At 31.4% G+C, this 72089-nt stretch overlaps 1 pseudogene; it reads right to left on the bottom strand.

Annotated features, from left to right (window-relative positions):
• Positions 1–26193: 26193 nt before the first annotated feature.
• Positions 26194–57227, bottom strand: LOC149557779 (putative galacturonosyltransferase-like 4; annotated as a pseudogene).
• Positions 57228–72089: the final 14862 nt, after the last annotated feature.

Below are 72089 nucleotides of genomic sequence, written 5' to 3'. Positions count from 1 at the left end.
TTCTTGTTTCCTTTGAAAAAAGTTTGGATATTGGGCTAAGAACTATCCTAATAACACTAAGGGACTAAAGAAATTCAAGAAAGAATGAGTTAGAAGAGAACTAAGAACCTTGTGAGTAATGAGAAAGTCAAGAATGAATCTATTGAAAGCATACACAATGATTTGGAATAGGATATTTCAATTCTAGCAAGTCAAGTCAAAATTGACAATGTGAACCCAAATAGCTTGTTTGTGGAGATCCAGAATAGAAGTATGAGGATAAATGAACATAAGAATTCCTATGATATTATCATCCTTGAGAGTGAAATGTGTGGGGTAAGCAACAATATAACTTTGACTATCAAGGAAACAGGAGGACATAATGACCACATAAATTCAAGCATTTTACAATGCTCACAGGAGAATAGTAACACTTCTCTGCTTAAAACTAATAACACCATTCTTGTGGAACCCAAATGGGGGGATAGGAATTCTTATGACAAGGCTTAGCTTGAGGGTGAGAATGAAATTGAGGAAGGGTGGAAAAGTGTGGAAGATATTAAAAAAAAAGCAACAAACAAGAAAAAGAAAAATCTAAAGAATAACAAAGAAAACCAATTGGGGATCAAAAGTAGTAGGAATAACAAAACTAGAGATGTTGGCTACACCCACATTTCACTAGGTCGACCTTTTAACCAAAAGGAAAGAGCTTTGGAAGCTAGTAGAAGTATTTTTCATGGTAGTCAAAGGACTATCATGGATTCAAAAGCCTTTCATAACATATGAAGATAACTTCTTGGAATATACAAGGGTTAAACAATCCTCACAAACAAGACATGGTTAGGAACATGATTAGAGATAATAAGCTAGATATTGTGCTTCTTCAAGAAATTAAGATGCCTAAGGATAAAGTGGAGAGTTTAACTCTTTTCAAAAATGGTAAGATCCTAGGTAGTAATGTAGAGGGTGCCTATGGGGGCATGGTTTTTATTTGGAATTGTAAAAATATTGAAGGAAATCTCATTCTTCAAGATAAGAATGTGATTCGTGTCAGATTCCTTGATTGTAAGGATAAAACATCTTGGGTTCAATCTAATGTTTATGCTCCCAACACTATGTGGGGTTGAAAAGAGTGCTGGAAATAAATTACCAATCATAGGAAATATTTTTTGAATGAAAACTAGGTCATAATGGGATATTTCAATACCCCCCTAAAAGAAAATGAAAAATTGGGGGGGGGGTGCGAGAATCAATCAAACCTTGAAAGTAGGATGGATCTGATGGACTTTATTGACAAACATTTGCTATATGATATGTATTTGTAGGGAATTGATTATACTTGGACTAATAGGGATCAAGGAAGGATCTCATTCAAGTTAGGTTGGATAGAGTGCTCATCAATAGTGAATGGTTTCACCACTACAACTTCTCTTTGACTACTAATGTTAGGGGTAGATGTGATCACTTTCCCATTACTCTTTCGGCCGAGCCCACTCTTTTGAAAAAGAAATTTCCCTTTCATTTTGAGAAAATGTGGACCCTTCACCCTGAACTATAAAATCTTATTAAGGACTAGTGGAACATTACCATTGATAAGAGTGCCATGTTTAGAGTGGCAAAGAAGCTAAGGAATGTCAAAGACAATATTAAAAAATGGAATAGGGAAATTTTTGGTAATATTTTTGATAATAAGAGGAAAATTTTGGAGGAAGTTAAGGATATACAAGATAACATTCAAAAGGTTGGCTATGAGAACTATTATAGGGAAGAGGAAGACTTAAAACTAGTTGAACTACATAATATTATCACCAAGGAGGAAACTTATAGGAGGCAAAGATCTAGGAAAGCTCTCCTTAAAGAAGGGGACATGAACACTAAATAGTTCTATATGACTACTACGAAACATAGAATGATAAACAAAATTTCTAAAATAAAAGTGAATGAAGCCTTTACTGAGGAGGAGGAGGACTTTAAAGGAGAAGCCATTAGATTTTTCAGTGATCTTCCAAAGCAAGACCTTATGCTAGATAAAACTAAATAGAATGAATTCCTTCAATGTATTCCCAATTGCATCACTACTGAATAGAACAAAATTCTTACTACTATTCCTTGAAAGAAGGAAATAAAAAATGATGTATTTTCTTTTGATGGTGATAAAGCTCTGAGGCCTGATGGTTTTCCTTTCTTCTTCTTCCACTCTTACTGGTAGATTATTCAAGAGGATGTTTGTAGTGTAGTAAAATATTTTCTTGGCTCAAGAAAGATACTGAAGGAGTTAAATGGTAATTTTATTGCCTTGATTCCAAAAATACTAGGTGCTAACTCTTTGGACCAATTTTACCCTATTAGTCTATGTAATTCATTCTATAAGACCATTTCTAAAGTCATTACACAAAGATTTCTAAAGCTCCTTCCTTTGCTCATATCTTTTCAATAGAATGGATTTGTTCCTGGGTGTCAAATTCTAGACTCCATTACTTATGTTCATGAAAATATGCATTCCCTCACTAAGTCCAGAAAGGAAGGTTTTCTTTTGAAATTAGACATATATAAAGCATACAATAGGGTGGATTGGGAGTTTTTGAAGTATGGTTTGGAGGCCTTTGGCTTTAACAAAAGAGTTTTGGAGGTAATTCATATGCTTGTGTGCTCTACTACCTTTTCTAGTTTGATTAATGGGTCCCCTACTCCTTTCTTTCATGCTTCTATAGGTTTAAACCAAGGGGATCTCTTATCCCCTATTCTCTTTGTTTTAATGGCAAAGTGCTTGGGTAGATATATTGAAGCCTTGGTTCATAAAGGGGATGTTGTGGGGTTAAAACCTTCATCTAAGAATAAAATATGCTCTCACCAAAAATGTGTGGATGATTCTATTTTGATGAGAGAGGCTTCAATTAAAAAAGCAAAGAATATTAAAAAGGCCCTCAACAACTATGGACAAGCCACTAGGAAACTCATTAATTGGAATAAGAGTTCCCTTTACTTTATTAATGCCAATCCTAAGAGATGAGAAAAGAATAAGAATTTTGGGATGTGAGACCTAGGAAATCCTCCAAGTACTTATCTTGGATTACCACTTTTCTTGGATCCCACTAACTCTTTTTGGGGTTTTCTTGTGGATAAAATGCATTCAAAGTTGGCAGGCTAGAAAGGCTCTCTCCTAAACCAGGCTAAGTTTATGCTTTAAGTGTCTTCAAGATACCTAGAAATTTTTTTGCTACCATTGATAAAGTTTAGAGAAACTTCCTTTGGACTGGTATGGAAAAAACAAAGAGATTTTCCCTTATTGCATCAGACAAGGTTTACAAATCTATTAAGAAAGGTTGGTTGGGGTTAAGGAAGGTTAATGAAATGAATGACTTCTTACTGGCCAAACTCATATGGAGGTTTTTCAATGATTCAAGTGAATGGAAGGATATATGGACTAATAAATATAACTTGGAGAATAAATATTTTCAAAACTTCCTTTTAAGTGAAAATGAGCAAGGTGGATCAGCTATATGGAAGCATGCTCAAAATAAGAAGCTAGCAATTAAGAATGAGGTTAGATGGAAGGTTGGTAATAGAATAACTATTTATTTTTGGGATGATATTTGGCTGCTTGATCATAAACTTAAATCTGATCAAAGGTGGGGAAGATTCATGATGCAATGTAAAACTATCTTTGGGTCTTCAGTTGCTGATTATAAGGAGGGTGAAAATTGGGTGGATTTAACTAAAATGTATACTTCTCTAAAAGAAATTAATTTAAAGTTGAATGATGTCTTTCTAGTCAATGAAAAGGACTCCTTAATTTGGAAGGGTAACCCCAATGGACAATTCTAAGTTTCCCCATTGTATAGAAATAGTTATGATGATTCTCAAGAATTGGTTTGGGTTACTACCTGGCTGAAGCATATCACCCCCAAAATTATCATCTCTTTCTAGATTCTTTTATAGGAAAAATACTTCCTACTAATAACCTCATGAAAAAAGGTATGCTCTTTATTAGTAGATGCTATCTTTGTAAATAGTATGATGAGTCTATGAACCATCTATTTATCCATTGCACTTACACTAAGAAGATATGGGACAAGTTCTTAAGACTTTTTGATATTAAATGGATATTTTCATCAAAATTTCTTGAGTTATGGTCAGCTTGGATATCCCCGTCCCACAATATCACTATGATAAAACTTTAGAGGTTTCTCCTTCCTTACTTATGTTGCAGGGTGTGGAAGGAGAGAAATGATATAATCTTTAGGGATAGGGATTTGAGCTCAAAATTGGTCTTCCATAAGATTAAAAATATGGTCACTAAAAATGTAAGAATTATTAATAAGCATTAAGACTCTAAGATGGATTAGGATTCTAAAGTCCTCTTCAACTAGAATATGGCTAAGAATAAGGAAGCTCAAATCAAAATCAATCCTAGAAGTCTTGTCAAATGGGATTATCCTCTTTAGGGATGGAACAAGATTATCTTTGATGGGACCTCTAAGGGAAACCCTAGAAATTCTATTTTTGGGTTGGTTATTAGAAATGAACATGGTATATAGTTTTGATGAAATGGTTATACCTATTGGTGTTCAAACTAATAATATTGCTAAAGAAAGTGTTACTCTTAATGGTCTTTATTACTAAAATATGGCTTAAAGGGGAATCTCTTAATATTTTTAATTATCTTAATAAGGTTAATTCTCCTCCATGAGCCATTCAAAATATTATTAAAAAGGCAATACATGTCACCAATTCTTTTGAAGTTTGTATTATAACTCACAACTATAGGGAAACTAATAGAGTTGCTAACTAGGCTACCAATGTGGCATGTAGGAAACATGAAAAGGTCATTTTGAGTAATTCTAATGATATTTCTATAGATGGGAAATCACTTATGGATTTAGAGAGACTCTAATGTAGGCAAGTGTCTAATCATGATTATGATGATCACCAGATTTAATCATGAGGAGGAAGTCGCCAATATGATGTATTAGGTGCCTCCTCTTGGGGTCAAAGATAAAGATAATGATTGTTCATAAAGGATATGTAGATTAAAGTGGGCAACTTAGAAAAGAGTATGAACACCATGGTCTATGTCCTTAAGAAGATTGTGGATCAAAGTGGTGTTGCTCTTTGTGTCATTGCTAACAATCTGAATATTCTACTAGAAAAATGGGAAAATATAGTGAATGTCAAGGAAACATAGAAAAGATGGATCAAAGACCTAGTAGAAGGACTCAGGTTAACATGAAGAAGGATGAGAAGTAATAGGAAAAGGATTTGTGAGAGTTGAAGGCCTCATTGGACAATATGAATAATCTAGTAGAACAAGTTGTTGATCTCCTCAAGAACATGTACCTTTTGTTGACCTTTGTTTTCTTACTATCTTTTTTCTATTTGGGGCTTTAATCCTTAGTTGTTTGTAACACTGCTCTATTCAGCTTGCTTGGCCCATTTTTTTCCCATATTTTGTATAAGGTTTTGGTTCCTTTCAAAATCTATTTTTATATAATCAAAACACAACAAAACCATTAGCTCCATTACACTCCATGAACATACATCCACAAAATATAACACACTCCAGAAAGAATAAATACATTCAAAATGAGAGCACCAATAACATATATTATTGCATCAGGGCCTAATAAAAATTTAATTCCTCAATTTATAGGAAACCATCTCCTCAATATGTGTTGAGAGTGAGAGATTCCTTCATGCAAATATATACTTAAGAATAATAAAAATATCTAATTATGTACAAAATGACTCTCTAAATGGTGCTAAGTAGGACTCAACCTTTTTTTATTTCATTTAATGGGTACATTAGCCTTTACATGTCTTTAAAAAAAGAAAGAAGGAATAGATAAGAAGAAATAAGTTGTAGGATGATGTAGGAGTCCTTTGAGATGCCAAAAATAGAAGCTCAACTTTCTCTAGATGTTTGTAGGAGGAAACTATTGTCAAAATGTGTTTCTAGTGCATGGAAAGCTCTAAATTTGGAATTCATAATTAACTATCTATGCACCTCTAACTTCTTCAAAAACTTCCAACACACCTTTGGAGAATCACACCTTAGCGAGAAGTCCAAAAACCCAAAATTTTCCAAGTGTTAGAACTAAAATTCTAGCTTCTAGGTTTTCTTCCCCTTTATACAAGAGCTATGTCTAGATGTTTTCTATTTAATTTCTCTATGATCTCCATCACTTGAGTTTAATCTAGAAAATCAAAAGCATTATACTTATCCTTTACTATTTTTTAGTAGTTGCCCACTTCTATGCGAGTCTCCACAAAGTCTTCCAATTCTAGCGATCCCTTCTCTATCTTGAATGCTTGTATAATGTCTTCATTAGTCAAAGCTTCTTTAAAGGATTTTGAAAACTATTTGCATATATAGGAGTTTATCCCTTGACTCATCTTCAAAATTGTCAAGGCAATCATCACTGTAATACTTCTTACCTTCCAAAATATGCTCTTGGGTTTGATTCTTGAGCTCATGAATATCCTCATGTAATATCTCCATTACTTTATTAAAATCAACAATCTTCTCAATCCAATTGTCTATCTTATCCACTTCAACACTTGTATATACATCCATGAGCATACAATAGCTCTGGCCCTTTATTGACTATAATTTTTTAAGGTCTTTACCCTAGGTATGTACCTCATCTATTAATCCAAAATCCCTATTCAGTATACTAACCAATTTGTCTAAATTAACTTTCATATGGTGTAATAGTTTAAGGTTTCCTTGTATTATCTGCACACCTTTTTCCTCAAAGCTTTCATACCATAGATGACATGCTTTCAAAAATGGATCCAATTATATAATTGTCTTCTCCTTCCTGTCAAGTGTCACACCTAGAGTTTCCTTAGGACTATCAAGGTTCAAAGGACCAACCACTTCATGTAAAAAGCCTCTTAGAAGCTCATTCTATTTTTATATCCTTAGAAATTTGGACTCATCTTGTTCCAAGTGGTTAACCACTTCTTTAATTGTTGTAGTGACCATCACTTTAGTAGTGTACATAGTGGGATTTCCCAATAAGACTTCTTTAATCTGATAATCTTTTAGGGTCTGATCTCTAGTATCTACATGAAGAGGATGGATGGTAATATGGGTGAACATATTTTAATTTTGATTCTTCATAATAAAGGTCAATGTATGTGCATCACCTGTAGGTATCTCAGGTTTCTTGAGGGCTTTACCTATTTCTTTCATTCCCTCATCCATAATACAATACAATTTCCTTTTATGCCTAACTATCACCTCTTTATTCAACCATATTGGAGTAGTTCCTAATGGATACATATACTTAGATGAAGAGGTGGTTTGTAATAGTAGACTCTTTCCCTTATTTCTCCTCTCCAAAATCTTATCTTTCTATGAGAGATCTACATCAGGCATCCTTGCATCTATTGAGTCCATAGTTCTCACCTCTATATCTTGAGATGTTTGTTGAGGTTCTTCCTAAATTTTCCCCTCTTCTAATACTTCATCAATAGGTCATTTTTGTGGTTCTTCTTCCTACACATATTGTACTTTCTCTTCATTAACATGAGGGAGAGGAGTGGTTGAACCTTTATCCAAGAAAGATAAATCTTGACATGGTGATGGTGGGGCACTTAGAGGTCCTTATGGAAAAGGTGGCAATTGAATCCAATATTCTCCCAAATGTTGATCATTTGGTGTATCTATTATCTTGTCACCTATGAGTTAAGAACCTACAAGCATGAAATCAAAATTTAACATTTTGAAGGCATTAGTCTCTTGACCATCTTGTTCATCAACCCACTATTATTGTTCATCCTCTAAAGTTGTAACCTGAATAGATTGTGTGGGAATAGATGGAGACATTACCATGGAACTCCTCCATTCTACATCATTATCCCTAGCTAGATGAGTCCTATAACTCAAGGGAAGGTTATCATCTTCATCTTCTTCATACTCTTCTTCAGGAATGGTTTTTGGGACTAATGGAATATGAGTAACCTTTCTTTGCACTTTTTGTCTTCTAATCCTTTTGATTGGAGTTTTAGTATTATCTATTTTAGGAGTTGATAGAGAGGTTTTTTCCTCTTGAACATGTGGGGAAACCTTTTATGCTTCCTCTTCACATCCTTGTCCCTCTTCTAGTGGTGGCACTTACTAATTATCCCGAGTTTGAGTGACTTCTACATTTTTTGCCTCTTGGTTTTCAGGTGCTTGAGTTGCCTCCTGGGCTTGAGTCCTTTCAGCTTCAGGCCTAGCTTGCTAAGGAGAAACTTATTTCCTCTTATTATTTCCTTTCTATGCCTTGAAGTATCCAACTTCCCTATCATGTTGATACACTATATTCAGCCTAATTAGAGATTGGGCTATGAATGTTGGTGTTGTAAATTTTGCCCCTCTTCCCTTTACTAGGTCGGTTGTGCCCTATAAGAGTACTATTTCATGAATCAAGTCCAACTTGAATGGCTTCTTAATCCATTCCTTGATCAACTGGATGATATTTCTTACCCTATAATTGATATCTACATATTTTTTCTATCAATTTCTACATTCATGACCAACCAATCATATATCTTATCTTGATTATACATGGGATTTAAGACCTCTGTAGTGTCTTGTCGAATAACCATCAATATGACCTTTATATTTTGGGGTACTACCTACCAAATAAAGAGTCATGGACTACAATAATCCCTTATCCCAATATTGTAGTCATCTACTACATTCATCCAATGATCCTCTATGGCATCTTCATGTTTCAATTGTTTTCCTACCAAGTATTGAACTCTACCATTATTTTCAAAATATGGATGAGGGGAGTTATAGTCTTCCAAGGGATACTGATCCCATTATGAATCAAAAGTCATGATATTATTCTTCTACTTGACACCAAATAGACTTATGCTAAAGGACCATACCCAAATATTCTAATGTTGTTTCCTTACTCTTTCATATACAGATGAGAGTTGTCATGCAATCACTAGGAAAATGATTCTATCACATGGATACCTAGGGAGCTTCTTAGGATTTATTGTTATACCCATTACTCTTAAGTAGGTGAAAGCCTTGAATTGAATGTAGTAGGTGCCTAATTCTACAATTTTTATTGCTTCCTCTAATGACATCATTTTTACATAATCACGTTCAATGAATTGGATGATTGCAAAAATGAAAGCATCATTCACTATCTTGTTTTCTTTACTCTAATATGAAACCTTCTTTGTTACTAGTTGGGGGTATACCACATAAGGCCATGTGTTATGATCTTGCATGCTTCACCTCATGAATAATCCTAGGTAGTCTGTAGTCCTTGCTACTAACAAATGTATCAAATATGAAGTCATATAGGATATGGGGTCATTTTTAACTTCCACCATCTATTCATCTAGCTTCTTAATAAGTATTGCAACCCAATCAATTGGCATCTTCATCATTCTAATGGTCTTAATGAAATGTACCATTTATATGTTCAATTGCAATGCTATTGGTAGACCCATAATACTACTTAAAAGCACAATGGAATATCTAATATCATCCTTCATATACCCTCTAGTCATGTCAACCTTTCTAGCTTTTCATCCCATAGGTGTCCTATCAATCAAATATGATGAATGAAAAATCTCTGTAGCTTCCTGTTCATTATCCCTATACCACCTTTTTGCTTGATGATAAGTCAATGTTACATATTGGTCTGCCCTTGGGAGATGGAAAACTTTCTCAATATTCTTTGCTCTTAGGTCTTGGATGATATGCCCTATAATGCTCTTCACAATCTCTCCTTTGAAACATAATTCTCTACTGAGGCCATAACCAACTCTGAAGATTGCATTGATATAGGGTGTGAAGCTACATTTACCAATCCTGATCTAACAAGTGCAAAAATATTAGGGATCTCTCATTTGGATTTTGCAAAGAACTAATTATGTATTCCAATCAATATGACCTAACTCTATGTCCCAAATCTTTGAATACACATCTTGGAAGCGTGATTTTGATTAGACCCATTGAAACTTAAAGACCACCAATTTTGGAGCAATCTTCACTGTGAGTGAGGATGAGGAGGAAGCCACTTTATCTGCTCAAAATATGAACACATTAGTCTAGAAGGTGGAAATTTAAACCCTAAACAAACCCTAGTTACTAGCAAACCAGACCCAAAATGTAAAAAACCTATCAATAACACTCAAAAACCTCATTCTATGCCTCTAATGCATAGCTTTTAGTACACCTTGCATACCTTTAGGGTACACTAGGTGCACTCATGTAATTTATGAAAATTCAAAAACTAAGGGTGCACACTTGCACACCTTGTGGGGTGTACATGTGCACACCATATGCTTGTAAGACAACTTTTTTCTAAAACAAAATGGTATGTAGTTGCACACCTTGGGAAGGTACATTTTTTGATGCATTAGCTTGATGTTTAGGTTAGATTTAAGTTTTTTGAGGAAAATTTTGCACCTTCTAACTTAGTGTATAGCTTTTGTGTGTGTAGGAAATTGAAGATTTGACGCTCCTCACTAGGTGTAGAGGTGCACTTATAGATGATTGGAGAAAAAGAATGAATAGGGAGAAGGGGGGATTCTAGGATCTTATAGCCCATTATGGAGTGTAATTTTTGGAGGTGCACATATGCATGTGTGTAGGTGTGCACTTCCAAAGGGAAGTGCTCCCAAACTTAGTGTATCTAGCGTACTAGCATACCTTGAGGGGTGTGCTAGTGTGACCCTCTACATAAAATTTCACATTTTCATCTTTAAAACTCCAATTTCTAGCACATAGGGTTTTCAAAAAGAGGGCCAGGCTAGATTTGAACACCACAAAAATCTCTAAAAAAGACTCAGGCCCTAGACTAGTGGTCCAGGAAGACAAAATATTTATTAGGGGGTCCCTATTTTTGGGAGAAATGGGGTGTGCATTGTGAAACCACAACAACTAGATAAAAAAATTATTTCATGCAAATACCTCTTATTAGTTCTATTATGAATGTCTTATTTTTGTTGGTGACATGAGAAACTTCATTCTTCATCTTATTTTATCTATATCTTTTCAATATTGTTGGATCAAGCCTTATATTCAACCATGAGAAATAAACATTTTATTTACTTGGAACAATTACATGCACATGGTTGTGATCAAATATGGGTCATTTATTTGAAATTTTCCATGCTAGGCATTTTTTTTTGTATAATTCATGGATCTAATTTTCTTAGTGAGGAAATCTACTTTATTATCATGAATGTTTACTAATAACATTATTGGTTCCCATTTGGTTTCTTTTCATTGATCTTTGTCAATACTACATGTACACTTTATTTTCCTTCTATATGTTGTGGCTAAGTGCTTTATCTTGAACAAGAAGTGTGTTGCTTTAATCTTCAAGGTCGATTCATGTTTATTCTATCTATGATGTTTGTAGATAGTGCCAATTTTTTTCAAGTATCATTCCTTTATGAATATTCTTTATATCGATAAGTTCATAAAAAATAAATCTGATTTTTTGTTTCTTGTAACTTCACAAAAAAATATTTGATTTTTTTCGACCACTCTATGTGTTCATCTTCCTTGAAACTTCATAAAAATAAATCTGATTTTTTTTGGTGATGTGTTTCTTTTGATCTTTTGAATCTTGGAAAAATAATCTATTTGCACTATGAGTTCTAACCTTGTAACATATCTTTGTACCTTGTTTGTGCTATGAGTTTGATTCTTGTAAGTGCTACTCTTATCCTATGTTGTTTTATTTTTTATACTCCCATCTAACTCAATTGGTTTTGTGTGAATTTTTAACATCTTCCTTTAAAATATGTCATAGGAAATACATGTCCATAATTTCTTTTAAGTAGTCTATGCTTCAACACTTTTTTGAATTGCCATACCAATTACATTCTCTTAAAATCTTTTAGCATATTTATTATTTTACATAGCTCCTAGATTATTGTATCCTAAATTTATGAACAAAGCTTAAGGTATCTCATTGAACATTGTACCACCTTTTATGTAAAAATCATTTCATAAATTTTAATTGATCAACTTAAGTTGCAACAAATGTATCATTTGTAAAGACTTTCTTTTCCTACTAGCTTTTGGGATAGCAATGCTCCTTTAAATTTAACACTGATGTTGTCCATTCAATGGCTTCATGATGTTGATGCTGTGTATTCATTAATAATGTAACTTATAAAGAAAATCCTTCTTTTGACATAATATGTCAAGATATGCTAAATATGCACATGGTGCCTTCCATTTTAAGTTTAATAGCATATAACATTTTCCTAAAATGTAAATAGTCACATTATATTCATTGTCTCCTTGTGTCATGCTTAAATTTCCTTCATAAATGAATGTTGCATAATCATAGAGTGACTTTCTTACATCCAAATTTTTCAATTAATTGACTTCAAATAGCTATCTAATATAGTTCTCACTCTGATTGCCTCCTCATGACATAGATCTATGCTTAATTCAACATTGTAGATCTTTCTATTACTTTTTATATTGTGACACTCTAATATGAAATATAATTACCCAGCTGTAATAATAAATTGGAAATAGTTTCCTTCATCAAATCATTGATATCTCTCCATTGCTTCAATTTATGAGGATTTTCATCAACTCCATCACCCCATTCTAGACAAAACCCAAAACATATTAGCATAAAATGTGTCTTTCCTTTTTGTTTATTATTCTTTCAACTACATAGTTAAATAAATTTACTAAATATGCCTATTGTATTTGGATGGAATGTAGCAAAGATGCATACGAATAGTTTCGATTGCTCAGTTTGTACAAAATGTCTCCATTCTTTACAATTTTGTAGGTTGTATCTAAGTTGGCTGCAATCCCAAGTCTACATCAATGCTCAATTCAAAGTCTTCCATTGAAGAAATGTGGTAGGTTTTGTTTATCTCCCTATACTTTATGCATTTATAATGTATTTTTTCATCTTATGTGTTTAAACTTTAAAGTTGTCATGCATTGTGTGGAGTTTGAATGTATTGTTAAAGAATTGTATATGAAATATGAACATCTTGTACCTTATAAAATAGTTTTATCAATTAAAATGTACTATTTTGTACTATGTATAAATTTGAATAAGAATGGTCAAATATTCCTTTCTTTTTTTGCATTGTGTACTTTACTTTATGCACTCAAATCATTGTGAGAAATGTTACAAAAATAACTCAAAACACATAGGTTACTGCATAAAAAAACTTATAAATTTTCAATTTAGGTGTAGTTTGAATTGGTAACAATAGTCTCACTGAAAAATTTTCCTAGTTGAGTGCCTTGGTTCAACCTATATACATATTCTGACAGAGAAACTTTCTCATTTGGCTTCCTTGATTCAACCTATACATAGTCTTGTTGAAATTTTTTTCCAATCGACTCCCTTAACTCAACCTTCCATTTTTGCATGGAAAGAGCATAATTCCCATGGACTTGAATAAAGTAAGAGGTTCTAATTTTTCATTAATTCTATTATATTTTTATTTAGTGAGAAATAAGAGTGTTGATATAGTATGTATATACTATCCAATATTGGTAAAATGTATATAGTATAGATTGTCACCATAGTACTAAACATGTAATTATCTATCCAAGGGTTAGAACTAGTCGTTGCATCAAATTAGGTACAAGGTTTTGCCAATAGTATTCTTCAATAACTTGGCATTTAAAAGGAAATACACTTATTCTAGAGTGCAAACAAATTCTCCTCAAGCAATAGATAGACTATGACAACATAATGCAATAAATAGACAAGTGTTCAGAAATACATTGTGTAAGTGAATTTCATTTAGATTGATCTTTATTGAATTTTGTATTTGAATGATTAAATAGTAATTTTTGAATTCCTTATAAACTCTATGCATTATTTCAAGATTGAAACATTCTTAAAATATTTCCTATAGTGTTGATAGAACTCTGGAAATTGCATTAATTTTACCAGTTCTAAATAATTTTTAGACCAAATGATCATAATTTTAAATGAATTTCCACAATTCATAATAATAATTCTATGCTTCTAGATTTTTTATTGTATGAATCTTTTTTGAGCCAACGTTTTGGGTCACAAAAATATAGAAGCATAGAATTACTAAATGATCATTCCATGAATGATTTAGTTTTTTTTCTAATAGGATGATCATGACATGGAATGTAATATATAATACTAAGTTAAGTTGGAAAAATTTGGAGATTGGAAGGTGATCACAATGTGTAGCATGTCGAAAAAGGGCTTAAAATGTTAGTGAGCATATAGAAATAGACAAATTGACTTAAGGAGACTAATATTTTACATTTTAATTTATTAGTACATGTCCTATTGAATTTTGACAACTTTTTTTTATTCTTGGAAGTTTTGGGAAATAGGAGATTGAAGAGGCCCTAGTTTGACAAGGGTTTAAGAAGGGTTTAAGGTACAATTTTTGATTTTTCTAATAAAATGAGAGTGTAGGGTCAAATTTATTGAAAATATCATTGAATGGGATTAGACTATAACTCTTTTTCAAGTTTCAAGGTTTGGGGAGAAACATTGCATAGGGTTTCTTTGAAAAAATGGCCAATTTTATGCCTAAAACTAGTGTCAAATGTGGAACAATGGGGTATGGTCCAAAAAAACCATATCATAAAAAATGATATTTTTTTACAGCTAAAAATGATACCTATAATAACATTCTTAAAACAATAGTCATTTGGGAAAATAAGGAGAAAATGTGCAAAACATCTACAACAAGGATAATCATGGAATTGGGCCTTGCAGGACAATTTCTTGAGTTTGTTCATGAAATAAGCACTTATAATTTTTAAGGTTGATTGTTTAGATTGGATTGATTGATATTTCATCGATAAGAATTATTTTTCATTGATATGGTTGGATTGGAGCAAAAGGTTCTTTGATATTGTAAAATTTGAAGAGAAATATTGAGCAATAAGAACATCATTATAAAATATGAGAATTTTATTTATTTTGTCTTTTTCTAGATAGTCATTAGTTTGTGAGAAATTAATTACATTTGGCAGTTAAATAAGTTTTTATTCTGTGTAAAAAGAATGTTGTAAATTTAGGGTTGGCACTTAAAGGATGTTGAGTTGGTGCTTAGTCTGACAAGTTACAACTTCACTTAGAGTTGGTGCTCTCAAAAAAATGAATTTGGTTATTCCTTAGAGTTGGTTATCTTGAATTTTGTTTATATTATTTCTTCATGATACTATATTAGGGAAATAGATCCTAGTTGCATTTTTCATTATAGTCTTTCACCTAGGATTAGTTCTCCACATACTTCACGTGTTTTTTAATTCTATAACTGACTACATTATTTTTAGTTCTTATTTTATGCATATCTATTTATCAAAATTTTGAAGGATATGAAATTATATATTCTATTAATACAAATTCCCACTCTTTTGGTAGAAGATTGTTATCTAGGATATGTATAGGATCATGGTGTGCCAAAAAATGGCGATGTAAAAAATATGTAGTTTTGAAATGTCTACAAGTGTTCAAAATATGCTTTGAATTGTTTCCCATTGATCCTAATACCAAACCAAAATAGAAATACCTTACCTTATTAGGTACCTAATTTGACAATGGGTATCCAATTTGAGAATGGCTACCAAATTTGAGAACAAGTATCCAATTTGAGAACAAGTATCCAATTTGAAAATAGTTACCCGATTTTATAATAGGTACTTGATCTATGCACCCAAATCATGGTGCCAAATTCAAATGTAAAGGGAGTGGGGACAAATTTTAAGTTCAATATTGATTTTTATTTTCCAAAATCAAATGGAGTGACCAATTTTTAAGTTGTATTGTCCTAGTATAATATAGTAATAGCATAATTTTGGGGGGACAATGGCAATTATTAGATATAGTTACTAAAATTAATTATATAGTATTAAATAATTATAATTATAATTTTATATATAATTATTTTAATTATAGTTAGTTCTTATTATATATTATTATATAATTATATATCATATATATTATAATTATGTATTTATATATTAGTAACCTAAGTTAATAAACTATATGACAATGTATCTCCCTAGGGGTCCCCATAGGGACATATATGTTGTGTTCCAATAAGTCTAATGGGTTAATGGGCCTTATCACCCCATTTAACCCATTATACAACAACATATGTTCCTAAGGGTCATAGGATGTCTAGGGACATACATCTTGTGTTTTAATGGGTAGAAAGGGGTTATAAAGTATTCTATGACCCCTTTTGACCTAGTACATGATAACATATATTTCCAGTGGTCCTAAGACCCCTATAGAAATACATGTTGTGTTCCAATGGATCGAAAAGGGTCATAGAGTATACTATGACCCTTTTGACCTATTATATGACAACATAGGTTCCTAGGGGTCATAGGACCCCTAAGAACATATGTTGTCATGTAATGGGCTGAAAGGGGTCATAGGGTATTTGATGACCCCTTTGGATCCATTGGAACACAATATATATGGGGAACATATGTTATTGTGTAATGAGTCGAAAGGAGTCATAGGATTTTAACCCACTGGAAGACAACACACATGATGATAAGGGTCCTAGGACCCTTAGGAACATATGTTCTCATGTAATGGGTTGAAAGGGGTCATAGGATGCTTTATGACCCCTTGCCACCCATTGAAATATTGGAGGCATGTGTTGGAATTACTTTAGAATAATTGAGAGCCAGGGGGGTGAATCAATTATTCAAGGCCCAGATGTATAAATATTTTTTTTTCACAATTTAGTGAACCCATAAAACATTCATACCCATGCATGCATCTATTGTGTATTTACTAAAACTTGTATGTTACTATAAAATCAATTTGTAGAAATGTAAAGCATGAAACACAACACATTCATCAGCACACTTCACACAATGATTTATGTGGAAATCTAGAATTTTGGAAAAACCACCAATAACATGCTACTCCTTCAATCTTATGAAGTGATGCCCTATGAAAGGCCAACCTTATTAAAGGTTACATTACACATTGTTAAATGTGACCCGATTAGGGGATTTCAATCACCCTATTAAAAGTGAACCATGTTAGAGGACTTTAGGCCATTCACTTGGAATGTCACCTTGTTAAAGGCTTTTCTAATGATTGTAAGGTCAACCTTACTCCAAAGGATTTACTCTAGACTAATACAATTGTTATAGAGTAATAGTAGAGATTTGATTTAATACAACTTACAACTTCACTTGCAGATTACATATCTCTATTTAGTCCTCAATTCTACTTGGCTTTCATACTTTGCAGTTGTAATAGCTTGTTCACCCTTCAAGCATTCATCTCCTTAAGCCTTCTTTCTTAACATGTCATTGCAAACTCTTCTCTTAGGTCACTTGATGAACAAAAACCCTTAATTCTTTCTCCTCCTTAGTTTCTCACACATGACACCAACCTCTCTTGCTTCATGACTACACATTCATATAAATAGGAAATTAGAATATTTTCCTGCTCATTATGCATCATCCAAATTAGGTTTTTTGGATGGATTAGGTAGGATACAATGTATCTACCCCATATCTTGTCTTTTCTAGAAACTTCTCCTAGAATGCATTTGAATTCACCTAAAAAAATAGTTTATATCAATTTCTATGCCGCCATCTCATCAACCTTATCTTCCTCCTAGTTCACAAGTTCCAGGAAAACAAACTTTTTTTCTTAGATTCATCAAATCTTTGATCTTTATCATAACGCAACAACTCAACATTATCAACCTTCTAATGCTTGGCACATACTGTATTGTTCAACATCAACTATAAAATCACTTGGCATCAACTAAAGTTTATTGGTGCTCAGCATCAACTAAACTTTACTCAACATAAATTGTGTTTCTTGGCATCCACTAGATTTTTCTTTTACTCAACTCTAACTAACTTTTTTCTTGGCTTGCACTAACTTTTCTCAACACCTACTATCCATTCAATCAAGCTTGGTAGACAAACTTTGTTTAACTTATTTTTCTAAACCTTCTAAGTGTAGCTAGCCATTTTGTAACCTTAAGTAGATCATCAATTCATCATGTCATCACTCTCTTAACTGATCCTTGTTCTTCATTACATAATCATAACTCAACCTTTCCTCTAGGTTCTTTTGCTACATCTTATTAATCAAATCCTCCTCATCAATCAACTAAGTGATATTAATTGAATCTTACATAAGAAATTGTCTTACTAATAAATAATAGGTTTGACGTTAGTGACAAAACAATGATTGAAACACATAGTCTTCTCAATAGTCTCCCTCTTTCTTAATCAAATTCTAACAATCTCCCTCTTTGGCGTTGATGGAAAACCAAAATAATCAACCAAGTCAATCAAATAATAAACATCTTGTTCAACCAAACTGATTATGTTAAAACAGTAAGGCAATACGAAAGAGAAAACATGTATTACTCTATTAACAACTTCCATCTTCTGATTAGGTTACAAAACTCTTTCTCAAAAATCCCTCTTTCTTTTATACTAGATTGATCAATAGAGTATCTCCCTCTGATGTGATCTTTCTAGATGTGATCTTTCTGACTCTCTAATTAGTAGATTAGTTTAGGACTTTCTCCCACTTATCTCTCACACTTGATCAGTAAAACTCTTTTTCTGATGATGATCAATTTAATGTGCATTCTCCCTCTTTTACAACAATGCCAAAGATCTATACCAAAAATTTATCATCTTAAAGAATGTAGATATAATCTTTGCAATTTCCTTAGCTTCTCCCTCTATCATCTTTCTTGTGATTGATTTGAATTTTTAGCCCTATGATTACTTTAGGAAGTTCCTAAAGTAAGATCCACTACATCAATTTGTATTATATGAACATCAACTTGTTTGATGCAGGGCACTCCTTCTATTTCTTGCATATGCTTTGATAGGGGTATCACCCCTAGTTTACCTCTTAGATACTCATGAGCATCCTTAGGTAATGGTTATGTAAAGATATCAGAAATTTTCTCCTTTGAGTTAACATATTCCATCTTCACCTCTCTATATTGAACGAATTCTCTTATATAATGGTACATGATTGCAATGTGCTTTGTCTTTGTGTGCATCACTGTATTCTTTGATATATTGATAGCACTTGCATTATCACAATAAAGTATCACTAGTTCTATGATTTCTTCCTTCATTCCTTTGAGTAGCTACTTGATCCATAAAATGTTTGTGTAGTTTATAGCAACAACAACATATTCTACTTCAGTAGTAGATTGTGAAGTACAACTCTATTTCTTACTTGTCAAGGTAACTAGTCTCTTGCCTAAGAAAAATACTCCTCCACTAGTGCTCATTCCATCATCAATGTTTCCAGCTAAGTCAACGTCATTGTAGGCTCTCAAGTCAAACCTTTCATTCTTCTTGTAGTATAGACCAAACTCTTCTATTCTTTTTAATTATCTCATTATCCTTTTCATAGCCATTAAGTGATTCTCCTTGGGATTAGCATAGAATCTTGCAACTATCCCTATAGATAATTCCATATCATGTCTATTACATACTACATATTGCAATTTTCCAATCATAGACCTATACAATGTTTGATGTACCTCAGCTGAATCATAATTCTTTGGCAACTTGTGTCATGTCACCATAGATGTACTTATTGGTTTGGAATCCTCTAGTCCAAATTTCTTTAATATCTCTTTAACGTACTTTATCTGAGTGATGTATATACCATACTTCATTTGATATACTTGCAAGCCTACAAAAAAATTGATTTCTCCAAACATAGGCATTTCAAACTCTTACTTAATCTAATTTGGAAAATCCCTACATAAGGCATCTTGTCCTCCAAATATGATATCATCAAAAAATATTTCAAATAGCAAAATACCTTTGTCTTTTACTGCCTTTATGTATGATTGATGTTATCATCAGTCCTTTCAAATCCAATCTTCACAATATAAGTATGAAGTCTCTTATACCATGCTCTTGGTGCTTGCTTCAATCCATATAGGGCTTTGTGTAGTCTACATACCATGTTCTTAAGTATTGTTATCATCAACAAATCCTTCTAGTTTTTCTATGTAGACTTCCTCTTCTAGTATGCCATCCAAAAATGTAGATTTAACTTCCATGTGATAAACTTTGAAACCTTTGTACGCAGCATAAGAAAGTAGAGTTCTTACTCCTTCCATTCTTGCAATAGGACCAAATGTCTCCCCATAGTCAATTCCTTATTCTTGTCCATATCCCTTACAAACTAGTCTTGCTTTGTTTCTTATGACTTCACCATTCTCATCTAATCTATTTCTGAATACTCACTTGGTACCAATCACATTCATCTCTTCTAGTCTAGGAACTAGACTCCATGTTTTGTCTTCTCTATCTATTCAATTTCTTCTTCCATGGCCTTGTACTTATCATCATCTTCTAATGCATCTTTAACTATTTTGGGTTCCTTCATGCTTAACAAACATGATTCACTTCTTAATATATTTCTTGTCATTGGCCTAGCATCTTTGTTTCTAATGATTTTATCACTAGGATGATGTCTTTTGACATATTTAGACAAACTTGGCTCAGCTCTTGTTTCTACACTTTCTCTTTCAGCTTTAGACTCACTGTGTACATCTCTATTAGGTATCTCAACATCTCTTTCATGTGTACTTATCTCAAAATTACAATGTACATCTTCTTCATTTTGCAACTTAGTATTTCAATGTAGCTTAGAACCTGAATGTAACTCGACATTTATAGAACGTGACTCAGCAGTTACTAAAACTTTCTATTAATTTGTAACTTGATTTGCAACATTTTCTTCAGCAAGCATTCTTTTATAAAAGTATACAAATGATTTGTATTCTTCTGGTTCTTTGATATGATCAACCACATGTACTTCTATAAATTCATCAAAATTCACATTTTCACTTTTCACAATTTTGTTAATGTTAATATTTAAACACTTGTAAGCTTTAGTTCTTATGGATTATTCAAGGAATATACCTTCTGCACTTTTTGCATCAAACTTTCCATTCCTAACATCTTTAAGAATGTAACATTTGCTTCGAAATACCTTAAAGTATTTTACAATAGGTGGATATCCATACCATAGTTGAAAAGGTGTTGAATGAGTACATTTCTTGACTTGCACATGGTTCAAGGTATACACAATAGTACTTATAGCTTCTCTTTAGTATTTTAGAGCAACATTCTCCTCCATCATGAGTGTTTTGGCATAGTCCATTATAGACAAGTTTCTCCTTCCACCAATTCCATTTTGTGGAGGGGTTTTAGGGGAAGATGCCTATCTTTTTATTTCTTTGTCATTGCAGAACATCTCAAACTCATTTGAAGTGAATTCTCCTCTATCTAATCTCAAGAATTTCAGACTCTTACCTATCTCTTTCTCAACTCTTGTCAAGTACCACTTAAACATTTGAAAAGCATCAGATTTCTATTTCAGAAACATGACTATCATCATCCTAGAGTAATCATCAACAAATAGCATTATGTACTTATTTCATCTGTAGCTTTGCACTTCAATTAGTCCACATAAATCAATATGAAAAATTTCTAGTATTTCTTTAGAGGGATAAGCTTTACTCCTAAATATTACCTTTGACATTTTGACTAGCTAACATTGTTTGCACACTATATTATCAGTTTTCTTCAACTTAGGCAATCCTCTAACTTTCTTCATGTTATTGATACCAACCAAGTTATCAAAATTAACATGACATAATCTCTTGTGCCAAAGCCATACACCATCAAATTTTGTAATGAAACAAGTAGCATCCTCTAGATCCAGATAGAATAGATTACTTCTAGTTTGACCACCTTTTCCAATCAATTTTCCATTTGTGTCATATATCTTGGTAGTTTTTCTTCCAAATTCTATCTTGCATCCTAGATTATTCAATTGTGACACACTTAACAAGTTATAATTTAGTCCTTCAACATAGTAAGCATTGTCACATGAAATATTGTCTATGAGTTTGATAGAGCCTTTTTCTTTTATCAAACATGCTATGTCATTACCAAATCTTACACTATTTCCATCATAACAAGTTAAGGTAATGAATTTACTTTTGTCTCTAGTGATGTGATGTGAGCATCTAGTGTCAATGATCCATTTATCATTTATTTTTCACACAAGTCACAAGTGCATTTGCCTCATCTTCATTAGATTCATCCTTCATTGCAAAATATACCACTTCATCATCATATTCATCAGAATGATGTTCATCAACAATGTAGCATGACTTCTTGCCTTTATTTTTGTAATCTCTGTTGTCATCTTCTCTTCTATTTTTATACTTGTTTCCTTCTCTATATTTCCTCTTTTTTGTACATCTTGAAGCAATATGACCAACTTCATTGCAATTAAAACAAATGATCGGTAACCTACCTTTGAACTTACCTTTACCTTTGTGAAATATGCTTGCTAGTAGTGCTTATATTTATTTAATATCTTCCTCATATGTATCACTATCACTGGATGCATATTTTATCTTTCTTTTCTTCTTCTTCTCCTTCACCTCATTAGAAACCTTCAATAACAACTTAGCATTCAAAATAGATTCAAGACTCTCTGGTTTGTAATTGTCAAAGTTAGATAGCTCAAAATCAGTGAGTCTATCTACTAGACCTTCAAGGGTTAGATCATTTTCTAGAATACATCTCAACTCTTGGATTCTAGAAAATCTAATAACATAAATAGGCATTAATGTTCTCAAGACTTTACTTAACACAATATCATCATATATGGCTAGTAGGTCCTCATACTGCAACATATCATCAAACTTACCTAGCAACATATTGAGCAATATTTTCACCTTCTTCCATTCTCATATCATCAAACTTACCTTTGAGGCTCTCAAATTTGGCTCTTTCAGCATTTTTGTCTCCTCCATAAATGGTGGTTAGGGCATCCCACATTTTCTTTGCAATTATAGGCTTTGATATCATCAAATTCAGCATAGCTTAGGGCAGAGGTAATCTCCAACATTGCTTGATTGTGTTCCTTTTTCTTCTTCATATATTTAGTACAATTAGGCTCCAACTAGATAAACATGTTCCAATGTAATGGTAGATTGTGCATGATCTCCAAGTCCTTCAAGGTGTAGCTTCATCAAACTTCTCTATGCAAGAAAGTTATCTCAATTGAGCTTGGGTACTTTTCTTTTAGACATCTTGATCTTTGTGCTTCTAGTACCTTAAAACTAGTCATCTTAAGTAGATGGCTCTGATACCAATCATTGGAATTACTTTAGAATAACTGAGAGGTGGAGTGAATTAGTTATTCAAGGTCCAAATGTATAAATAAAACTTTTTCACAATTTAGTAAACCCATAACATATTCCAACCCATGCATGCATCCATTGTGTATTTACTAAAACTTGTATGTTACTATCAAATCAATTTGTAGAAATGTAAAGCATGAAACACAACACATTTATCAGCACACTTGACACAATTATTTATGTGGAAACCCAATTTGGAAAAAACCACTAGTAACATGCTACTCCTTTTTCACTCTTCAAAAGTGATGCCCTATGAAAGGCCAACCCTATCAAAGGTTACAATACACATTGTTAATTGTGATCCAGTTAAGGGATTTCAATAACCTTATTAAAAGACAGCCTTGTTAGAGGACTTTATATCATTCACTTGGAATGCCACCCTATTAAAGGATTTTCCAATGACTATTAGGTCAACCTTACTCCAAAGGATTTTCTCTAGATTGATGCAATTGTTAGAGAGTAACAATAGAGCTCTAATCTTACACAACTTACAACTTCACTTGTAGATTATAGATCTTTTATTAGTCCTCAATTCTACTTGGCTTTCATACTTTGCAGCTCTAACAACCTGTTCACCCTTCAAACATTCATCTTCTTAAGCCTTCTTGCTTAACATGTCACTGCAAACTCTTCTCTTGAATCACTTGATGAAGCAAAATCCTTAATTCCTTCTCCTCCTTGGGTTCTTGCACATGACACCAACCTCTCTTGCTTCATGACTAGATATTCCTATAAATAAAAAATTAAAATATTTTCCTACTCATTATCCATTGTCCAAATTAGGGTTTTTGGATGGATTAGGTAGGATACAATATATCTACCCCATATCTTTTCTTTTCTAGAAACTTCTCCTAGAATCCATTTCAGTTCACCTAAAAATATGGTTTATATACAACTTTGTGTCACTAGCTCATCGACCTTATCTTCCTCTTGGTTTACAAGTTCCAAGAAAATAAACTCATCAGCTTAGATTTAGGAAATCTTCAATCTTTATCATAATGTAGTAGGTTAGCATTATCAACCTTTTGATGGTCAACACATACTGCATTGCTCAGCATTAACTGTAAAATCACTCAGCATTAACTAAACTTTATTGGTGCTCGACATCAACTAAAATTTACTTGGCATCAATTGTGTTTCTCGACATCCACTAGATTTTTCTTTTACTCAGCTCCAATGGACTTTCTACTTAGCATGTACTAACTTTGTTTGGCACCTACTATACACTTGGTCAAGCTTAGCAAACAAACTTTGTTTAACTTTTTCTTCTAAACCTTCTAAGTGTAGCCAACCATTTTGCAACCTTAAGTAGATAATTAATTCATCATGTTATCATTGTCTTAACTAATCCTTGTACTTAATTACATAATCATAACTCAATCTTTCCTTTAGGTGCTTTTGTTACATCTTATTGATCAAATCCTCCTCATCAATCAACTAAGTGATAGTACTTGAATCTTATAAGCAATTGTCTTACACTAGTAGAAATTTGACAAATAAATGACTATGTGACTAAAGCATTTCATCACGAGACTAAATTTTTTAGTCCCATGACTAAAAATGATCGAATTCTACTATTCTTTTGTATTTTTAAAGTATAAATAACCATAATAAATGAGTGATTTGGTCACAAAAAAATTACAAGTAAATAATTGATTAGATAAACTAAAATTACTAAAGAAATGACTAAATAAATGAAATTTTCTCCTCTATTATTTTTAGTATTTGTTCATAGACTATATACTATTGCAATGAGTTTTGTTAACTCATTATTAAAATAAAATATATCAACCAATTATAACTAAGTTTTTTTTTTTAATATATTTTTTTCAATTTAAATTTCTTTGTAAAGTATATATGCACATTTTTAAAGTTAATTATAAAAAATAATTATCTTCATATTCATTGGCTAAAAAACTTATGGTCTTATAAAATAATGAAGTGAGTTTTAGATATTATTTTGTTTGAATTAGATCGCATAAACATATATTTATTGAAGTTTCTATTTTCATTCAAAATTGATGAGACAAATATCAATTGTAAAAATAATGTGATTATATTAATTAGAATAATATATGATTTTTCCACAATTCTACATCATACTATAAACTTTGTACTAGATAATTATTTTACAAATTTTGTGTTATAAATAACTACTCCAATTCAAATAATATTTTATTTATATAAGATAATACACTGAACCTAAATATCACTAAACTATCTTTTCTAAAACTATATGTTATCATCCTTAATTACATTATATATTATTATAATATCATAACTATAATAGGAAAATAATGGCTACTAGAGTGGCACTCGCTTCTTTTACATGTGATCACAATTCAAAGGATGTGATATTGCTATTGAGATTTTATGCAATTTTTTGAGTCAATCTCATTGACGCATATTTGTTGGTTTACAAGAACTAGTCTCTCATGAGAATCAAAACATGCACTTGTTGCATCTAAGTGATTCTCATAGAGGTGAAGCATTAAGACTTCCCTAGTTGTCACCCACCCCAAAACTTCTCTCATTAGAGTGGACTTTACTATTAACACTAAGCATAATTAATATTTTTTACTAAATTATATTTTATGGGCTTTATTTATTTATTTATTCAAAAATTCTCTTGTTTAGAAATTAAGTTAAACTTTTCAAAATTTAATTAATTATATTTTAACTTTTTATTTAGATATAATTTAAAATTTAACTTCATTAATTAATTTTTATTTTAATAAGATTGAGATTTGTTTTTTTTTCAAAATATTTATATGATTTAGCATGAATCTTATTTGTAATAAAAATATATTAATAAGATACTCATGATTTTCTACACATTAATAAGACTCCTAACTTTTACTAGATGTCCTTATTAAGATATCATGTTTTCTATGATATTTTAAGATCACATGAACTGATTATAAATCTATGTGAATTATTATGCAAGAACATTTTTTTTTTCAACATATAAAACTTAATTCAAAGTCACTAGTCATATGGAGATGAGAGGGTGTTCAATTAGGTAGGGGCTTCTAGAATCCAAGCGAAGCTAGGGTTTTACATTTTTTCTCTAATGTAATAGACTCCCTAGCCTTAGATGCAATGATCGACATCTGCCCATCCCATTATCTCTTCATCTTTTACCTTTCCCCCAAATACCAAAAAATGGAGGCAAAAACTCTTTTCTCTTTATAGATTCTCATCTACTACTTCACCATTACCCTATAATTATTTCGATGCCATTTTAGAATATCAATAATCATTAACCCTATATTGAAATCACATGACCTCCTCCCCACAAAAAATTTCACCAAATTGTCATCAGACTACAAAGGCCTCTATTAAATAGCTCATCATATTCACATGGCAATACTTAAGGGCTCTGATTGGGTTCCCCTCAAGCTCGATTCTCCATAGCTTCTCAATATCATCAATTGCAATAAGATAAGACCACGGATTAATTAGTATCTACACACAAGATGAAAGATCATCTTCCAAATAAATTCGAGCATAATTCAAAGGCTTCTATAAAGTTTCCCTAGTAGAGTTCGAAATGGGGCCATTAATAGGGGTTTCATGAAAAATATATACCCTAAAATTTAGGAAAGGAAAATTCAATTGTAGAACCCTATGCAATTGCAGGTCTTGGAGAGATAGTAGAAAATGGAAAACAAAACTTTTATAGAAGAGGTATGTTTTAGAATAGACAAAATGATGGCCATGTATCTTGATCCTCACAAATACTCCTTGTCTAAAGTCATGGCTATATATACATACCTTGCTACATAGAAGGAGTCATTCTGAATGGGACACCCATTATGAATTTGGTTCTTTTCATGAGCTATGGATATTCTATGAAGAACACAGATGGTACTATAGGATAATGTATATCAAAGGAAGATTAGCTACATCGATCATTGGATAAAAGAATACATTGAATTTTTTTGACAAAATAATCACATACTTATTGAACCAATTTAATTGATTATTACATCATCATATATTTGGCTATTTTCATTTTTAAATTTATTCCTATACATTTATGTACATGTAGATGGTAATGGCTTTAAAAAAAGCACAATGAGATTGGGAGCAGATGCAATTACTTTTACTCGAACAACTCGTGTCTGGTGATTTTTATTCTCTATTGAAGAAAAGAGCAATCTGAATCACATCATAGGTTTTCTTCAGGATTTTCTCAATAAGTGTGAGAATTTGCATTAGGGAAAAATTCACCCAAGATAAAGGAACTCAAGCACAAGAACATAATAGACCAACAGAGTATGATCAAAATAAGAATATGTAGTGCCCACCTATAGTTTGCTTTTCAATTATATTTATCAAACTCTTTTATGTCTATTTCATGGTTGTGTTAGTTTTAAGGATATTATTTCATAACTTGGACTAGAGATATATCAATGATGATTACTTAGTTGACTATATTTCATGCATTGTTTAATGATTATGGTTACTGGTACATTAATGATGCTTTAATAATGATTACTTCATATTCATAATGATGCATTATTTTATTTGAACATATGATGTTTGACTTATTATTATTATTATTGTGCTTACCCAATACTTGCATGTGTATGTTATGTGTGTCTATTTTATCTTTTAGTTTATCATGTTTGATGTGGTTAAGGGAGGGAGTCATAGTCACCTACTAGTCACCTACTAGTCAAGATCTAAACAATGTACCACTCCTCACCATTGCCTTTTTAGTTTAGATATATATGCATATGTACATGCTCATCTTTTATATAGGATTGTAGTACTAGACATCAACTTCCTTGATTTTTTAAGATGAGTGTTCCCTATCACAATAACTCAATGGTAAGAATGGGGAGATAATGTTCAGGTCCAATCCCAACCATAGCCTAAATTCTTGTCTTGTAAGGAGGACACGTAACTAACTTTCCACCCATTTTAAAACTCATGAGTTTATCTTTATTTGTATTGTTTGATTTTAAGCTTTGGTCTATTTTGGTAATGTTGCTTTTATGTGGATTTCACTATGTGATTTATTTGATAAATGATTTAATTATAATATTTAAGTTAATCATATAATATTTAGAATTATTCAATATTCTTTGATTAGAAAAGAAAATACAAAAGAATATTTTAATTAAAAAGCTCTTTAAATGTGAATGAAAGAATTAAATTTAAAAGATTTGATTAAAGTTATAATTTAGGCATATTTATATGTATTTAATTTAATAATAATTTATTTAAGAGTTTTATTTTTAATAAACTCTAAATAATATTATTAGTTTAATTAATAAATATTATTTTAAAAATATTGCATGATTTAATAAGGGAGAGAAAACTTTAATTTAATAAAGTTTATTTTAATTAAATTGCATAAAGTGTATGCATGAAAATTAAAATATAGTAATTTAAAACAAAGGGTTTTCACATGATTGAATGATCAAAGCCTTGATTTGGGGGAAAAATCTGTATGAAGAAAATTAGAGCTCATTTCTAGATACAAAGGTTTTGAGGAGAAAAATTCAGAATTGGATAAAAAGAATTGTTGAAAGTTTCAGAGGATTTGGATTTGTATGCATTCACATATTGTTTTAGATTTTAGTAGTGGTTTTGAGATAGAGGTTGAAAACCCATTGTAGAATTTTATTGAAAGAATTGTCTACTTCATGTCTTCCTAGGTGTTTGCTTATTGCTTATTAATTTACTATAGTGATTGTTCAATAAAGAATTATGTTGTAGATTTATTTTTTTGTTTAAAAAAAAAAGAAAAAATTTATTAATCAAGAAAACTTAACTGGAGAAAATTTTAGAAAAATTTTAGAAAGTTATTTTTGTGACTGTATTCTTATAAACCCTTTCTAATATAATGAAAATTTGATTATTGAAAATTGGAAGAAAAAGAATAAATTGAATAGTTAGAGTTTCAACTTTAAATTTGTCTTTAGAACCATGAGATTATCATTAATTTTTTAACTATAGATAAATATTATTCTTATATCTAAAATAATTTAATTATAAAATTTATTAGAAAAAAGAAAAAGATTAATTAAGAGGAAAACATGTTATAAGTAAACTTATGCATGCATGCAAAAACAAACATGCTAAAAATAGAAACTAAGTATAGTAAGGTTACATGCATGTAAAAATAAATATGCTAAAAATAGAAAGCTAAGTATAACATGGTTACACACATGTAAAAATAAATATGTTAAAAATAGAAAGCTAAGTATAATATAGTTACATGCATGTGAAAACAAATATGTTAAAAATAGAAAGCTATGTATAGTATGGTTACATGCATGTGAAAAATAATAATCTAAAAATAGAAAATAAAGTATGGTATGCTTGCATGGTTTGAGAGAGCAAATACAGGTGAAAATACTAATTGCATGTTTATTTTTATTTTATAAAAATATAATATAATTTTCATATTTTTTAAGTTCAAAAAATATTACTTATTAATTAATTTTAAAAATTAAATTAATACTACTCATTTAGTTAAATTGGATGTTAGTGTTAGTGATTATTTAAGTCAAATGAAACTCTTAGTTGCATATAAATGATCTTATATTTATTAATGCAAGAGGGGAGTTAATAAATAAATATTTATAATTTTATTATATTTTAAGGAAAGTTGTGGTGGAGTTCACTTTGTAATCATTTAGTTAATTACTATTTGACTTTATGAAAGATTATAAATAATTAAATTAAATTTATAGTTTTATCTCTAGTTGCATTATGAATTAAAGGAAAAATAAATATTAATATTAGACTTAAATAAAAGTCATATTAATATTTTATAAATTGAAATTCATATCAATATTTAAATATAATAATATACATTTATGTTATTAATTAAATTATTTACGGTTTACAATTATTTAAATTAAAAAGTAATAATATTGCATGATATTTTATATGCAAAGAGATGAGATATTTAAATACTTTTTATTTTAAATAAATATATTAGTTAAGCGCGCTTAGGCTGGAGTAGTACTGGGATGGGTGACCTCCCGGGAAGTCCTGGTGCTTCACCCCTGTGAGCATCACCTAGATCCAATGAGTGCTAAGTGTTCCATTTATTCTCATGAGAGATAGATTCATGTTGAATCACTACACATGAAACATGGGTCATCAAGTTTGACTCAAAATCACACAGTTAAATCCTGATATTCATATTACAATTTGACTAGCTGTGGAAATTATCTCCTACTTATCAAATATATTAGTGTAACAATTTATATTAATATGTATATTCTTACTTTATTTCTAAACATTTCCTTATGACCCAAACTAAACAAGAGAAATTGGTGGATTTAAATCATGTGGCTAAAAACTATGTGTTTTCTAATATTCTATTTATAGTCTTGTGATGTTTATTTTCATGATGGTTTTTCTTTGTGGATTGTTTAGTTGGCCAAGTTAGGATGTGAACTAGAGGTAGTTTTTGAGATTTCTTTTATGATTATTTGACTAGATGTTATGATGAATTTTATTACTTGAATTGAGATTTATGTTTTATGAGCTTTATGCTATTGAGCAATTTTGAGAACTTGGGTTTTGAGAATGAATGCTATTTTTTGGTTTTCTTGTTAAGGAACCAAATTTGATCAATATTATTTTCTGTGGTATGGGACACTATTGTGATTTGCAATTTTTGGGGAGGTAGTCTAGGTGCATGCCTATGAGAGTGGCTTGCAATGGGGGTCAGGGCCCAAAGTGGATGTCAGGATAACTCATTGTAAGTTGTGTAACTAGTGATAATAAAGTAATTAAAATATCTTGCCCAGCCCCTTTCATTGAGACACATTAAAAAGATATGTTAGAGATTTTTCTTCATCCATGTCTTGAGTGCTTGTATAGACCAAGGATGAGATGGAGATGATACTTTGAGAGGTATGACTAATTTCCTCATCATCATGAGAGGGTATTCTGGTTCTGCATAGAGTCACTAAGGGGTCGGGGTCCTAAGAGACTATCTGGGTAACTCTAGAGTTGAAGATGACACTCCATAGTATGTAGCCTGAGTCTCCTTCATGGTTTTAATATATTTTCTTCTAGTGGTGTACTTGTTGGATATTGCTTTTGATGGTGTATTTATTGTGAGTTCTTATTCATTGATTGGATGTCATTTTTTTTTACAATTGACTTTTATTAATGAATGATTAGTTATTCATTGGTGGTGCTTTTTATTGTTAGATTTAGTGATTGATAGTTTACTTTTATTGATGACATTTGTTATCTATTTGTCATTGCACTTGTGACACTTGATATTGATTTTGAGATGGTTGTATATTTTTAGTCTTGGTATTTTTATGTTGACATGGTATGTGGTGTTTGTATTAGATGAGTGTCCTTTCGATTTTGATTCTCTTTTTCTCGAGTAGTTTGTGTTACCCTTGAGGTAGTTTTGGCTATCAGGATTCCTTGCCTAGGATTATTTTATGATTTGATTATCTATGTGTGGATCATACATTATCTCTCCTACATGGTAGGAGTGCGAGCCTAATTAGGTGACCATGCAGTTAAGAGGTAGTGTAAATTATGAGCAAGTAGCAGGTTTGACATTGGTGAAAAAATAATGATTAAAACATAGTCTTCTTAACAATCTCCCTCTTTTTCAATTAGATTTCAATAGTATCTTTATAAGGGTCCTAAGAACCCTATGAGTATATGTCTTCATGTAATGGGTCCAAAGGAGTCGTGGCATACCTTATAACCCCTCTCTACCCATTGGAACACAACATGTATGTCTAAACATATGTTGTCAAGTATTTAATTGAAATAGGTCATAGGCTATCCTATGACCCCTTTCAACCCATTTGAACACATTTTTCCCTAGGGGTCATAGGACCCACAAGGTCATATTTTGTCATGTGATGGGTCAAAAGGGGTCATAAGATATCCTTTAATCCCATTCGACCCATTTAAACACATGTATGTTCTTAGGAGTCCTAGGAGCCCTATGAACAATTTTTTTATGTAATGGGTCGAAATATGGCATGCCCTATGACTCCCTTCTACCAATTCAAACATAATATATATGCCCCTAGGGGTCCTAACACTCCTAGGAACATATGTTGTCACATAATGTGTTGAAAGGGGTCATAGAGTATCCTATAACCCATTTTGACCCATTACAACACATCATATATGTCCCTAGGGTTCTTAGGACTCCTAGGGACATAAATCTTGTGTTTTAATGGGTAAAAAGGGGTCATTAGGTTTTCTATGGCCCCTTTTGACCCATTGAATGGTATCATATGTTAATAGGGGGTGTAGGACACCTAAGAAAATATATCATGCATTCAAATGAGTTTAAAGGGGCCATATAGTACCCCATGACCCCTTTCAACACATTATATGACAACATATGTTCCTAGGGACCTATAACCCCTAGGGACATAAATCATGTTTTGAATGGGTCACAAGGGGTCATAGGATAATCTATGACCCCTTTTGACCTATTAAATGATAGCATTCATTGTTACTAAGGGTCCTAGAACCCCTAAGGTTATATATCATGTATTTTAATGAATCAAAAGGGGTCATAGAGTAACCTATGACCCCTTTCAAAAAAATAGGTCCCTGGGGTCCTAAGAGCCTAAAGAAATATGTTGTCATAAAATGTGTTGAAAGGGGTCATTAGGGTCTTTGGACCCCTTAAGACATAATTCATTTGTTCGAAGGGTTGAAAGGGCTTATAGAATAATCTATGATCCCTTTCAACACATTTCATGACAATGTATGTTCTTAGGGGTCCTAAGACACCTAGGGACCTATTTCATTTGTTTGAATGGGTCAATAGAGGTCATAAGATAACTTATCACCCCTTTTGATTCTTTTCATTACAACAAATGTCCCTGAGAGTCCTAAGTCCTATAAGAACCTATCTTATTTGTTCAAATGGGTTGAAATGGATCATAGGATAACCTATGATTGCTTTCAATACATTTCATGACAACATATGTCACTAGAGATCCTAGGACCCTTTAGTACCTAATTCATTTGTTTAAATGGGTTAAAAGGGGTGATAGAATAACCTATGACACATTTCAACACATGTCATGATAACATATGTGTGTAGGGGTCCAAGGACCCCTAGGTACCTATTTTATTTATTCTAATGGGTTGAAAGGGGTTATAGGATAATCTATGACCCCTTTCAATACATTTCATGATAACATATGACCTTAGGGGTCCTAGGATCCCTAGAGACATATTAGAATTCTTCATATGAGTCAAAAGAGGTCATTGGACAACCTATGACCCCTTTAGGTGCATTTCATGACAACATATGTCCATAGGGGTTCTAGGACCCCCAAGAACTTATTTAATTTGTTTGAATCATTTGAATGGGGTCATAGGATAACCTATGACCCCTTTCAACATATTTTATTACAACATACATTCCTAGGGGTCCTGAAACATATATCATGAGTTCAAATGAGTTTAAAGGTGTCATAGCACACATTATGACCCATTTTACCCCATTACATGACAACATATGTTTTACCCATAGTGACATTTATCTAGTGTCTAAATGGATCGAAAGGCGTCATAATGTACCTTATGAGCCCTTTCAACCCATTATCAAACAAAATATATTCCTAGGGGTACCAAGACCCCTGGGGACATACATCATTTGTTTGAATGGATCACAAGGGGTCATATAGTACACTGTAACCTCTCTCAACCCATTATATGATAATATATGTTTCTAAGGATACTAGGACCCCTAGGGACATACATCATGCATTTGAATGGGTTGAATGGGGTGTTAAGGTGCCTTATGACCCGTTTAGACCCATTAAATGAGAACATATGTTCCTAGGGGTCCCAGGACCTACCAGAACATATATCATGTGTTCCAATGAGTTGAAAGGGTTCATAGAGTACTCTAGGACCCTTTTTGACCCATTATTTGAGAACATATATTCCTATGGGTACTAAAACCCTTAGGGACATACATCATTTATTTGAAAGCATCAAAAAGGGTCATAGGGTACACTATAATCCCTCTCAACCCATTATATGATAACATATGTTTGTATAGGTGCTAGAACCCCTCGGGACATAAATCATGTGTTTCAATAGATTGAATGGGGTGATGTGGTCTCCTATGACTCCTTTTGAACCATTTAATGAGAACACATGTTAGTAGGGGTCCTAGGACACCTAGGAGTATATATCATGTGTTCCAATGAGTCATAAGAGGTCATAAAGCACTTTAGGATCTCTCTTGACCTAGTTTTTTACAACATGTGTCCTTAGGGGTATTAAAACCCCTAGGGACATACATAATGTGTTTGAAAACATCGAATGGATCAAATGACATCATAGAGTACACTATGACCCTCTTGATCCATTATATGACAACATATATTCTTAGGGGTCCTAAGACTCATAAGGACATACATCTTCTTCTTAAATAGGTAGATGGGCTCATAGGATGCCCTATGACCCCTTTTGGCCCATTAAATGAGAACATATGTTCGTAGGGCTCATAGGATCCCTTGAAACATATATCATGTGTTAGAATGAGTTGAAAGGGATCAAAAGTGTCCTATAACATGTTTCGACTGATTATATGACATGTGCTCCTAGGGCTCCTAGTACCCCTAGAGACATACATCATGTGTTTGAATGGGTTGAGTAGGGTTTTAGGGTGCCCTATGACCCCTTTTGACCCATTAAATGAGAACATATGTTCCTAGGGATGCTAGGACCCCTAGGAACATATATCATGTGTTTAAATGAGTCAAAAATGATTGTAGGCTACCTTAGGACCCTTTTCCACCTATTATATGAAAAGACATGTTCATAGGGGTACTAGGACCCCTAGCAACTTACATCATGTGTTTTAATGGATCCAAAGGGGTGATATGGTATGCTTTTATCCTTCTTGACCTATTATATGACAACATATCTTCCTATGGAGGACATACATCATGTGTTTGAATGGGTCGAATGGGCTCATAGGGTGCCTTATGACCACTTTTGACTAATTAAATGAGAACATATGTTCCAAGGGGTCCTATTACCCCTAGGAAGATATTTCATGTGTTCAAATGACTTGATAGTGTAACATATAACTTGTCTCAACCTATCAAGGATAACATATGTTCTCAGGGCTCTTAGGACCCCTAGGGATATGCATTATGTGTTTGAATGGGTGAAAAGGGATCATATGGTACCCTATAACCCCTTTTGACTCATTAAATGATAATATATGTTCCTAGGGGTCCTTAGACATTGAGGGACATAAATCATGTGTTCAAATGAGCTGAAATGAGATAGAGTGTACCCTATGACCCCTTTCAACCGATTAGATAACAAAATATGTTCATAGGTGTAGTAGGACCCCTAGGACATATATCATGTGTTTTAATGGATTCAAAGGGGTCATAATGTACCCAAGGATCCATTTCAATCCATTATATGACAATTTATGTGTCTATGGGTACTAGTACCACTAGAGAGATACATTATGTGATTGAATTGATCAAAATGACAATTGTTTTAGTGATCGAAATACTATCAATTGGTTGATTGACAAGGAGGAGGCAATCAATAAGATGTAACTAGAACACCTAGAGAAAGGTTGAAGTTATGATGTTTTAATGAAGTACAAGGATCAGCTAAGCCATTGATGAAAAAGTGTATTGATGACATACTCTAAGACATAGAGAATGGGCACACTGAAACACATCAAAGATGTAAGGTTTTAGCTAAGTCATTTGTAAAGCCTAACTAAGTTCATTAGAGAGAAAGTGTCGAGTCAAGACAACAAGTGCTGAGTGACTATTAGATGCTAAGTAAATATCATATGCTGAGTAAATATTAGATGCCGAGTGATCTCCATATGTCGAGTAAAGATCAGATGCCAATCGAAGATTAGGTGCCGAGAAAATACAAGTGCTGAGTAACATAGAGATGTCGAGCATCAGTAAACCAATAGTGCCGAGTTGCTGCATTATTTTAAAGATCGAAGATTCAAGCCAACAAGGTTGTTATCTTGAATTTTGTGAATCAAATAGAAGACAAGAGTGATGATCTAGTGGCACAGAACACCATGTAGAACATTTTCGAAGAATACAATTGGACTCTAGATGAAGTCTCTAGAAAAGAGCAAGATATGGGGTAGATACATTGTATCTTACCTAATCCATTTGAAACCCTAAAGTTGGAGAGGGAGAATTGAGTGACAAAGGCAATTCAAATTTCTATTTAAGGAGTCATAAGGTTACAAAGCAAAGAGAGAAGAGGTCAAGCATGAAAGCATAAAGTGCTGAAGGAGGTGCTAAGGAGTAAGAAAGCACAGTTACTCTGCTTCAACAAATGACCACAAATATGGTTGCATTGGTATGATGAGTAAGAAGACTTAAAGAAATGAAGCTTGAGATGACAAGCTACAAGAGTTGAAGTGATTAAAGCCAAGCAAAAGGACTGAATTGAAGTGTGATCTAAAACTTGCAAGATATGTTGTAAGTTGTATCAAATCAAAAAGTCATTATTGTTACTCTCTAGCAATTGTAACAGATAGTTTAAATCCTATGGACTTAGGTTGGTTTAATAGCCATGTTGTAAATCGTTTAATAGGGTGGCATTCCAAGAGAATATTATAAAGTCCTTTGACCAGGCCCATTCCTAACAGTATGGTGAAATCCTCTAAAAAGGTCTCATTGAATAGTGTGTTGTAAGCCTTTAACAGGGCAGGCTTTTAATAAGGCATCACTTTAGAAGAGTGAAAATCAAGTAGCATGTTACTAGTGGTTTTTCCCAAATTGGGTTTCCACGTAAATCATTGTGTCATGTGTTGGTCTTGTATGTTTTATCTCTGCATATTGATTTACTGTAATTTGCTAATCTTGGATGGACGAAAAGTTTATGGATTCACTATAATTTGAGAAAAATTATTACTAGGGCATTTAGACCTTGAATAACTGATTCACACCCCCCCCCCCAGTTATTCTAAAGAATTCTAACAATTGGTATCAGAGCCAAACTATTGATTTAGTTTAAAGGGACTATAAGCAGGAAAGATCAAAATGCCTAAGAGAGAAGTCCCCAAGCTCAACAAAGACAACTTTGTTGCATGGAAAAGTTTGATGAAGCTACATCTTGGATCCATAGAAGATTATGTCCAAAATTCAATTGTTACCGAACATGTTGATCCACCTAGTACTCTTACTGCAGAAGATTTAAAAAATAAACAAGAACACAATTAGAAAATGTTGGAAATTGCTTCTACACACAACCATGCTGAATTTGATGATATCAAAGGATGTGGCGCTACATTCAAAATGTGGAAAGCCCTATCAAACATCTATGGAGGAGATCAAAATGTCCAAAGAGCTAAAAGAGAAAGCCTCAGAGGAAAGTTTAATGATATGAAAATGGAGGAAAATGAGAATGTTGCTTAATATGGCACAAGAATAAAGGAAGTGGTAAGTGCAATAAGATGTTTGAGTGGTCAATTGGATGAAGATATTGTTAATAGTAAGTTCCTAAGAACCTTGCTCCCTATCTATGCTATTAGAGTATCAATAATACAAGAACTAAGATGTGTACCAGGAAACAATCTAAGTTTTGAAGGAATAGTGGATAGACTCACTACATTTGAGTTATCTAACTTCGACAACTACAGACCTGAGAATGTTGAATCTACTTTCAAGGCCAAGCTATCACTGAAATATGTTGAAGGTGAAATAAAAGAAAGGAAGAAAAATAAAATATGTATCCAGTGATAGTAGCACTGATGAGGAAGATGTGGAACAATTGGAAGCATTGCTAGCTAGAAGATTTCACAGAGGCAAAGGAAAATTCAAAGGTAAGATGCCTATCATTTGTTTCAATTGCAATGAAGTAAGACATATTGTTGCAAGGTGTACATAGAAAAAGGATTACAAAGAAGGCAAAAAAATACAAATATAGAAGAGAAGATGATAAGAAAGATTACAGAGACAAAGGCAAGAAGTGTTATATTGCTGAAGAGAATTCTGATGATAATGATGATGAAGTTGTTTATGTAGCCATGAAGGATCAGTCTGATGAAGACAAACCTACAGCCCTGGTAACATGTATGAACAAAAATGATAGATGGATCATAGACAGTGGATGCTCACATCACATGACAGGAGACAAAAGTAAGTTTGTTAACTTTACTCAATATGATGGTAATAGTGTTAGATTTGGTAATGATGCTCCATGTCAAATAAAAGAAAAAGGTTCCATTAAACTTATAGAACAAATTTCATGTGATAATGCATACTATGTTGAAGGATTAAACTACAATTTACTGAGTGTCTCACAGTTAGGCAATGTAGGATGCAAAGTAAAATTTGGAAACAAAACTGCAAAAATCTATGGTACCGATGGTAAATTGATAGGAAAAGGAGATCAAACAAGAAGTAATCTGTTTTACCTTGATATGGATGATGTTTCTTATTTTGTTGTAAAATCTAATGATGAGTGGTTATGGCATACAAGGCTATGTCATGTCAACTTTGACAATCTGATCAATATCAATAAAATGAAGAAAGTCAGAGGTTTAGCCAAATTAAAAAAACCTGACAATATCATGTGCAAACAATGTCAGCTAGGAAAGATGACAAAGTCAAGTTTCAAAAGTAAGAACTATACATCTAAAGAAGTAATTGAGTTAGTTCATACTAACTTATGTGGTCCAATCGAAGTACAAAGCTACAAAGGAGATAAATGCATAATGTTGTTTGTTGATGACTATTCCAAGATGATGACTGTTATGTTCCTAAAACAAAAATCTGATGCTTTTCAAATGTTTAAGTGGTATGTGGCTAGAGTTGAAAAGGAAATAGGAAAAATATTTAAATTCTTGAGATCAGACAAAGGTGGTGAATTCACATCAAATGAATTCGAGATATTTTGTAATGACAAAGGAATCAAAAGACAAACATCAGCTCCTAGAACTCCCCCACATAATGGAATTGCTGAAAGAAGAAATAGATCTATGATTGATTGTGCCAGAACATTAATGATGGAAAAGACTATTACTTTAAAATACTGGAGAGAAGTTGTAAGTGTAGTTGTTTATACACTAAACTAAGTACAAGTCAAGAAAGGTACAAATAGAACACCTTTTGAATTAATGTATGGTCACTCACCTAATGTAAAACATTTCAAAGTATTTGGTTGCAAATGCTTTATCCTTAAAGATAATAGAAATGGGAAATTTGATGCAAAAAGTGATGAAGGTATATTCCTTGGTTACTCCACTAGAAGTAAAGCATACAAGTGTTTGAATACTCACTAAAAAAATTGTCGAAAGTACAAATGTAGCCTTTGATGAGCATATAGAAGTCCAAGTTGAAGAACCAAAGAGAATGAACGAATACAGAACCTTTGTGTATTCTTATGAAGGAATGCTTTTTGACGAGGATGCTATCAATCAAATTAAAATTCAACAACAAATTTTAGTTTCAAGCGACTCACAACCAGTGAATGTCGAGTTACATTAAGAAGCCAAGTTATAGAATGAAGAAAATGCACAATATGATCTTGAAGATAGTACACATGAAATAGATGAAGAACAACCTAACAACGAAGTACATAGTGACCCTAAATCTGAAAGATCAAACATGCAAACAAGGACAAAACCAAGATTATCCAAATATGTAAAAAGACATCACCCTGTTGAATAGATAATTAGTGACAAAGATGCATGACCAATGACATAGAATAGACTGAGACATGAATCATGTCTGATCAGAAAACTTGAACCTAAGATAGTATATGGTGCATTACAAGATGATGACTGGTATAAAGCTATGGAAGAAGAGATTGATCAAATAAAGAAGAACAAAACCTAGAGTTTGGTTCCTAGACCAGTTGACAAAAATGTTATTGGCACCAAGTGGGTATTCAGAAACAAGCAAGATGAGAATGGTGAGATTACTAGAAATAAAGCTAGACTAGTATGCAAGGGTTATGCTCAAGAAGAAGGATTAGACTATGGAGAAATATTTACTCCTAATGCTAGAATGGAAGGAGTAAGAACTTTACTTGCATATATTGCATATAAAAGTTTTTAAGTCTATCAGATGGATGTAAAGTCTGATTTTTTAAATGGTATACTAGAAGAAGAAGTCTATATTGAACAACTAGAGGGATTTTTTGATGAGAATAATAAGGATATAGTTTGTAAATTACATAAAGCACTCTATGGTCTGAAACAAGCACCTAGAGCATGGTATGATAAACTTCACAAGTATCTAGTACAAATAGGATTTGAAAGAACAGATGATAACAACAACATGTACATCAAATTAGAAGAAGGTAAGGATATTATTGTATCTCAAATCTTTTTGGATGACATAGTTTTTGGAGGAAAGGAAGTTCTTTGCAAAGGCTTTGTTGACAAAATGAAACATGAGTTTGAGATGACTATGTTTGGAGAGATCAAATTTTTTGTTGGATTGCAAGTACATCAACTAAAACATGGTATATTTGTGACACAATCAAAGTACATGAAAGAGATACTTAAAACATTTAGATTGGAAGAGTCCAAACTAGTCAGCACACCAATGGCAATAGGAAATAAGCTATCCAAAAATGATGAATCAACTAAAGTAAATCAAACAATGTATAGATACATGATTGAAAAACTACAATATGTTGTACATAGCATTAGCAATTGGAATAGTGGCTAGATTCTTTGCTAATCCTAAAGAAAATCATCTCATAGTAGTAAAAAGAATAATGAGGTATCTCAAAGGAACTGATAACTTTGGTCTATATTACAAAAAAAATGAAAAGTTTGAACTCAATGCATATACAGATACAGATTGGGGAGGTAACATTGATGACAGAAAAAACACAAGTGGAGGTGCATTATTTTTAGGTAAAAGGCTAGTTACTTGGACCAGCAAGAAACAAACATGCACATCCCAGTCCTCTACAAAATCATAATATGTGGCAGCAGCAGTCAATTGTACAAACATTGTGTGGCTCACACATCTATTGAAAGGTATGAAAGAAGAGGTAACCAAACCTGTGATATTGTATTGTATTAACAAAAGTGCTATAAACATATCCAAAAATTCAGTAATGCATGCAAAAACCAAGCATATTGAAATCAAGTATCACTATGTCAGAGAATTGGTAGAAGACAAATAAGTGAAGTTGGAGTACATTCATACAAAAGAACAAACTGCAGATATCTTCACCAAACCATTGCCCAAGGATGCTTATGAATATCTTAGAGGCAAGTTGGGGGTAATACCCCTAACTCAAGTAGTTTAAAGAAATAAGGTAGCTGCCTTGCATCAATAGGAACAAATCATTGAAATATCAGAAAAATGATGAAGAGGATGACAGCAGGAGCAGAAACTCCAAATTAGTCACAAGCATGGTGACAGAGGGAGAAAAACATAAGAGCCAAAGCTTATATTTCGCATGATAAAGATGCTACATCTTTGGTATTTATGTCAAAGAGGGAGAAATATACATAAAACTGATCAATACAAAGCAAGAGGGAGATATATATGAAAGAGGGAGATATATGACATTAGTAGTATGGATGCAGCAGTCAAGATAACATATACAATTTTGGTGGTAACTAAGTTGATCAATTGATCAGTTTGGTTTTCCATCAATGCCAAAGAGGGAGATTGTTGGAATTGATTGAAAAGATCATGAGGGAGATTGTTGGAAATGACTAAAGAGATCATATATAAAAAGTAATGGAATTGGTAAAGAATATTCTCAATCATTGTTTTGTCATTGATGTGAAACTTACTACTTGCAGGAATGACAATTGCTTTAGTGATCCAAATACTATCAATTGGTTGATTGACAAGGAGGAGGCAATCAATAAGATGTAACTAGAACACCTAGAGAAAGGTTGAAGTTGTGATGTTGTAATGAAGTACAAGGATCAACTAAGCCATTGATGAAAAAGTGTATTGACAACATACTCTAAGACATAGAGAATGGGCACACTAAAACATATCAAAGATATAAAGTTTTAGCTAAGTGATTTGTAAAGCCTAACTAAGTTCATTAGAGAGAAAGTATTGAGTCAAGACAACAAGTGCCAAGTGAATTTTAGATGCCGAGTAAATATCAAATGCCGAGTAAATATTAGATGCCAAGTGATCTTCAGATGTCGAGTAAAGATCATATGTCAAGTAAAGATCAGATGTCGAGCGAAGATCAGGTGTTGAGCAAATACAAGTGTCGAGTAACACAGAGATGTCGAGCATCAGTAAACTAATAGTGCCGATTTGCTGCATTATTTCAAAGATCGAAGATTCAAGCTGACAAGGTTGTTATCTTGAATTTTGTGAATCAAATAGAAGACAAGACTGATGAGCTAGTGGCACAGAACACCATGTAGAACATTTTTGAAGAATACAATTGGACTCTAGATGAAGTTTCTAGAAAAGAGAAAGATATGAGGTAGATACATTGTATCTTACCTAATCCATTTGAAACCCTAAAGTTGGAGAGGGAGAATCGAGAAGCAAAGGCAATCCAGATTTCTATGTAAGGAGTCATAAGGTTATGAGGCAAAGAGAGAAGAGGTCAAGAATGAAAGCATAAAGTGCTAAAGGAGGTGCTAAGGAGTAACAAAGTAGAGTTACTCTACGTCAACAGATGACCACAGATATGGTTGCATTGGTATGATGAGTAAGAAGACTTAAAGAGATGAAGCTTGAGATGACAAGCTATCAGAGCTGAAGTGATTAAATCCAAGCAAAAAGACTGAACTAAAGTGTAATCTAAAATCTACAAGATATGTTGTAAGTTGTATTAGATCAAAAAGTCATTATTGTTACTCTCTAGCAATTGTAACAGATAGTTTAAATCCTATGGACTTAGGTTGGTTTAATAGCCATGTTGTAAATCCTTTAATAGGGTGACATTCCAAGTGAATGTTCTAAAGTCCTTTGACCAGGCCCATTCCTAGTAGTATGGTGAAATCCTCTAACAAGGTCACATTTAACAATGTGTTGTAAGCCTTTAACAGGGCAGGCTTTTAATAGGGCATCACTTTAGAAGAGTGAAAATCAAGTAGCATGTTACTGGTGGTTTTTTCCAAATTGGATTTCCACATAAATTATTGTGTCATGTGTTGATCTTGTATGTTTTATCTCTGCATATTGATTTACTGTAATTTGCTAATCTTAGATGGATGTAAAGTTTATGGATTCACTATAATTTGATAAAAAATATTATTAGGGCATTTAGACCTTGAATAACTGATTCACCCCCCCCCCCCCCCCCCCCTAGTTATTCTAAAGAATTTTAACAATACCCTAATCCCTTTCAATGCATTATGTGTCAATATATATTATGAGGGATACTAGGACCCCTAATGACATATATCATGTGTCTAAAATGGTTGAATGGGGTCATAGGTGTTAGGAATAAGGTGGCTCAACCTTGGATAATTCCTATTCTTATTATTTGTTTTGTAAATGTACTTTTACAAATAATGTATCTAAGTTTGAGTGTACATGTCTAGTTGGCATGTTGATTTTTCAATCTACTTGTATGTGTCAGCATCTTCAATTGTGTATATGGAGTTCATGGCTAAAATAATTATGATGTATTCCTATGACACATATGAGCTATCTCTGGAAGATTCGATGACGGATGAAAATGTGAAGACATGTGGCAATTGATCTTTGAGTACTATACACTTAAGTCTCCAACTTTTTAGGGTTGTGGTTTGGAAGTTGCCCTAAAAGGGAAAGCACATGAAATAGGCATTTTTAGGGTTGCAGATTGCAAAGTGAGAAAGTGTATTGTTGGTATGGCATGATGCTACTACATTAGTCTTATGTGTCATTGTTCTCCTTAAAGAACTTGCATTGCATGTGTGGTGTAACCTTTTGTGTTGAAGATAATACATTGTGTAGGTTTTGGAGGGGTGGGGTTATTTTATTGAAATTTTTTTCCCCACCAAGATATCTTTGTGTTTATGTATTTTCATTCTCTATCTATTTTTTGTATCTATGGTTGAGTATAATATTATTGTTTACATAATATCGAATATGAAATTTTAAGGATTTTATAGGAATTTGCACAATACTTTCCTTAAGAGATTATTGTAGGAAGCTATTTCCACATCTAAGTTTTCTTACAATAGGGTATCCTAGGACCCCTTTTGAGCCATTATATCAAATCATTTATGTGGTTAGGGGTCATCGGACCCATAAGCACACATATTAACATTGAATGAGTCAAAGAGTATCGAAGGGTACCCTATGACTCCTTTTGATTTGTTGGAACCATTATATGTATGGTTAAGGATCCTAAATCCTTTAAAAAAACATACTAAGGATCCTGAAATGGGCTCATACTATTATAAAAAAAATTGAAAAATATATTTTTGAAAATAAATATTGGGAAAATCTAGTATCTAATTTGAGAATAGGGATCCGATTTGGGAACAATTACCCTATTAGGCTTGGTTTTTCTTGGGATATGAATCTTCCATGGTAAACACCAAAACCTTCCCAAAAATGTATTTTTGGCATGTTATTGTGTGTTTTTGACTTCGATAATGCAACTGAAGACTTGCTTTTTTATCTAATTTTGATGAAATAAAAAAGTGTTTCTTGAGAATGTTCTCAGATTTCCATCCATACAATGTCTATTAAATTATGAGTTGAGTAAATAATTATTACTTATTTTCTAATGGAGTTAGCTAGAAAGTGTTTATTTAAGTACTATTTGAAAAATAGCTATAACTTTCAAATTGTATAAGATTTTTGAAATCCAAAAGATTCATCACATTCTATGCTTTGACTACTATAAAGGAAAAAAGGAAAAAATTAATTTTCAATTAGTTTAGGTAGTTGGGTACATGATTTTTTAAATTTTGAAAATGGTGTAGTACAAAATTCATAATTAATTATTTGTTTGAATTAAACATACCCAAAAATATTGTCACATCCAAACATGAGTATACTTCTTAGATTTAGAATTTGATTAAAAAATATTATCATTTGATTTTGATTAAGGTGGTCATTTATACACCTATTTCTTCTTCTTTCCATGAACTTTTGTAATCCTATATTAAAATTAAAAAAATTGACCTATCAATATTTTTTTCTTTAGATAAGGTCTAGTAGTTTAGAAACTACATTCAATTTCCTATAGATTCTTTTCTTACAACTTTTTGGTATAATATACAAAACTACTTTAAAATTATGTGTCAAGTTGACATAACCCTAAGTTGCTAGTTTTACACTGCCACTTAAGGATATAGTTTGGTTGACCATGATCATGCACATACCCTCTACAAAAATATGCTAACCAATCCATATACTAGTTCTTGTGAAACTAATTTTTTATTTTTTTAAATTCACTGGCTATACAAGAAGATGAAATGAGAAATATTTTTGTATTCTTGTATTTCATGGTTATAAATTGATTATTTATTTGTTGATGTTAAAACTACATGTAGAATAGAGGTATTCATACTGATGTTGATTATGATGAATTGTTCAACAAGAAGTTGCAACATAAAAGTACACTTTTGATGAATTTCACCTAATATAATAGTTGTTTTGGAATATTTTTTATCATTATTTTCATTCTTTATTTAACTTTACAAATTAACTTTACACAATATTTAAATTGAATGCAGAGAAATCATATATATGAAGGAAAAAAGAAAAAAGAGAAGATATTGTTGATAGTGATTATGCTGAATACAAAGACTATGTGCATGATATTTATAATAGTAGCCACTCTAAACTAGAGTTGATTTATATTCACTATATTTAATTTTACTAAAAATAAACACCATCATTATCTCAATTGATAGTTTTTAATATCACACTCTTTTCTATCATTTAATGAGGGAAAGTTCATCACACCTCCTTGACTAAATTCATGATTTAAAATGAATTACCTTTTCCTTCTATTGACAAAAAGTCATTCATACATGCTCAACTGACATATATGACCAGATGTTCCTATTGTTAGTCAAACTAGAAAATTAGAAAATATGCAAGCTCTACAAACCTGGTCGTTGAAAAAAATTAATATCTGACTTTATTATTCACCAAAATTGATGGGATTAGTCTTATTTGAAAGCTAAGTAATAATTTAGAGGATTTTTATATTGTTAAAATGTCATATATACAAAGATACAAAGCTTTGAAAGAATGACAAATCACAAAATTTATGAGAATGTCAATATTTTTATTGGTCTTTCTCATAATATGATTGTGGTTACTATTATATGTATTGTTATTGATGCTCATAACGTGAATTATTGCTATTATTATATGTATATTTGTTGTTTTTATACGTATTTTTTCCCTTATTTGTAATATGAATTATTATTTTTGTTATATGTATTGCTAGTGTTGTTGATTAGATGTATTGCTTGAGGGACATAATCCATTTTTATTGATCAAATGTGCAACAATATTATCATAATCTTATATGTTGGGTATGCATGCATGTTAATGTAGTATTTATATTTGAGGCTTTCATAGTTAACTACACACACACACACACACACACACACACACACACACACACATATATATGTATACATATATATACATATATACATATACATATGTATATAAATATATGTATACATATATATACATATATACATATACATATGTATATAAATATATGTATACATATATATACATATATATACATATATATATATATATATACATATATATATATATATATATATATATATATATATATATATATATATATATATATATATATATATATGTATGTATGTATACATGTATATATATGTATACATATATATTTATATACATATGTATATGTATATATGTATATATATGTATACATATATATATATGTGTGTGTGTGTGTGTGTGTGTGTGTGTGTGTGCATATATATACATATATATGTATATATATATGTATACATATATATATATTATAAATATGTATATAGATATATGTGTACACACACACACACACACACACACACAACTAGATCAACTACTATTATACTACTAAATATATCACTAAATCAATTATTGAAATCAATGATCAAATAAATGACTAAAATTATTTAGTAGTAAATTTAGTAGTGTTAAAATTGATTGGATATTAACTACTATTAGATAAGTGACTAATTTTAGTCAAATATATACAAATTTTAGTGGGTTTTTTAGTTCACATATTGATGTTTTTGTACTAGTGTATAATGCTTACCAAATTATCAATATTCACATGATGTAACCTCTTATACCATAACCAAACATCTTTAAAGTGTGCAAATAGACATGTATCTTTAGATGAATCTAGCTAGAACAAGTTACCTCTTGTTTTCTCCACACTTCCAATCATTTCACCAATAGCATCATAGATTTTTTCCTTTTTATTTAAGAATTCAACTTGGTAGTTTGAATTACTCAGTTATGCCACACTCAATAGGTTATATTTCAATCTGCCAATGCAATATGCATTGTCATAGATGATCTTGTTATTCAATATAATAGATGCTTTATATTTCACATAACATAGTGCATCATTTCCAAAATTAACACAATTACTATTATAGTATTATATATTATTAAACTTACTTGTATCATGAGTCATATAACAGGAGCAACTACTATCAATTATCCATTTATTATTCTTACTCACATGTGGAATTATAGTAGTTTTATCAAAAAAATCACTTTCATCAGATTCATCTTTCATTGCAACATAAAATACACCTTTACCATTTTCACTAGAATCACTATCTAAACCATCTTCTTCTAAAATGTAGGTACAAGATTTCTTACCTTTTCATATGTAGTCTTTGTTACCTTAGTTATCTTTTTTTTCTCTACTTCATTGATATCTATCATATTTCCTTTCCTCCTTGTCTCTATCTTGACATCTTACAATAATCTGCCCAAATTTGTTACAAGTAAAACAAATTATTGGAATTTTACCTCTGTATCTGTATTTTACTCTTAGTAGATTTATTTCTTATAATGATTCTAGATCATCATCTAATTTACTATCACCATCCTGATGCTTTTTTCTGAACTTTTCTTTCTTTCAGGTCCATCAAGTGTTAGTTGAGGCTTGAAAGAAAATTCAAAACTAGAAGTTGTATAGTTATTAGAATTTGATAATACAAATGTAGTGAGCCTACCAAATAAACTATCAGGGTTGGGTCATTACTAGGTGTACATCTCAATTCTTGTATTATAGATACTTTAATGGGATAGATAGGATATATAGTCCTTAATACCTTGTTGATCATAGTCTCATAAGATATTTATGCTCCAACACATCTAATTGCATGCACCACTTCTTGGATTCAACAACAATACTATCCAATAGTCTCTCCTTCTTTCATTCTCATGTCATCAAACTTGCATCTCAAAATTTCTATTTTATCCCTAAACACATTTTTGTCTCCTCCATGAATTTGTGCCAAATTATGCCACATTTTCTTTTCATTAAAGCAATCCTTCACATCATGAAACTCAACATAACATAGGGAAGATGTCAGATATAACATCACTTAACTGTGCTCCTACTTCTCTTTTATTTTATCAATTGTCATGGGTCTAGGTAGTTGAATATATTAATTGTACAAGTAGTATAATGAAAAATCTCCAACCCCATATAAATGCAATGTCATAAAGTATTGTCGTGCTAGGAAGTTCTCTTTGTTCAACTTGGGTACCTCTCTCTTTTACATCTTGATCTTTAGCTTATGTCCCTTCAAACTTTCCTTACAGGAACCAAAGCTCTTATACCAATTATTAGAGTGATTATCATAACTGGGGGGGGGGGGGGGGGGTGAGTAAATCAATTATCCTCAAGTCTAGTTCTACCAAATTGACTTGTAACAAACTCAAACAAAATATTCATTCTCATAAACCGACTTAGAAAATATAAAAAATCATTAGTTATCCAACTTATCATAATATTGTTTATCTCTTTGTTTACTATATACCAAATAATAGAAATATGTAACTGGTGATTAGACTGTGTCATGAAAACAACATTCACATAAGTATAACATTGGGATTTAACCTAGAAACCCAATATGGGAAAAACTATGAGTAACATTCTACCACTTTTCACTCTTCTAAAGTGAGCTTGATGTTAAAGGTTGCAAAACACATTATTATGTACGACCATGTTTAATAATTTAATCACCCTATTAGGAGCGACCTTGTTAGAGGTCTTAAGATCATTCCATAAGAATTTCACCTTGATTAAATGATTTACAATATGAGTGTTACGTCAACCTTTATTAAAGGATTTTACTACCACAATGGCTAGAAAATAAGAACTAGGTTCAATCTGATTAAATACAACTCACTTTGCCAATTCAAATATTGATTTTTCTCATTCATGGTTCATTAACTGGACCATCATATACTCCGTCTCTAATCTTCTTGGTAATACTTCAAACAATCACTCTTCACCAACTCTTTTCTTTTCCTCTACAACTTTGTTCTTCACTTGTCTTCTCAAAACATTTGGTAGTCAAAAAAATAACAACCAACATAAAATATCTCTTATGCCACCATAAATAATTGGCTTTGATCTTTTTCCTCCTAAGAATAATTGTTGATCTTAGGATTTGATTAGACTCATTGAATCTATTCATCCTTTTTTCCTTCTTCTCCTTTCTTGAAACTTCTAGAAACTTCTCATTGAATCCTTGCCTTAGATTTCTTAACAAATTCAATTTGTGCATTAAATATGCCAACTCATCATTTGTTTATATTTTTTATTTGTAAAATCAACTATGTCAGCCTCAAATCTTGATTCTTTTTGCAACTATAATTTTTCTGACACCTGGTCATCACTACATTCTTCAACTTAGTCATCACTATATAGCTTGATCATCACTACCGATGTGCCTTGCTAGAATTACATTAGCTAACTTGGCCTTTACTATGCTCAGTCGATACTAAAATTTTCTCCATTTTTCTCAGCTATTACATAAGTTCCTTAATCTTCTACTTCAACTTCTTTATCAACCTAGTGAAATTTCACTCAATCAAGCTTAGTGTTTTACTCAACATCTCTTTTACACTTGAACACATCTTTCCTCTTCACTTAATACAATGATCAAACAACACATTAATATTGTCAAAGACTAACTAATCAAGTGCCCATTGTAATTCTAACATACATACTCCTCTTAACAACTTCCCTAGTTCACCTTGTTATCTTCTCTTTACAAATCATCTTCATCAATCAACTAATATGGTACTCTATACTATTAGCAAATGTATTACGAATAAGGTTTAACATTAATGACTACATAAAAATTGTTCAAATTGTAGTTTCCAACAATTCTTATCCAATTAAGAGACTTTAAATCATCTAATGGTTTCATTCAATATAGTATATCTACGTTCACACATGTCATTTTACTCAGCTTAGCATATTCTGCAATATGCATAGCTCTTTGTTGAACCCTTTTCATAATATTCCCATTTCCTCTATCATGGGGAGATGAGTTGTTAAAGTCAATAGTATCTTAACATGAACTAAGTTCAAATAGACTTGAGGAAATAAATGTACCCCTAATCTATCTCACATTGAGTTCATTAATCCAAAGATGATGGATATTCAAAAAACACTCAATGAACTAGTCCATCCAAAGAGATCCACATATGGTATCATTATCTTTAATAATATTTTTTCCATGATTTAATCCTTAAGAAAAGTGCTAAAATTATTAGATTCATTTCAGGTTGTGATAGAAGTATTGGTAGATTTCTTTGATTAAAGATTCAACTTTAGTGACACAACAATTATTGTTGAAAAATTTAAAAGATAGATTCATTTCCTGGGCCATATAGGCAATGATAATAACATAGGGTGCATATTGATTTTGGATCTTTGTGCAAAGACCTCCTTTATAACCTTGCATAGCTAAAGCTCCATCTACTCTAGCACAAACTAACATTTTGGCAATTTCTATGTTATCCATGTACCTCAAAATTCAATTCAAGAATTTTTCAACAATTCATATAAATTTTCCACTGTCATACTACAATCTAACTTAGCAAGAGATAGTAGATAAGGTTGATGAAAAAAATTGGTTATAATATAAACATCCATGCATACCTAGGAAATATTATGAATTGTTGTAACTACATCTATAGATAATGTAATGAAGTTTGACGTTCATTTTTGTGTTCATGTCTTCATTTTCTACCTCTGCGAGATAGGTTGCCCAGTTGTATTCGTTGTTCACTAACTGGTGACTATTGGGATAGTTTTGAACTTTCTAAAAGTGCAATAAACCACTCAATGAAAGGTATTTTTCATAGGATATCATCTACTCAAAATATAAAAGACAACACTTAAAAACATTTTCCTTATTCTATACTCTTATTACTTTTCAAGTCACCATAGATTTTTCAACTCCATCTATGGTTTCCTTTTAGTAAACTTTACAAGCAAGCTTCCTATGGTATCACGTTTAAGCTACAACCTCTTTTTCTTGTTTGATATCTCTATGTGTATCTTACATTTTCATTCTACATGAGGATCGCTATCAATTGGATTGGTCATTTGCTCAATGAACCAAAAAAATTTACCCATTCAAATTCAAAATTAATTTTTGGACAAATCCAAGTGAGCTTGATCTTTTATTTATTTATTCTAGTTTTCTTTTCCCCTTTTGTGCATGAATGTCATTTTTGGTATTATTTTTTCTATTCTAGCACAAGTCCATAAAATCATTTTTGATATGATTTTATAATATTTTTTCTATTAAAAACATAAGATAGGTCATATGATTCATTGTCTATCAAACTTCAGTTATAACTATTACTAATTGATATATATTTTTCTAATTTTTTTTTAATAATTAGCTAATGCAAATATTTCATTTGAATTATATATATATATATGTATAAACAAATTACACTAAAATCTTATTTGTCTATATTTCATTGCTTTGATTTTAATTTTTATTTATTTGAATTCCAAGAAACTACCACACTATTGGCTATTTCACCAAATAACCTTTCCTTTAAATCTCATTTGTAATTTTCCAAATTGGATGTCATTGTCTTTATATTCAATTTTCAATTTATAATGGTTTAGTTTAAAGTTTTTATTAATTTTCATTAATATTTTATGTTTTGTCAATTTTATATATTCCTTTATTTCTTGGAAAAATTATTATATTTTTAAATTTGTATCTTCTACTTTCTTAGCACTCTCCATATTTGTTGTTTTATTCTGAATATGTTGCTAGTTTGACATAAATGATTTCATCATTCCCTATTTTTTCATGAATAGTATACTTTAATCTAAATTAATAAAAAATGATATATAAATATATAATTTTTTAATAAACATTAAAACCAATGCTAAAAAATTATTGTCCATGCCTTGAGAATCCACCACCTCAATTTTGTTAGTAAAAATATGATTATTTGTATTGTGCTTGAGCATGAGGTATGTTAGGGTAAGAGTTTGTGTTTGAATAGGACATACAATTTACTTAATAATGATTTATTTAGTGGTTTTTTTTAAAACAAATTCTATTAACACATCAAAGATTAGTCATATAAATTCTTATGTCTATCAAGTTTGATTGATTTGAGGAAAAAAATAATAATTTTACATTCTTTAAATTTGAATTATGATTATTATTAGTTGAATTTTTTTTAATAATTAGCTAATGTAAATATTTGATTTGAATAAAAATTTAAAAAAATGTTAAAAACAAATTACGCAAAAAAATCTATTTGTCCATATTTAATTTCTTTGGTTTTAATTTTTATTTATTTGAATTTCAAGAGACTACCAGATTATTGACAATTCTTTTGCCAAATAAACTTTCCTCTAAACCTCATTTATGATCCTACAAATTAGATGCCATTGTCTTGATATTCAATCTTCAGTTCATAATGGTTTAGTTATAAAGTTCTGATTATTTTTCATTAGTATTTTATGTTTTGTCAAATTTGTATATTCCTTTATTTCTTGAAAACTTTATTAGATTTTTTAATTTGTATTTCCTACTTTCTTTACCACTCTATATATTTGTTTCTTATTCTGGATATGCTGCTGGTTTGACTACGGGGGAGTGATCTAATCATCTGCTTTTTTTTTCATGAATAGTGTACTTTAATCTAAATTATTAAGAAAATATATAAATATATAACTTTTGGATAAACTTTAAGACCAATACTAATAATTTATTGACCATAACTTGACTCTACCACCTCAATTTTGTTTTAATAAAAATATGATTATTTGTAGTTGTGTTTGAGCACGAGTTATGTTAGGGTAAGAGTTTGAGTTTGAACCAGACACAATGTAGATAAACAAGTGTGAAAAATGTGGCAGTGTAGGAACGATGAGGACTCAAATTAATGTTCGAATTCAAACAAAAACAATATTCACGTTGAAGTACAGATATTCCCAGATTCGCAACAGAACGGTGTTTGTATTACATTTTGACACAGAGATTTGCCAGAAAAACATTTTCATTTATCTTCTGAATTGTACACCTTTTGTTGAATAGAAATTCAAATGCGTTCTCTCTTAAATTCAAGTTAAACAGTAATGCATGTACATAATATCAAATAAGAAATATGTTATCTTTGCTGAGTTCAGTTGTGACGTTAACTGAGATTCAACCAGCTATTGTACTGTGCATTCTGACCATTGACAAAAAGAGAGAGAGTGACTACCATTTTATAACAAGGGAAATTTGGTAGCACTATATAAAAACATTTAAAAGCAACACTGAAGAAGAAAATAAATAATTTTATATTCAATCCACACTAAAGAAAAAGAATAAAAAATTTACAGTCAACCCACACTGAAGGAAAAAGAATAAAGAATTTTGTATTAAACCCACACCAAGGGTTCGTTTGGTTGCTGGTATAGGAATAGAAAAGTTGGAGTACGCTTTCTATTTTCTGTTTGGTTCGTCACTTGGAATAGGGAATAGGAATATGTATTCCCATTTTGTCTCTAAAATGAGCTTATACCCATTCCAAAAAATACCTATTATTGAAATAGCCATTCCTATTCCCAATATTACATGCCTATTCCCCATTCCTATGCCTGCGACCAAACCGAAAAAAAAAGAATGAAGAATCTTGTATTCAACCCATAATGAAAAAAAGATACCAAAACATTAAGGCTGACTTGAATTTATCCAACCTTGGCTGGTAGCTGCCTGTGGTTGAATAGGCAAAGTGAAAACGTTTCGCCCAACTTTACCTAACACCCACGTTAGGTCTTGTAGAGTTACTACTTTGAATGCTGTTACTGCCGTGTAAATACTGAATTACAAGATGGGCAGGTAGAAAAAAATTCTCTGGAGAATTCTAATAGGAAACTCGCAAACACATGGCGGCTGTTCATAAATGATTTTCATGGCTGACTGAGAATGGTTGACTGGGAAAGGTACTTTAGGATTAAAAGACCACTATCTCAAAAAGTTCAATAGTTCGCATGTTTTTTAAATGGAATAAAGTTAAAGATTATAATGAAATAGTATGTATGTTTTGATTAAAGTAAATTTATAGAAATTGGCTTGAATATATTCTAGAAATATAACAATAAAAATGGTTTAAAAAATAAATCTGATAATAAATAATTAACAAAAACAAAAACATATTTTTCACGGGGATGTGGAATGTTTTGAAAAGAACTAAAATGGTCAAATAATTTGAAATGTTTATAAATTACTTAATCTATAGATAGGAAATATTTGAAAAATAAAAAGAATTTAATAAAAGTTGAGGTCAATATGGTAAATTAGTTGGTTTGTTTTTGTCTGGTTGCACATGTTTTCTGATTTTGAAATGTCAGATATACTTTTGATTTGATGGACTCCTATTTAATGTTAAAGACTCTTATCAAAAGAACATTCTTATATATATCAAATATAATCCGAATTTGATTCACAAAAATGTTCAACATTCTTATCAAAGGTCAATTTTGACTAATAAAACATATCCCATATAATCGAAATGTGTTGGAATGTATATCTTGAAGTGAACATGATACTTATTGTATTTGTTGTGTACTTGAAGGAAATATTTGAAAAATAAAAAGAATTTAATAAAAGTTGAGGTCAATATGGTAAATTAGTTGGTTTGTTTTTGTCTAGTTGCACATGTTTTCTGATTTTGAAATGTCAGATATACTTTTGATTTGATGGACTCCTATTTAATGTTAAAGACTCTTATCAAAAGAACATTCTCATATATATCAAATATAATCTGAATTTGATTCACAAAAATGTTCAACATTCTTATCAAAGGTCAATTTTGACTAATAAAACATATCCCATATAATCGAAATTTGTTGGAATGTATATCTTGAAGTGAACATGTACTTATTGTAGGCAATGTACTATTGCATTTAGTTCAATTCAATTAATCAATAGTTTTGCATTCATCGATTATAAAAATGTGTTTCTTAATTACATATTTCCAAAGTTTTCATGAATATTTATTAATTAGAAATATTATATAGGTGACTTATTTGAATTATGACTGACCCAATCAATTTGGTCTTATAAGACCCCTTTTTTCGGAGCCATACTCCATATTCATTTTTTCTAGCAAGATTTTAGGAATATAATCTTAAGATCAAATTTAAATATTTTACAAACTATTTATCTAATTTTTTCATCAATGTTTCAATTAATATGTGCTTTATTTTAATTAAGATATTTAATTCTTCTCAATGACACAAATTATATTATTTTTGAAATTTTATTTCTGTATTTCAACTTTGCCATTTAATTAATCTATTTCTTAAATTCATTTATAAATAATTTCTTATTTTACAAAAAAAACATCACAGCTCAATTCAAATTAAATTTAAAATAAAATTTTATTTTAAAATATGTTTGTTTATAATTCATTTTATAATATTAAAATTATATATTATATAATGAAAAAAATATTACTATTCTTCGATTTTTTTATGTATGATTAATTATTATAATATTCAACAGTTATTTCTATTAAAATTATTTTACGAGAAGTACATGCCACTATGTGGCACTTGTTACTTAAATAAAATTTGGAAGTCAATAAAGAGAATTTAATATCCATTGATAAGACAATAAAAAATTTGAAATGGATAAAATATAACAGAATTGTTGAGTATGTGACACATATAAGTCAGCTAAACTTAATCAGAACTATTTAAACTCTATAAATTAACCATAAGCATTTTGATATAGATTGATATAAAATGGATGTTCTGTGTTTAACGCGTTCATAAATCAGCCAAATGTAACCAGAACTATTTAAATTTTAAAAATAGACATAAGCATTTTAACAAAGATAAACAACAATATTAGCATTGAACATTACATTTTTTTAAAAGATTACAAACAAACTGTTAATACATTGTCAGTTAAACCGTATAAAATGACCACTTTGTCTAGGGTATCTGACAATTTTAGTTTCGATAATCTACAGCAACATCAAATTAAGAGTACATATATTATAAATGTTTACGTACACTGATTATTCTCTTAACTTTACACATTAATCCACAGGGACACACAAAGCACTCAATCTTTTTTAAGCATTTAAGAAATTTTTGTGCTCAAGTACAATCTTACCACCTTTTCAGTGACAGGACCACTGATGGTTCTTTAAGTTTGAAAAACGGAAAAAGCAGCCAAGATTGATCAGTGCCCTGGTGAATGATGGACTAGGTACTTTTAATGCCTGGCAAGATTGATTAATGTCTCCTGCTATTTTTCTATGTATTTAGGCACAGCTGGAGAGATTCCAGGGCATTAAAAAACTTTAAAAACGTAGGAGATCTCCTATACGTAACGAGCAAGAAAAGAAAAAGTTAGTATCGAGACCAGAGTTTATTGGAATTTTGTTACAATGTTTGACAATAAGGCTTCATTATATGTACTGCCATTGATACTCATGTTCAATTCTTCTGACCTGTGACGTTGTTCTTTTCTCTACCACTTGTTTAAAAAGTCGTGGATATATTCCTGCACGTTCAGCTTTTAAAGAGGAAATCTTCATCCTTCACAAAGTCATGTCCTTTCGAAGCTTTTGACTTGCTTGTTTAAATTAGTTTTTAGAGAGAGGAGGAGAGTACTAGTTGTAGTTTGTTTTTGGCTTACGTCCACTGCTCCTCAATCTAACCTGGATTCAACAAAATATAAGTAAGAGATAATAGATATATTATGTATCATTTGTGAAGATAATATGAAAAGTGTGATACTGAAAATATAAAATAATAATAATATAAAAACCTACTTCAGAATTGCTTATTGGTTTAGCAAAACTTTGTCTAGGTCTATATTCCAGCAGGGGAACTTCTAATTTTTTTTCTCTTTGAATTTAACATCATAGTTGTAGTTTTAGCTTGTTGATTACAATACATTATGAACCTCCACATATATATTTATAGAGACTCACAAGAATTGAAGAAACACCTCAATTGTAGGGATAGACAATAAATTGTAATAATAAATCATGAAGTTGTTGGGTTTCACATACACTCAACTAACTTCAAGTTCAACTAGCTTCAAGTTCAACTAGTGTAATGTGTAATATGAGAGACCCCCATACATTCTCCTACTTTTATTTCTTTTAAAATTCTTAGAGAAGCTTGACAAAACTCAAACTTCTCTTGTGGAAACAAACATTTTTTGATAAATCAATGACACTTTTACTATCACAAAACAAAGTCGACCCTTGACGAGGACAATTAAAATCACCAAATAAATGCTACAATCAAATAATTTATTTTTCCCTTTCTGTGAGAGAAATATATTAAGCCTTAGTAGATGAAAGTGATCCCATTTTCTCCAACTTTGATATACAAGTGATCTCTACTCTAGAAAATGTAAGAACATAAGGTTATGTGCAGGATCATGGTCAACCAAACTATGCTCTTAAGTGGCAATAAAAAATTAAAAAATCGGGGTTATGTCAACTTGACATGCAATTTTCTACTTGTTATTAACTTTATATCAAAATGTTGAGAGAAAAGAATCTCTAGAAAATTGAACCTAGTTTCTAAACTATTACGACTTATCTCAAAAAAATGAAAATTGATTGGTCGAAATTTTGACATTTAATGCACTATTACAAAAATTTCAAAACAAAAATAAGAAGTAGATGTATGTCTGACCACCTTAATCAAAATCAAACGATAATATTTTTTAATAATATTCTATATATAAGCAGTACACTCATGCCTAGATGTGACACATATTTTTGGATATTTTTATTTTAAATAAATAAATGATAATTAATTTTTGACTTTATTATTTTTGGAATAAAAAAACTCTCATGTCTGACCACCTTAACTAATTCAAAACTCTACAAAATTCAATTTTCTATTTTTTTTTCCTTATAGTAGAAGAAACATAGAATGTGATGCATCTTTTGAATTTAAAAAATGTTGTACCATTTGAAAGTTATAGTTATTTTTCAAGTAGTGTGTCAGTCAACACTTTACGTAATTCCATTAGAAAATAAGTAATAATTACTTACTAAACTTATAATTTGACAAACCTTACATTTATGGAAAGATAAGAACATTCTTAAGAAACCCTTTTCATTTCATCAAATTTTGGTGAAAATAAAATTGTCAACTACATGTTTGAAGTTAAAATCACATAAAAACAGGCCAAAAGCACATTTTAAGGATGTTTTTAAAGTTGACCATATAGGTTTGGTATCAAAAGATATAGTAGACCTTATAAAGATTTTAATTGTTTTCATTTAGTATTAGGGTGGGTGGGAAAAAAATTGGAATAGATTTTGAAATGCTATGAGATATTTTAAAACTACAAATGTTTTAGATCGCCACTTTTTGGCACACCATGATCCTGCACATACACATAATTAGTAGTGGATCTTCTATTGTGTGAATTTTCAATAGAATATCCTCTTAATGATGCATTATTTCCACCTACAAATAACACAAAATCTGAAGTATCTTTGAGATACCTCAAGATCTATTTGACTAGATCCCAATGTTATTTTCTTGGATTATTCATAAATCTTCTTATTATTCTCATTGCTTTGGAAATGTTTGGATGATAGCATACCATTGCACACATAAGGTTTTTGCACAGTTGAAGAATATAGAATGTCCATCAGATAGAATTTATTTTTGTGTGCCTTAGGACACATGGTAGAACATAAAGGAAAGTGATCAAAAAGAGGAATTCTAAAAAAATTGACATTTTCCATGCAAAATATTTCCAAAACCTTTAAAACATAACATTCTTAAGATATATTAATCTCCTTCTTGTGTCTATCTTAGATAATTCTCGTAGCATCTATCTTTTTGCCCCTAAGTCCTTCATTGCAAACCTTTGTAACATCTTCTCTTTTATTTCAAAAGGTAATTTCATAGAAGAACCGATTACAAGGATCATATCATCAAGATAAAGGGAAGGAATTTAAAAAGAGCTATTAGGTAAACTCACAAGAATTGAAGAAACATGCCAATTGTAGGGATAGGTAATAAATTATAATAATAAATCATGAAGTTGGGTTTCACATACACTCAACAAACTTCAAGTCCAACTGGTGTAATGTGTAATTTGAGAGACTCCCCTACATTCTCCTATTTTTATTTCTTTTAAAATTCTTAGAGAAGCTTAACAAAACTCAAACTTCTCTCATGGAACAACCTTTGCGAGTCCTTTCATTGGATTATCTTTGGTTTTAATCTTCATCACTTGAAGTTTCCCCTCCTCAAGTGTACTTCAATGAAAAACAAAGTTCACTATGTTTAGTCCAACTATGAAAAACAACATTGTTTGATAAATTAATGGAACTTTTACTATCAAAAATCAAAATTTATCCTTGATGAGGATGATTAAAATCACCAAATAAACGCTACAACCAAATTATTTATTTTTCTCTTTCTGTGAGAAATATATTCAACCTCAGTAGATGAAAGTGAGACCACTTTCTCCAACTTTGATGTACAAGTGACCTCTACTCTAGAAAATGTAAGAAAATAACTAGTAGTGGATCTTCCATTGTCTAAATTCAGCCATATCAGAATAAGTGTATCCTCTGAATCAAGCATCATTTCCATGAAAACATAACACAAATTCAGAAGTATCTTCAAGATACCTCAAGATCCATTTAACTGCATGTTGTTTTCTTAGATTACTCATAAATCTTCTCACTACTCTAATTGCCTTGACAATATTTGGATGAGAGCATACCATCACACACATAAGGTTTCCCACAACTGAAGAATATAGAATGTCCATCATATGGATTTTATTTTTGTGTCTTAGGACACATGGTACAAGACAAAGAAAAGTGATAAAAAAGAGAAATTCTAAACAATTTTTCATTTTCCATGCTCCTCCAAAACCTTTAAAATATAATGTTCTTGAGATATACTAATCTCCTTCTTATGTCTATCTCAAATAATTATCATACCAAGTATTTGTATTGTTCTCCCTAAGTCCTTCATTACAAACCTTTGTAACATCTTCCCATTTATATTAGAAATTAACTTCATAGAAAAACTGATTACAAGGATCATATAATCAAGATCAAGAGAAGAAACTAAGAAAAAATTCATTAGGTAGCTTTTTGTAATAGACACAAATGTAATTCAAACAAACAAAGTTATTTTGAAACATGAATCTATCAAAATTGAGGTACTATTTTCTCAATGCTCCCTTGAGCCTAAATAAGAAATTCTTGAATCTAGAAAATAGATTTTCATGTCCATATTTTAAAATTTTCTTGGTATACATCATATAAATCTTCATGAAGGAAGGCATTTTTAGCATATAATTGTTCAATTTCAAGGTTACGAACATAAACTAACCCAAGAATTGCTCGATATGAATATAACCTAAACAAAGGATTGCCCAAAATTAGTAATCTTGACCACAGGTAAGAAGCTTTCATTGAAATCAATTCACTTTTGTTGATCAAATCCTTGTACAAACATCCTAGCTTAGTATTGCTTATGTCATCAATCTTCTTCCTTTAATAGAAAATCCAACATTTTTCCAATTATTTTTGATTTGGTGGTCATGGAACCTAATCCTAAGTTTTTTTTGCCATGAGTGACTCCATCACTTCTTTCCAACCTCCATCCCATTTGTGAGAATCCAATGCTTTACATGATTCTTCAATTATTACTCATTCAATTTGATAAAAAGGTAACATTTTTTCTCTTTTCTTCTTTAGAATATAGAAGCTCATAGTAAGAGAATTCGGCAGGAAGCCTTCTATTTCTGATAGACTATCTTAATCCCTAAAAATTTCACCAAGAATTATTCTTTGTAATTCATTCCCTTAGAAGAAGTGCATTGATTCCTCAGCTCTTTAGCATGATCAATTTTTTGGGATACATTATCCATATTTTTATGTATATCACTAGCATTACTACAATTAGTGTATGAATGATAACTATATGAATGTTGGTAAGGAACATTTTTGGTTTGCTAAACATTTAAATCTTATTCTTTATTGTTTTTCATGTGAATTGAATTGCATGTATCAAAAACTATGTACATGTCAAAACTTTGGTGTCTTCTTCTTCTTTCCTTAAACTAAATGAGTGCTCAAAAGAGTTATACAGTCACAAAAGTTCATCTTTAGGTTTGTAAAATATGTGTCCCATGAGCTTCTTGTTCTACATTTGCAATATTGACTATTGTGCAAAGTTTGTAAGATGCCAATTCTTCTCTATTAAGATTAGTATAAGAAAAAAATCATATGAAGACCCAACCTCAAGAAGTATGTCTAGATCTCTTTTTGTTAAGTCAAATTTAGGAGTTATGTGGTCTCTCAATAGATTTAATCTCTTAAGATTTTCTTTCTTTCTATCTGGAACATTCTCAAATCATCATGTTCCTTGTTAATATTTTGGTCAATTTCCATAACCTTTGCATCACTCTTCTTAAAGTCTTATTTCTATGAAAAATAGCTTCACAAGAAATAAAATTTCTCAACAATCAATGAAAATAGTGAGTGTTGAGTTTCTTAGTACCTATAGTAGTCAAGTGACAGGTAGTAGGTGTCGAGTTGCTTGACATGTTGTCAAGTGAAAATTTACTCAGTTGCAATAGATGTCGAGTAGCTTGTTAAAAATGGGACCTGAGTGACCCAGTCACCAAGGAGAAGCTCAACACCTAAGGTTTTAAACAACACTACACCAAGTGAAATTAGTAGATATAGTGACCAAGTGAACATGGTAGATATAGTGACCAAGTGAACTTGGTAAGCTCAGGAATGGAACTTGGTGGATTCAGTTGTAACTCAGTAGGTACAACACAAAGAATGTTGATCGGGTTAACATAAGGAGGGCTCTGTTAACAAGAGAACCAATAGAGTCTAGAACAAAAATTTTGTTTGGTCTATTCCACCATTAAAACATAGAGATAATAACAGAGAACTTGCAACTCTGATCTTCTCAAATATTAAACACAATGCAAAGTAGATAGGAAAAGACAACAATGATCCAAAAGATTTGATCGAATAATATACATGCTTGCTTTTTTTCTATTCATAAACTGATTGAACTAAATACAAATCTAGGAGCATAGGGATTTAGCTAGAACCAAAATACATTAACTTACAACTACTATTTTTAATATAAACTTATAGCACTGAAAGTGTTACATACAATAAAGCTTGGAGCAATCAATGCTTCAATAGGATAGAGAAATGAAATTGTAGAGAACAAAAGTATTAATTTTGTGTTGTTGCAACTCTAATTCTCTTCTTGTTCCTTCTTCTCTCTAAACTCTCTACTCTCTTCTCTTCTTCTAATCTTCCAATCATTCTACTCGAATGAATGAGACTTCATTTCTTTTTACTTCTCTCAAAAAAATTTCCCTCTCTTTTCAAATTTTAAACTCACCTACCAAGTTTAAAGTGTTAGGTAGGTAGGTGGGTATTTGGCTCAAGGGTCAACATATAGTTTTCAATATTCCCCCTTTGTCATGAGCCAAACAAGCTAGGATCATAGCTGATCCATATCAACTATGCCAAGACTACTTCTTAGGTGCACATAAGTTGCTATGCCCAATGGCTTAGTGAAAATTTCTACTAGCTACTACTCGGACTTACAAAATTCTATTTTGATTTCTCCATTTTCCACCAACTCTCTAATGAAGTCATATCAGATTTCTATGTGCTTGCATCTCCCATGGAATACTAGATTCTTCTATAGTGAAATTGAGAAAATATTGTAACAAAAGATTGTGGTTCCATCCTCTTTCTTTTCATTCAAATCTATCGAGATTCTCCTTCAACAAATATCTTGACATGCTACTGCATTTGCTGCTTTGTATTAAGCCTCTACTATAGATTAAGAAATAATTGGTTTCTTCTTGGATGCCCATCAAATTACACCCAAACCCATAGGAAACATATAATTGGAAGTGCTCTTCCTATCATCTAAACTCCAACCCAATCACTATCATTGTAACCAACTAACTTGAAATCATTATGTGCAATATACAAAATCTCAAATCACTTGGTACCATTCACATACCTTAGAATCCTCTTTCTTGTTTTCCAATGGGAATCCTTTGGTGTTTCCCTGAATTTGAAAATTAAATTTTCTGCATGCATCATGTTAGGCCGAGTTGCTATCAAATACATTAAACTTCCAACCACACTCTTGTATAGTGTTGGATTCATAGTTTTGCTACAATCTTCCTTGCTCAACTTCATACCTACTGCTATTGGTGTGGGGGACACCTTATTATTCTACATTTTAAATCTCTCCATGACCTGAATTTCATACTTTTCTTGAGAGATGAAGATGCCATCATGCATTTGTTTTACTTCTATGCCTAGAAAATACTTCAAGAGAACTAGGTTTGTCATTTCAAATTATTCTTCATGACCTCTTTGAACTCACCAATTAGGAAATTATCACTTCTAGTGAAGATTAAGTCATCTACATATAAGAAAACAATCAATACATTACCACTTTTTGCCTTGATGTATAGTGTGGGGTCACCATCACTTTTTATAAATTCATTTCTCATCAAATATGACTGAATCCTACAATATTATGCTTGTGGAGGTTCCTCAAGCCCATAAAGAGATCTCTTGAATCTATACACCTTGTGTTCGTTACTTGAAACTTCATAACTAGGTGGTTATCTACATATACCTCTTCTTTCAAGACACCATTCAAGAAGAAAAACTTCGTATCCATTTGATATACCTTACATTTGTATTGGGCTACAATTGTTATGATAGAATACACTTTTTCCATTCTTGCAATAGGGCCACGTGTCTCATCATAATCTCTACCATACTATTGCTTGTACCCCTTGATCACTAATGGTGCCTTATGCCTCTCTATTTTTCCTTCAACATTGCACTTGGTCTTCTAGACCCATTTAACTCTAATTACATGTTTCTTGAGAGGCAAACTAGTTAACTCCCATGTTTCATTTCTTTCAATAGAATCCATTTCCTCATCTATGGCATTACACAATTTCTTCTCTTTCATAGCTTCTTCAAAGTAGATTGGATCAAGTTATGACAAAATAGTGCAAAATTATTATTCTCATAATAGTCTTCATCGTACCTTTCTTCTTTATATCTCCCTTAGACTCTTAGTCTTTATTGGGAATAGGAAGGTGAGAGTGCATTTTGAATTTTCAGTATTATTGCTACTACTGTTTTGCATGCCAACATGGGGCTGTCTTGAATTTCTAGGAGATGAAACTCTACATGTTTGAGGTCGCTTGCCATTTTTCCTTTGTTTGTAGCTATCAATGTTTGTTGCTCCATCATCATGCTGATCACCAATTTCTTCTTCTTTACCAATGCTCAAAACTTTACTAGAAGTGTTTGAAGATTCATTTATCGAGATATCCCTTGACTAATTTTCAAGAAACTCCACACCTCTTGAAATGATGACCTTCTTCATGATTGGATCATACAACCTACAGGCCTTTAATTCTAAGGTGTAACCCATGAAGATGCACTTCACACCTTTGCCATACATCTTTTTCCTTTGTTCCTTTAGCACATGTTCATATGGTACACATCCAAACACTCTGTTAGGATTAAAGCTTAGATAGAAATAAAAATTGCATACAAATACAAACTATATCAGAAAATAATAGATCACATAGAAGAGAACACAAGACACTAAGATTTAACGTGGTTCACTCAATCCCTGAGCTAGGTCCACCAAAGAACAAGTCCAATATTATTACAATCTAGTGATTACAACCTGATTACAATCCATAATCCCTTACAACTCAATACCACCACAAGAAGCAATTTTTGCATTACACCTTATGAAACAATCCCTAACCCTAAGCCCTTTTATACAAGTATTTTTGCTACTTTAGGGTTAAAACTATTTACAACATGTCGGCCATAAATTGGTGAATATAAGCAATAGTCAATTGGTGAATATTAACCATTAGTGAATAGTAGCACACCATTCAAAAATAGTAGTCCAAACCCTAAAGAATTTATGAAGTATGTACAGTACATTTGTGATCAATCACCACAAACTAATACGCTCTCACGTTCTCAACTATCTATTTCGTGACCATGGCTCAAGAGGAATCTTGTCACAATCTGACTTTTTAGGACACCTATTTTTCAAATATATTGTTGTTGCTACAACCTCTCCTTAATATTCACTTGGAAGTCTATTTGCATTCATAATGCTCCTTTTCATTTCAACAATGGTCCTATTTTTCCTCTTAGCTAATCTATTTTTTTGCAAAGTATAACTAGATGTAAGTTTCTTCCTTATGTCATTCTTCCTACAAAAAATTATAAACAAATTGGAGGTATACTCCCCCCTCTATCTAAGATAAGGAGTTTTATATAGAGTCAACATTCTTTTTCAGCCAAGGCATTGAATTCTTGACAAATTTATCAAATGCTTTAGATTTTTTTTTCAAGAAACACACCTATGTTCTACGATTAAATTCATCTATGAATGTCATGGAATAAGTACTCCCCGAAATAAATATGGTTTGAATAGGGCTAACAAAATCAGAATGCACCAATTCTAATGGTGCCCTTTCCCTTCTAGAATTACCAAAATTAAAGGGAAGCCTATGTTACTTACCAAAAATACAAGCCTCACTCTTGTCACATTAATCTACAATGCTTAATAAGCCATCTACCATTCTTTTTTTAGACAATAAATTTAAACCAATAAAGCCAAGATGTCTATACCTGAGATGCCATAGCTTGGAGGAGTCTTCAATCATGCTCCTAAGAGATGATTGTTGATGTACTAGTGTACATGCATGCTTGGGAGGTGCAACACTAACTTGAGAAGAGAAACATGTCTCTATCTACAATGGGAACATCTTATTCTTTGTCTTTTGGATTGCTGCATGTATCCTTTTACTCCCATCCTTTTACATGAATGACATAATTGTCATTTTCCATCAACACCTTGTAACCATTTTGAATTATTTGTGCAACACTCATCAAATTGTGCTTCATACTCGAGGAAAAATATACATTTTATATCTCTTTTTTCTTACCTTTCTTGGTGTAAACCATAATAGGTCCTTTTACCATAGTGGGAATCATTCCATTATTTCCCATCTTAATTTTAGACTTGAAATTTCTATCAATGAAAGAGAATAAACTATCATTACCACACATGTGGTTGTTGCAACTATTGTTTAAGTAGTATACCTTAGGGCTACTTTCCTCACTAATGTTGCACATGACGAAGGTTGTGGGATTGTTTGCATTTCCCATGTTCACATCAGCCACATTTGCATTCTGTCTTGACTGACCACCTTGCTTCTTCCATAATTCACTTGCATAATGCCCAAACTTATGATAATAATAGGATTGTACATTGCTCTTTTTGGAGTTGTAATTCTTCTTACCTCCGTTAGAGCTGTTTTGAGAGCTACTTGCTCCCTCTTGATTGCTTGTTCATTCTACACTTTCTACCTAGCATTCCTTTAAAAATTTCTTCTACAACCTCTACTACTTGAGCCTCTACTAGAGCAATTTCTTCGTCTCTCCATGCCTCTTAAATTTTATTGAGTCTTGGAAGATTTCTCTTGGAAAAATGTCATTGATCTATTAATCTGGTGCTCATGGGTTTGAAGAGTTCCCATCAAGTCATCCATTTTCAATATGGTGAGGTCCTTTGCTTCCTTAATGGTCATCACAAGATTGTCATATTTCTAAGGTAAACTCCTCAATATCTTCTCCACAATCCCTTGCTCTTCATACTCCTCTTCATTTGATTAATTAAGCTACTTTATCAAAGTAGAGATTCTCAAGATGAATTCTACAATAGGTTCACTATCCTTTAGTTGAAGGTTCTCAAACACCCTTCCAATCATCTATAGCTTCACTACTTAGACTTTGACAGTCCCTTTGAAGTTTGTCTCAAGAATATCCCATGCTTCCTTTGAATAATTTGGTGTTGAGCCTGGGTAAAATTCCAAACCCGTGTCACCCTTTTGTAAAGGAAAAGGCTAACAAAACTATAATAGTTTATCCTTTAATGACATATTATTGGTATTATTATTTTGAATTTGGAAATGAAGTAAACTACTAAAATTTTTAGAAATAGATGAAGTTTATGATTATAATTTTTAATAATTATTTCGAATAAGAATTGATATATTTTACTAATTTTTATAGATAATTTTTTAGGTGGTAAAAAATTGTTGAAAATTAGGGGTCTGTTTCCCACCATAAAACTATATGAAAATAAAGTCATTTCCCTTTAATCTTAGACTATGTTATAGATAACATATATATCTAGAACAATCAAAAATAAAAATTGGCTTTAGACCTATATTTTCTCTTTTATAGGGATTGAAATCTCAACTCACTTAAAATTGATAGTTTTCATCTCCCACAACATTTTTCAAAACAAATATATTCTAACTAGGAGAAAAATTATACATTCTACAAGAGGAATCTCTCCTCTAGAATGTCATATAATTGTTAGATCTTTTTGTTATGATTTAATATTTTTTTCTATCTCAAAACTGACATCTTTTCAAGTGTTAAAATATGTGGTTGTAGAAATTTTTAATTACAATATACTATATCAACTTAAAACACTATAAACTCTGTATGAGAATATTCTTGACTCTGAGCTCTATAAAATAGTGTTTACATATTATTAAAAAAATATCATAAAAGATAGTAAGAGTTATTGAAATGCCACTTTTCTAAAATAATTTTATTTCTTTTGTAATTGGATTCAAACTAATATGAAAAACATGCATTTAATAGACATTTCCAATTGGAAAAGTGTGAGACCATATATAACATAGCTAAATTGAATTTATCTAGATTATATGTTTAAAAAAATAGATTTTTAGATAGAAATACTCAAATTCAGTCATTTTGATAAGTCAACCTGAAAGGTGACACAACTTTGTACTTTTACCCTGCTATCGTAGGAGAAACAGTCTATGTCATGGCTTCCTCAATCAAACTTAAGGCTTTTGCATCCTTTCTTCTTCACTCTTTTAGCTAAGATTTCTTAGGGTTGTTGAAGGAAACATACAGTGTTGGGTTAACTATATCATTGAACCTATTCATCACAAACTCCCACAAATCATTAGAAACCATGATGGTTCTCATTTTATTTCCCCAAGTGTCATAATTTTGTTCATTAAAGGATGGTGGCTTCTACCATGTCTTTCCTGCATCTCATGCCATGTCAAATATCTAAAAAATAAATTCCCAAACTCATGAGGATGTAGGGCCTCAAAGCTATGATACCATGTGAAACATAACTTTACAAAAAAAAAATAGTTGCTCAGCAATCAAAGAAAACAATGAGTGTCAAATTTCTTGACATGTTGAGGAGTGGAGTGGAAATTTACTTGGCTATAGTAGGTGTTGAGTATCTTAGTAGCAATGGTACCTGAGTGACTTAGTTAGTGAGGAAGAGATTGACACCTAAGAGATCTAACAACTCTACACCGAGTGAACTCAATACATATAGTAACCAAGTGAACTCATTAAGATTGAGAATGGAAATTGATGGATTCAGTTGTAACTCAATAGGTACAACACAAAAATTGTTGATCGAGTTAAAAAAATGAGGTCTTGGTTAATAAGAGAACAAAGTGATTCAATAATAGACTTGTTGTTTGGTCTATTACACCATTAAAAAAAAGTGATAATAGCAAAGAACTTGCAACTCTAATATTTTCAAGTACTAAACACAATGTAGAGTAGATAGAAACAAGACAACATGAACCAAAAGATAGTATTGACTAATATACCTTCTTTCTTGCTTTCTATTCATAAACTAATTCAACTAAATACAAATCTAGGAGTATAGGGCTTCAACCAAAACCAAAATGCTTTAACCTACAACTGATATTTGTAATATAAACTCACAACACTAAAATGGCTCCATAAAATAATACCTGGAGCAATCACTGCTTCAACATGACAAATAAAATGAACTTGTAGAGAACAAAATAACTAATCTCGTACTACTACAACTCTGATCCTCTTCATGTTCCTTTTTCTCTCTTCTCTCTCTTATGTTTGCTCTTCTTCTGATCTACTAATTGTTCTACTCAAATGAATGAGACTTCATTCCTTTTTATTTGTCTCAAAAAACATTCCCTCTCTTTTTGAATTTCAAACTCATGTATCGAGTTTAAAGTGTCACGTAGATAGGTGGGTGTTTGGCTCAAGGGGCAACTGATAGTTTTCAACAATTTCATCTTCTCAAAGTTTTTCTACTTTCCTCTTAATGGATATATCAGTAGAATAGACCTACTCTCTTATGTTCTAAGGCACATACAACATATAATTTTTTTCCTGAAAAAAGATGTTTCCTCATTTCTTTAATTCTAACATCTAATAATATCCAATCATTTATGATATTTCCACATACTATTCTACATAGTTTTGCATCATACTTTGGTTTTTCTTTAATATTTTTTGCATTTTCAAGAGTTGATGCTACATCCTCAGAAGGAATATTCAATAGATGAACTTCCCATAGAGTCCTGCATGGATTGAGAGGTGGAGTAGTCACCAAAGAGCTTGCATATTCATTCACAAAGTTGGAATTTCTTGCAAGTGAGGGGATTAGACTATGAACAATCGCATGATCTTCTATCATCACCTTTCTCAAACACCACTTCAGATTTATGTTCTTTACCTACAATCATTTTAAAATAACATAACTATTTCAGCCCATGGAAAAGAGGAGAATGGTTGAGAGAATGAGAAATGGAAATAAAAATCTATTTAATGAACAAACAACCAACACACAACAAACACATCTTAATTCATTTGGAAGCGCCAATTACAAGATGTAAAGCTCTATATTAGTTTCATACATAGATCAATGTTTCTTAATACATATTTTTAGTATTTTACTTTTTTAAAGTATGGCTATACATTTTTAACATCAGTACTAAAGATCTATCACTAGGATGAAATGCAATTTTTTCCCTACTTTACTCTCTCATGTTGTCCTAATCATGATAGATCATGAAGCATGATCCTAAAATTTAGGCTAAAAATTATCATACAACCTAATTTAGATAAAAACATAAACATTTATATGGATTGTGGAAATTTGATAGCTTTGGTTTTTTAATAAGACTTAAATATAGTGCAGTATTGAAATGGGTGTGCTCTTCTAAAAGTTCTAAATTTCATCTTTAGAGAATTTCATATAGATATAAATAGAATGTTCATCATTTTCGTAAAAAATAATATACTCTTGAAATATGAACATAGAATTAAAATAACAAAAGATAAAGGATGGGAATAGTAACCATGATACTAGAGAATCTTTGATGCTAAGCAAGATGCTTTTGTAGTGAGATTTTCAAGAAAGTGATATCACCTTCTTTTTTGAATCCCATAATGATCAAGCTACAATTATTTATCAATTCATTGGAGTTGATTCATGCATTTGAACTCAAGGGTTCTTCTCCAACTTTGATAAACAAATGATCAGTACTCTAGAAAATGTAAGAACATAACTAGTAGTGGATCTTCTATTGTTTAAATTTTCAGCCATATTAGAATAAGTGTATCCTCTTAATGATGCATCTTTTCCACCAAAACACAAAGAAAAAACTAGAAGTACCTTTAAGATAACTCAAGATCCATTTAACTACACCCCAATTTTATTTTCTCAGATTATTCATAAATATGCTCACTACTCTCATTGCTTGGGAAATATCTAGATTAAGGCATTCCATTGCACACATGATTTTCCACAGCTGCAGGATATGGAATTCCCTTCATATAGATTTCATTTTGGTGTGTCTTAGGACACATGGTATAAGATAAACAAAAGTGATCAACAAGAGAAATTCTAAATAGTTTGACATTTTCCATTCGAAATAATTCCAATTTACCTTTAAAGCATAATGATCTTGAGATATATTAAACTCCTTCTTGTGTTTATCCCTAATAATTTTCATACCAAGTATCTATCTTGTTTCTCCTAAGTCCTCCATTACAAACCTTTCAAAAAACTTCTCTTTTACACCAGAAATTATCTTCATCGAAGAACTAATTAAAAGGATCATATCATCAAGATAAAGAGAAGGAATAAAAATAGAGCCATTAGGTAGCTTCTTGTAATAAAAACACAAAGTAGATTCACAATGAACTAAATTATTTTCAAACATAAATATATCAAACTTGAGGTACCATTTCCTAAATGCTTTATTGAGCCTATATAAGAAATTCCTCAATCTAGAAAGTAAATTTCCATATCCATATTTTAAAAATTTCTTGGGATACATCATATAAATCTCTTCATCTAAATCACCATGAAGGAAGGGATTTTCAACATCTAATTGTTCAAGTTCATGATTTTGAACATAACCTAAACTAAGAATTGTCTAATATGAACATAATCTAAACCAAGAACTACTCAAATAGAAGTCATCT

The sequence above is a fragment of the Cupressus sempervirens genome, chromosome 5, assembly GCF_028749045.1.
Source record: "Cupressus sempervirens isolate cs-2001-9-10 chromosome 5, ASM2874904v1, whole genome shotgun sequence".
NCBI classification, from domain to species: Eukaryota; Viridiplantae; Streptophyta; class Pinopsida; order Cupressales; family Cupressaceae; genus Cupressus; species Cupressus sempervirens.
The sequence above is the reverse complement of the archived record's forward strand: the minus strand, read 5'-3'. Positions and strand labels throughout refer to the sequence as shown.